This window comes from Leiobunum rupestre, chromosome 1 (genome assembly GCF_980474605.1).
Source record: "Leiobunum rupestre chromosome 1, qqLeiRupe1.1.hap1, whole genome shotgun sequence".
Lineage (NCBI taxonomy): Eukaryota > Metazoa > Arthropoda > Arachnida > Opiliones > Sclerosomatidae > Leiobunum > Leiobunum rupestre.
The window spans coordinates 48,876,113-48,948,201 of NC_143384.1; the positions used below are offsets into that span (position 1 = coordinate 48,876,113).

General features: G+C 33.8%; 3 protein-coding genes and 1 long non-coding RNA gene across 7 annotated transcripts; all 4 read right to left on the reverse strand.

Moving 5' to 3' along the window:
* Positions 1-22,560: 22,560 nt before the first annotated feature.
* LOC149963154 (uncharacterized) lies at positions 22,561-23,710 on the reverse strand. 3 transcript variants are annotated; one of them, XM_090170494.1, is made up of 5 exons: positions 23,622-23,710; positions 23,437-23,562; positions 23,263-23,372; positions 22,980-23,123; positions 22,561-22,897 (listed from the first exon to the last, which is right to left on the reverse strand). In XM_090170494.1, the coding sequence occupies exons 4-5, from the start codon at positions 23,120-23,122 to the stop codon at positions 22,831-22,833; spliced, it is 210 nt and encodes a 69-aa protein (XP_090026620.1). In that variant the 5' UTR covers position 23,123; positions 23,263-23,372; positions 23,437-23,562; positions 23,622-23,710; the 3' UTR covers positions 22,561-22,830. The 3 variants fall into 3 exon arrangements, with proteins under 3 accessions (XP_090026620.1, XP_090026618.1, XP_090026619.1); XM_090170492.1 differs by having other exon boundaries at positions 22,980-23,372; XM_090170493.1 differs by having other exon boundaries at positions 22,980-23,372; positions 23,437-23,710.
* A 778-nt stretch (positions 23,711-24,488) lies between these two features.
* Positions 24,489-33,048, reverse strand: LOC149963155 (uncharacterized). 2 transcript variants are annotated; one of them, XR_016480187.1, is made up of 3 exons: positions 32,973-33,048; positions 28,793-28,986; positions 28,062-28,147 (listed from the first exon to the last, which is right to left on the reverse strand). It is a non-coding gene; the product is annotated as an uncharacterized LOC149963155 (long non-coding RNA). The 2 variants fall into 2 exon arrangements; XR_016480188.1 differs by lacking the exons at positions 28,062-28,147; positions 28,793-28,986 and adding an exon at positions 24,489-25,319 and having other exon boundaries at positions 32,973-33,002.
* Positions 33,049-41,910: 8,862 nt separating this feature from the next.
* LOC149963156 (stearoyl-CoA desaturase-like) lies at positions 41,911-47,467 on the reverse strand. The gene is made up of 3 exons (XM_090170495.1): positions 47,342-47,467; positions 45,123-45,328; positions 41,911-42,449 (listed from the first exon to the last, which is right to left on the reverse strand). Exons 1-3 carry the CDS (start codon positions 47,444-47,446, stop codon positions 42,014-42,016), a joined length of 747 nt encoding a protein of 248 aa, XP_090026621.1. The 5' UTR covers positions 47,447-47,467; the 3' UTR covers positions 41,911-42,013.
* Positions 47,468-68,143: 20,676 nt separating this feature from the next.
* On the reverse strand, positions 68,144-68,830 carry LOC149963157 (uncharacterized). The gene has a single exon (XM_090164775.1). The coding sequence runs from the start codon at positions 68,828-68,830 to the stop codon at positions 68,144-68,146; it is 687 nt and encodes a 228-aa protein (XP_090020901.1).
* Positions 68,831-72,089: the final 3,259 nt, after the last annotated feature.

Here is a 72,089-nt window from a genome sequence, read left to right on the forward strand (position 1 = left end):
ACACGGACGGAATAAAATTTACACATAAACCACACGAGTGGCTACCCCCCCTTGGTGGTAATTTAGGTGAACTTACGTGCGAGACTCCGAATTCATATATCACAAAATTCGTATCAACTGGACCAAAAAGCTACAGCTATAAACTTGAAAATAATCGGACAATTATAAAACTTAAAGGAATAACTCTTACCAGGGAAAACTCAGACATCATACATTTCGACGCCTTCAAACAAATGATTTTTGTGCCAAATACCGAGTTTAAGGTGAAAATTCCCTTTAACGTAATAAAAGATAAGTACAAAATGCTTTTACGTGTTGGCAACTTAAGTAAAACTTTCAAAAAGACTTTTTGTAAACGTGTGCTACAAGATAATATTTCCAGTGTTCCCTATGGATATTTAGAATGTGAAAATGGCGAATTGTAAAATAAAGTTGTCTTTTAATTATAAATCTAAAAAACATGTAACAAAAAAACTTGCAAAACAGGTGTCATTTAACCACATAGTTATAGTAAATGAAATCTCTTCCGAAAATCGAGTAAATACTTTATTTTTAAATAACCTAAGATTTAAACTTTTAACTTCCAAAATTGAATTTTTACTAAAAAACGGGAATTAATAGTTTTTTTTGGTGAAGGAGATATTATGATTTTATTTTTTATTCAAAATGTTATTTTTGTATGTTATTTTGAAACTTTATATAACTGGTGAAGGGATGGTTTTGATAAGAAACATTAAACTTTAATAAAATAATTTTTTAAATTTAAAATGTGTTTATTTTTTCATATATTCTATAAAACAGACAATGTACTAACAAAATACGTAGTATGTTGTTTTTGTTTAAACAGTAATGTCTTATATAAAATTTCTTTCACCGTTTCGAATGATGGTGTCAGGACCTACAATGTCGGGCAAGTCAGCATGGGCGAACTCACTAATTAGATGGAGGAATGAATTAATTGATAAACCTCCTATTAAAATTATTTATTGTTATTCGGTTTGGCAATCAGGTTACCACGATTTATCTCAGTTTTTAACCGATATAGAGTTTATTCAAGGACTTCCGCCAATGGACAGCGAGTTCTGGGAATCAAATAGAAATTCTTTACTTATTATTGACGATTTAGCAGACGAACTTTACAAAAATGATCAAATTGCGAAATTAGTTACCGTAGACAGTCATCATTATGAAATTTCAGTTGTATTAATCTCACAAACCCTATTTCCTCGAGGCAAACAATCTCGTTTAATCTCTCTTAATATGTCATATCTAAATCTGTTTAAATCTCCTCGAGATCTAAGTCAAATCCAATATCTGGCCAATCAAATATCTCCAAATAATACAAAAATAATTAAATTAGCCTACGATATGGCTACTGGAGAACCTTACAATTCACTATTTATAGACACATCTGTAACCACTCCAGATAGCTTACGATTAAGATCGTACACATTTAATCAAAACGGACCACAAATGGTAGTTTTTTCCAATAATAAATAATTTACTATATTATTATCAAGTTCATTAAAGAAAATGACACCAAAAAAGACAGTACGTAAAAAAACTACTCCTATTGCAAATCCCTCTGACAGGTTTAAAACACACTATCCATATTTAAATTTATTGTATAAATCTAAAGGAGGGGTACGTAAAAATTTATTAGCTAACAGTTCTCCAAAGCAATTAAAAGCCTTACAAAGCGTTTGCAAAAACTTGAAAGGTGGTGGAATTATATTATCTAAAGCCAAAAAAAAACAACTTTCTAAATATAAAAAAACAATACGCTTCTTAGCCAGTCCGAAAATTTCGCAAAAAAAGAAGCGTGCTCTAATAATTCAGAAAGGTACGGGATTCTTCATACCGGCTTTATTAGGCTCTATTGTTCCTTTAATTGCCAATTTATTCAATAAAAGATAAAATGAAAAAAATGATTTTAGTTCCCGCCTCGAGTGTCGGACAAATATCTCAAGAAAATAAACAGCTTGTTTCTCCCCAGGAAACGTATTATAACTTATTAGATAATGAGTTGCAAAATATATTAACTTCTAATTTAAACAGCCGCTCTAAATTGCGAGAATTTCTAAAAATACTGAGCGAGGCCCGGGAAATGAGAAAAGCGATACCGGTACCTAAAGTTGAAATTACAAACTTTCAAGCCCCCGGACCTGTTGCTCCATTAAATTCCCCGTTCACCTCGCAAATTTATTCACCCTTCAAAACGCCCGAGGGAGTTAACGCTGGCGACGCTGCCGAGGTTCGTTTAAATACTATGACACGCAAAATGAAAGAATATCTCAGCGAGAGAGAAAACGATCAGAGTAGAAAATTCCCGAGTCTCTTAAAAAATGTAGAATCTTGGAAGAGGAAAGCATCTACGCCGATTGTTAAGCAACAAAAGACAATTACCGATGATAGAATGCGTAAACGATTAAGTCGAGAAAATGAAATATTTGAAGAATACTTAGAAAATACCGATATTGGAAGTCAATTAAGCAAGGAAGATGATTGGGATCGAGAGCTGTCTTTGGAGGAGGGTGCTGTCGGTGGCGTTCCAATATCGCCGCAAAAAAAATTAAAATTACCATCCCCCCCAAAAAAATCGCCGAGGCCTAAAAGACAGACCCGCCCTCCTTCTCGTTGGCAAGAATAATAAAAATGTGTAAAAAATAATTATGTGTGAAATAAATAAACATTTTTTTTATTTTAAACAAATTGATTTATTTCGTTTCCACTCTTTCATCAAATGAATACATATATTCAACAACGCTAAACTATCGTTTCTTTTTAAATCGAAATTATACAATTCGTTAATTATTTTACTGTAAGAAATCCCCATACATCTCGAGGTTAGAAAATAAATCACATGTGGTCCGCAGTTTTGGCTTTTATTTGATTGAAATTTATGAGTATTGTGTCGAATACGCTTGCTATATCGCTCTAGCAAAAATCCATAGTCACGATGTGATCTTCCTAGAGAACAAAAAAAGTCCAGAGTGTCGCCCGATTTGTAAACAGCCGTCCAATGAGACCCTGGAAGCGTATCGGGATCGGTGTTGATTACGAAACAATATGATTTTTTTTTAATTGGAACTTTTGGTAATCTATTAGCGGGAAACACTCCGATAAATTTATCTCTCGAACGGGGGTCACACTTAAGTATAGCTTGGATTTGATTAGTATTCATCTTTCACGTCACTGTCAAAATGCATAATTTCTCATATTGATCTTTTGTTAAGTTGATTCCTCTGATAGATGGTTTTAAACTACCGTCTTCTTTTTTAAAATGTCGCACGTCAAAAGTTTCGTTACATTTTACAAGGTACGTGTCTCTTCCTAAATTGAAGGCTTTGTCGCAAATTCCAATATCTAAGCTGTATTCTGGACTTCTTTTTTTAAATTTCATCGCGGAGGAAACTATTGTTGCGCTCACTCCAAATATTACAATCGCGAGACCCAGGAGAATGTGTACTTTACCCATGCTTAACAAAATGTTGAATAAAGACTGTAGCGCTCTACACTTGAATTTTAACTATTTCTTGAGCGTAAAAAGCTCCTTTAATTATATTGCCGGTCAAATCTTTCACAATGTACATACAGGGATCTCTCGTAATTACTCTATGAATTTCAAATATTTCGGCTGTAAACGTTCCCCTGTATGATTTATCAAATGTTGTTTTTGCAACGGCTAATCGAACTTTATCCCCAATTTTTAAACTTGCCTTTCCAATCATACTAAGATTGCCATAGTTTTTTTCCCAAATTGCCGATTCATTGTTTTTATTGACATCTTTAGGGGCGATTCCCGTTGTTGAATGTTTTCGAGCGTTATAAGCTTTTGCAATTAATGGTAGTTTATTAAGATAGTGTAAATCGCCGGTCTTGGTAATTATTTTAAAAATTTTTGATTTTACCGTGCGAACGAGTCTCTCGATCATAGAAGCTTTTTTCTCGGAGTACGTGAGGTAATGGTGGATGTTATAACGTTTTAAGAGAGCGCGAAATGGGGCGTTTCGAAATTCTGTCCCTGCGTCGGTACATAAATTAAGGGGTACTCGTTTTTTGAAAATCTCTCTAAAGGCCTTCACAATCTCGCTCGAGGTTTTATTTTTAATTGGCAGAATGAAAGCGAATTTGCTTAGAATGTCCTGAACTAATAACGTATAGCGGTACTTTTTATTAAAAGTTTGTAAAATAGGGAGGTCTAATAAATCGGCCATAAATGTCTCATCAATCGTCGTTACATATAATTTGTTACGTTTAAAATTTAACCTCCTAGCTTTGTGTTGTGTGTAGGTTGGTTGTTTACTGAGAAAATTTTTAATTTCTTTTTCCGAAATTTTGGGAAATTTTTTTCTTAAAGTAACACTGTCAGAATAACTGTATGGGTTTTCAACATCGTAATAAACTTTACTTAATTGTTTGTCTGTTTTTGACAACAGCATCTTTAAATGTGTGAATAGAAATAATAAAAACAGATTATAGTAAAAGTTTTTATTTTAATAAATTAAATCGCATTTTAAGTTTGAAACATTTTGTACAATATCAAAATATAATTGACTTTCTACTATTAAGGGATCAAGTCCAAATTCCTTTTGGAATCTTACAACAATATGATCGTAGTTTAATTGGGGGATAGCTATTAATATCATATTTTCCACTCGGTCTTCAAAATTTGTGCTAAATCCTAGTTTACAAGAGACATCGTGAGCAATCGAAGATTTACAATGCGGATTCTCACAATTTTCGGTAATTTCAAACATTTTATCCGTAAGCTCATGTACAATTATGTCACGCATAATATTTTTTGCCGACAAAATTAAATTAATCTCCTGATCAATTGTATGTTTACAATGTTTTAATCTTTTCCACCCTGCTTGGTTGAGATTAAAACCATAATTTGTAGAATAGAAAAGATGATACAAATGGTTTTTTCCTCTGGCACAAGCACGCACATCCACGAGTTTTTCCTTTTGTCCCTTGAAACAGTCGATTTTTATCTTTGAACCTTCAAGCGGAAGCCAGGTGTGAAAACTAGCAACTTGGTCTTCAAAAAAATCAGTTATTTCCTTTTCGAATGTGAATAGAGATTGCCAGGCTTCTAAATTCAGTTCAAATTCGGCGCAAGTGTCTAGTCGGTAAATTTTGATGGATGGATTTACATATCCTAGCACCGTTACTTCTTGTTTGGGTGAGAGACTGTGAGTTCGAGACATCTTTACCACTACGATTTCGCGAAACAACTAATCAATCTTTGCCGTCGTTGATTGGTTTTATTCCGTAATATACGTAACTTGACGCTCTTGGTTAATGACAAATCGGTTTTCGTATTCTCCAATAATAATTATGTTTTGAATATTAGTTAAGGGGGAAGCAAACTTCATTACCATACGTAAACTACCATTTCGTTGAATTGAGAGGTTGTTAGAGTTTGCCGAGGAATCGTAAGTTAAATCAAACGCGAATAATGTATTACCGTTTTTATAATTTTCGTAATCAATACAATTACCAGAGTTATTTCCAATTAAATCCATTGCCGAGAATAGTGAATAATACGACCGAGTATAGAGGTTTTTATTAAAATCTGGAGTTAGAGCAGTTTCTGGTATATTCTGGTCGTCTAATGAAAGTTGTAAGAACGAGAGATTATTATGGTTAAATTGAAAGGGATTTTCTCGACTAGACCCGTTGTAAGCAGAATTGTTTACCATTCCGATTATTACACGATTTGGAATTTTACCTAAAAAAATATTTGACTTCACGAAATCGCTCGCGCCTGCTGAAATTGTCAGAGTTTTAACAACAGTTTGTGTTAGATCGTACAAAGCCCTCTGTTTGTGCAATATAGCATTATGTGCCAGCTGTAGATCTGGATTTACGATAATATGTTTAGCAGTAAGAACAGCGTCTTCGATAATTAATCTATATTTGATATTAACATCTTCTTGTGATATAATTATAAATTCATCGGAATTTTTCAAGAGTCGAATTCTTAAATTCACTTTGTTTAAAAGAAATTTGTCTATTTTACAAGAGTCTACATGAAGTCTTCCCATATATTCACAAAGTTTCGATCCCGCAATATCTTTACTTCTTTTTAAAATTCCATTATTTTTTTTATCTTTATGAACATCGTTAAACGCTAGCGTTGGGTCGCAAAACCCGTCTTCGTAATAGCCCTCGGCGGTTTTGTAAGATTGTTTGGCGCCTTTATCAAAATTTAAAACTGTTGCTAAATATGCTAAATATGGGTAGCAGTTGTTGCTAGATTGTACTAAAGTCTCATTCATAAACACGTCTATTTGGCTAAAAATAGAATGCAATGGAAGATTGCATAATGATACTTTTTTTTCGGCTGCAGGTATATCTATTAAAACACCGTTTTGTTCTTTTTTAACCCGAATTCGAATTTTAAGCATCAAGTTTGACATGTCAATATAATAATCTCCCCCGGGGATAGAAAAATCAATCTGTGTAGCATTAGACAAGGGAGCTATAGGGAAATAGTCTACAAATTTATTTCCCTCAATATTACCATTAATCAGGGGTTCGTTAAAAAGCTCCAACTCCGAACACATAGATTCAAATTGAGGCATAATGCTTTAGTCAAGAAAATCGGTTTTTGTTCTCTTGCGTTTTCTTTGCTTATTGCGTAATTTTGATTTGCGCTTCTTTACTCTTCGAGCTCCAGAGCCTTTCTGTGTATTTAATATGGTATCACTGAGACTATTTAAAAGATTTGTTCCAGCAATTTTACTATTTTTTTTTAACGACTCCTTAAAATTTTGACCAGCAACAACATCGTCCATTATCCTTTTCCCCATAACCAACCCTTGAATACCGAGTGATTTAGCTACGGGTCGAAAAAGAGGTGTTACGAATCTTGCTAAACTTTTAAAAATTGACCCAAATCCACGCCCAGTCTGATATTGACTTCCTCGAAAGATGTTATATCCGCGTCCTGTTTGAACATAATGATGATAATATCTTTCCATGATGAGCTTGTTTTAAGTGTACTTTAGACTAAGCATCCAGTCTTTTAAATATTAATTTAATAATAGTCTTGCCTGTTTTATATGGCAGGAGTTCACCGTAATCCGACCTTAAAGAAATTTCTATAGTCTGTATTTGATCGTAGAGAACTGGAAAATGGTCTAAAAAATGAAATCTTTCAACCTGTGCTCGATTTTTATTTTCGTTTAATTTGATAATTCTCAGCAGGGGGGTATTAGTGTGTCCTGTTATTATAGGTTGTATAATATTTGTATAGACATAAATTCCGGATATTCCGTGGTTGAGATCTGCGGGGTACATGCCTATTTCGTTAAAAAGAGGCCTTTCAATTTGATTATTTGAAAAACCTAACATTCGCCCGAGTTTGGGGTTATCTATTGGAAAGGTTAAAAAACTGTTTCCACCCAAACCTTTAACTGAAACTGTCGAATCTGAATTAAAATTAAACTCGAATTTAGCCCAACTCTGATGTGGCAATGATTGTTTCATTGCTAATAAAATATCATCAATAGTGTGGTACACCCCAGTTGGAATTCGACAATGGAATTTGTCTACAATATTTAGTTTATTATTTTTACCATGTTCGTAATTGTGAAAATCAATATCACGTTTTTGTCGTCGACTATTCTCAACTCTGTTTAAATCATTTCGAAAAATTATAAAATTAGCCGTATTATCTAATTCTATTCTAATTTGAAGAGGGTCTAATGCTTTGCTTTTATAAACTGAGGATATATAATCTACTTTGTACTCAATTTGTAAGAGGTCTGCTAGAGGACCGAATATTTTAATTTCCAACCCACTCATTAATTCAATTTGAAAATAATAATTTCCATTTTCTTTGAAAATAAAAAAACCCGCCTTAAGTGAGATATGAGAATCAAAATATTTTTGAAGTTCATTCAAAATTTTGAAATGAAGAGATAACGGTATAAAATTCCCGCCTAAATCTTTATCAGACTCGTAATAGTTTCGTTCAAACGTATAACTGTCATTTTCCCAGTTAGGGTGTTCGATTGGAATATTTTTATTGTACCTAAAATCTATAACCGATTCTTCATCTGACATAAATTTTTCCTCATACACTTTTAAAGGATTTTTACTGCTAATTACACCATTTTGAAATTCTGGCGCGTTTATATTAAAAATATTTGCTAATCTCCCAGTGAAGGCAATTTGTAGATCTCTAGGAAATGAAATTCTCAAGTAATGACCTCGATTTATTTCTTCTATTGCGTAACTAATTTCGTACCGATTTAAAGGGGGGAAGTTAGTCGCCTGTTGAATCTCGTTTTTTAATTGCCTATGCAAAGATAATGGGATAATATTTCCAAAATCATCTCTCTGACCTTCAAATAAAAAAGGTTGGATAATTGATACGGAATAGAAAGCCCAATCTTCCTGCTCAAATTGCGGTATTTTTGTTGTTTCAATACGTATGTCGATAAAATTAGTACGCGAATTAAAAGTAATATTATTTAAATTATTTAACGGTCCAAATTTTTGAATACCCGTAAAATAAGTGTCTGTTGGAATTTTAAAAAGATCTGCTAATGGATTTTGAAATTTAATTTCCATTCCTACCGGTATTTCTAAATTAAAATATAAATTATCTTCATCATCGGAAGATATCGCGGTTTTTAATCCATCAAACTGTCTTGGTTTACATCGTTCTAATAAATCACGTATAATTAAGTGTAATGTGAACGGTTGAATTTCATTATTATATTGTCTTTCTCCCTCATATCTGCCCGCTTCAAAAACAATCGCGTAATTATTCCATTGTATTTGTTTAATAACAGGCTGAGATGGTGGATTAATGGGTATTGGGAGAGAACTTGGTAGAATATTTTCTTCGGAAGGATTTAAAACTTTTGGTTGGTTGACGTCTTCATTAATATTTAGAATTAAAGGTTCTGTTGTTAAAATGTTGTTTATATTTTCTTCTAGTTTAAAATTTGGCTTTTCTTCTAAATTTGTTTTTGGTTCAAGTTTTGGTTTTTCCTCTTGTTTCACTTCTGGTTTTAGTTTCGGTTTCTTGTTAATTTTCTGTTTTTTTCTCCTGGGTTGTGATTGTATTTCTTCCACGGGAATTTGTCGTGGTAAATATTTTTGTTGATATTTATTCACAACTAACGCCTTTTTAATTCGTACTTCGATAAAATTTGTTGCGTAAGTTAAAGAAATAGTTTTAGCGTGATTCGAGAGAGGATAATTAGAAAGATAATCACTGTCGACAAAATCATTTTCTCGAAATTCCAGAACAGATGCTAGGGGCGATGCTTGAGGTATTCTTACTTGCACATCTTTTTGTAACTGTATTTTTAATTTTGAACTGTCTTCGTTTTCGTCAACTTTTACCGTATTCATATGTATTTTTCCTTTAAGTGATTGATTGGCCTCAATAGTTTTAGCAAACTCGTTGAGTATATTATTTTGAAGAGATGTTGGAATATTATTCTTATTTCGATCTAGATCACCCTCGTAACGTTTTGGTGGAATTTCAATTTTAATATAATCCCATTGATTTTCTTCGGGTGAAATAACATCTGACACGTGCCCTACTTGGAAATGCGAATACTCATTTGTTATATTCGAATAAGTTTCAGGAAGAATTATTTCTGCTAATGCGCAAGACCATTTTTCATTATTAAAATTTAAAGGTTTTGCTAATTGAACTTTAAAACTAGAAGGTGTATTTTCCGGGTAAATATCGGGTGATGCGTTCGAAGGTAGAAATACTACGAAACTTGTCATCTTTATAATGCCAGTTTCAGTTGGGCGACATCTCGTTTTATACTAATAAAAGATTTAGCGTGATAGATCGAAAGGATTGTGATTTGAACTTGAGACTGTTTGAATAACGTCCTGCAACGCTACCGATCTACCACGCTAAACCTTAACATGAAAGAGTTAAAATATCTATTTTTTTACGTAGGAAAAATAATCACAATATATTAGAAAACATATTTATTCACATATTTTCAATTATTTGACAAGTTTGTTCAAGATTTTCCAAAACCTCAATGGGTGTTTCAACTTGATTAAGAGTTAAAATTTGATTATTTTTACAATATTCTTGAAAAAAAATAATTGCTTCCATCTGCTCATCAGATGGCATGACAAAGTCTGGTGGAAATACAACATTTGATTTCATTGTTGAATTTAAAGTTTCTTCGGACTTAATACCAGTTGTCTTTTTTTTACGTTGAATTTTCTTTGGAGTTCCAGTACCATTAACAAACTCATTTAACCATTCTTGATGTTTTACGTTAAACTCGTTCAAATAATAAATAATTTGATCGTCTAATATTTCTTCTTTGGTTGTATATTCTGGTTTCTTTGAATGAAGACAATCGCAAACATCAATACGAATTTGATTTTTATAACTACTCGATAAGTGATCCATTAAGTGTTGTTTAAAAATTGTCTTGTCAAGACATTGTTCTTGACAAATCCAGCATTTAACATTAAAGTTTAAATTATCAAAGAAATTAAAAGCGTGTTTGCGACATGGCTCATTATAATAACAAGGATTCTCGGTAGGCGATTTGCATTTAATTTCTGGTTTCCCCATAAATAACTTCATTTTTTTAACCTTTAAAGAGCTCGATTTTTGAGACGTCTTACGCTTACACATATCCTTTGACTTTTAAATGTAAAAACAATTATTATTTATAGAAATAGTTATTATTGCAAGTTTAGACACGTTTATTAGCTGTTTAAAGTATTTTGGGTGGGGCCAAAACCGCCAAGGGTATAAAGCGAAGGTCGCGAATTCGTTTCCCCATCTCGCAAATAACTAATTAGCATTTTAAACCGCTAAAAAACGAAAAAAACGAAAAAACGATATCAGAAGTAAATAAGTGAAAGTATTTGGTGGGGTTACACATTACCGCCGATATCTCGGTTCGACCTTGTCCGATCGTGACCAAACTTGTTGATTTGATAGACCGAGGCTTAGTGGTTGTTGACAGGTGTCAGGCGTCGAGGTCAAAGATTATCTTCAAGGTGAAATTTGAAAACAAAAATATTTTCGATTTTTCCAAGGACAAAAATTTTTTAATTTTTGAAAATATTTTTGGGGTGTGGGGGGGTTGTTTTGGTGGCCATCTTGGCGGCCATCTTGGAAAAAAGGGTTCATATTTAGTTATTCTCTACTAATGAATTATCACTAAATTATGAAACTACTAGATTTGATTCTCTTGAAATGACATACGTAAAAGGTACCCGGATGCTTTGTTCGTTACTTTCTTCTTATTACTCGTTTCAGCTTTGGTTTTTATATCACGCCTTTCACTAGAATCACAGACAGAAGTATCACAGGATGTATAGCAACTATCACAGCAGTTAATCACATTATCTATATATTCAAATGTCTCCAAATCGCAATGGTCGTGTGACTCTATAGAACCTTTAGTTTCCAGAATGCCGTAATGATTTGAGTCTTTATTTTGTTTCTTATTATTAGTAGAAATCCTATAACATAAGAAAGTTTATTAACAAATTTTAGTTGGAATATTCACTCCTAATAAAATTGAATATCCTTTAAAATCATGCATCTAGTTTCAATACACCTTTAGTAAGTTTAGTCAAGGCTTAACAATATCTGGCTCTTAAATATTTTTAGAAAGTTTTATTTTAAATAATAATTGTTCTAATTAATAATGATAACAAACTTTTATGAATACTAACCTTTCTGGATACTTGTGATCGTCGTGGATTTCATTTTTCCCTTTTCTGATATCGATAAATTTAAACAAGGACGTAGCGCGCGCCATTTTAAGAAAAAAAATTTATGACCTTGGCCGTACTATTTTTTTTTTAAAAAGCAAACGTGCTATATTAGAAAAAATAGCCTGGTTGACCTGTCCTCTTATAAACCGTCCATGGAGGAACGAAGAATTCGGACCTCCATCGGGTACTTTTTCAATTGGCGTCCAAAGGAAAGGAGCCAAATATTTAGTCGCTAAAAATAAAACTTAAAAAAAAAAACCCAAACTCATGACTTTTTCTTGTAAGGTTACAATAACTCACAGTTCGCGAATAGAAATTGAATTCGTAGCTTTAACTTAACCTCAACAAATTCAAATATTAGTTAAGCGATTTTTCAGTCGGTCGACTTAATTTAAAAAACTAAAAACAAACCGCTCTCCCATCAAACCCCAATCGAGCTACTCCGCAATAACTCGTACACGATGCGGTTTTTTGGGGGGCGACTTGTCGCTACGATCCGGGAGATCGCGATCGCTCGTCGGTTTTTGCCACACACGCGAAAACCCCGATGTTTCGAAACTGGAAAAATTTGACCAAACCGAGGGGTAGGTCACTTCCTTGCTTAACGACGCACCCCTCGAAAGATTAAATCTGATTTAATCATGATTATTTTGATTAAATTCCATTTAATCACGATTATGTTGATTAAATGACGTTTAATCGTGATTCTAATGTTTAAATATGATTTAATCATTATTAAATGGTTAAATCTGATTAAAATGATTAAATCCTGATTGAAACTATTAAATCGTGATTAGTATGATTAAATCGCGATTAGAAATTAGAACGAGAATCACAATGATTATATTGGTGATTGGAATGATTATAATTGTGCGTGATTAGAACAAGCGGATGATTTTAATTATAAAATCTCGATTCGACTGATTATATTAATTAAATCTGATTAAAATTATTAAATCTGTTTAAAATGATTAAATCCTGATTAAAAAGATTAGATCATGATTAGAATTATTAGATCATGATTAGAACGATTAGATCATGATTAGAATGATTAGATCATGATTAGAATGATTAAATCTCGTTTAAATCGTGATTAGATTGATTAAATCTTGATTAGATTAATCAAATCTTGATTAGATTAATCAAATCTTGATTAGATTAATCAAATCTTGATTAGATTAATCAAATCTTGATTAGATTTTCTACATTAAATTATATATACATATATTTAATACATATTATTTAAATATATTTTTATTTTACATAAATAATTAGTTATTATTTATATAAACAAAATTTTATATTACTTAGATTAATTAATAAATAAATAAATAAATAAAATAAATAAATAATAGATATTTAAAGAAAATTAGAAATTTTCGTTAGCTGGTCTGCCGACTAGCCCATACACGAGAAGATTTTTGTTTGCGACTTGGGAAAATCGCTGAAATTTCCCGCCCTGGTCGGAAGACCAGCGACGGTCGCAATCGCCGTCTTTGGTCTCCCAACAACGGTACACACGGTACGATTTTTTCAAGGACAAACGACCGCGAGTCGCGGTCGCTCGAAAAATCGTATCGTGTATGGCCCGCGCTTAAGCCTTTAACGGCCTTTACGCCATTTAGATGTGAAAACCTCTGTGCCAACAAGAGTCGTGTCTTGTAGGCGCCAAATCTCTGCTGCAAGGTATCAGGGTTTTAGGGACATCTCGGTCAAGCTTAAGATTATACCCCTTGAAGCACTGGTTGCTAAAAAGCGCCCCCCGCCCTCGTTTTGTTTCCCGAAATAAAGTGGCTGTAAAGTTTATCTCGCTCTGAATGGTTTTTTCATTTATTCAAGCCATTTTTTTCAAATTATTAAATTGCCAATTACTTTTTGCTGTATAAACGGAAATGCAAATTTATTCGAAATCGAAAAAGTAAACACTAAATACCTAATTCATTAAATTTAACTTTAGCTTAAGTTACCGATTTACCGATTTAATCAAATTATTACTGAAATATCTGGAAATATAAAGTAATTTCATGTTTTAAACTGCCAGGTTAGTTTGGTGGTTATAAATACGAGTGAAAATCGTGTTAGTCCTCAATGGGCGCGTGAGCATAATTGAGGGGGGGGGCGTAAATTCACATTTTTAGCTGGCCTCTCAGCATTAGGACGGAACGTCCGTTTCCTTACATTCACCTGTATAATTTCAATGGCGGTCTCGTGGTTCAAAACGTCAAGATAATCCGTCCGAAGGTCTCACGAAACCTCTTTTCTCACGGGCTTCAGTGGCGTAAGCAAGAGGAAGGTTAAGTTTTCAATACTTCCGAATATTTATATCAAGAATGCATTTATTTATACCTAGGGAGAATGTCTAGTATAGACCCATGTCGAAAGTTGGGGGGCCGAAAATTAACATATTTACCTGGCAACTCAGCATTTGGACGGAACATCCGTTTCCTTACTTCCGCCTGTATATTTCAATGGCGGTCATGTGGTTCAAAACGTCACAAACAGGGTGTTCCGTCCAAAGGTCTCACTTAAGCCTCGTCTGCGGTCCCTCTTTTGTTATGAGTCTATTTCGAGACGTTCTTTAGCGGTTCTTTCCGTTTACCCGTTGCCTCCCCCCCCAGCCCCCCCCCCGGTACTTTCTTCCGGTTAAAATAAATAAAATCATCTGGGTATTTCATTGGCTCCCGACGCAATGAAATTAAACGTAGGTGAAATTTTGTCTTGCCCCCCCCCCCCCGTGAAACGGGAAAAAAGGCGTTGATTGTCGCCGCATAATCATTGTTTCATAATTGATCTTAATTATTATTATTGTTCATACTATATAAATACACTAGCTGGCAAGCCCCAGCTAGTTGAATTGATCGTATACTGTATAATTCGAGGGGTCCGACTTTCGTACAAATCCCGTACACTCTAGAGAAAAATGATTTTAGAAATCGGGACATCAACTTAAAAAGCCCGAAATCTGGGCGAAAATCAGTTCCAAAATCTCGAAATCAGTCTAAAAATCGAAAATCAACACGAAAATCGCGCTCTGAAATCTCAAAATCAATTTCTGATTTCGGAAATCACTTTGAGATTCAAAATCCCGTACGAAAAATTTGCAAATGTCGGACCCCTCGGTATAATTCGTAAAATCATTTACTTATATATTAAAGAGTAAAGATTTTGTATCTCTACGACGATAACTATCCTACGGATGGCAAGATTGCAGACTGTTGCACCCCCAGCCTCATAATAAACGTGATTAGATACTGCACCTTAAAATAATGAGTGAGATATGGATTAAATAGTTTCCTGACAACGGTTTGTAGGGTCAAATTGGCAGGATTGAATAAATAAGCTTTTTTTTGTTTAGATTTCATCATTGATATATTAAAGATTTTGTATATCCACATATTTTATCATCTATGATACGACGATAATTATCGTAAGGCTGACGGCTCTGATCGCGGCAAAGTTACTTCACAGTATCGCGCAGTGCTGACAACGATCTGTGGGATCGAAATGGCACAATTTAATAAATTAATTTTATTCTGGCTGAGAAATAGGGAAATAACAGTCCCGGTGGGCAGTCCTAGCATTAACCATGGCGGCCATCTTTGTGGAATTTTTTTTTCAATAGGGAAAAGCATGGATGTTGTCACAACATGTCGCACTGTTAGCTCCCTATAATCACTCGTATGTTAAAAATTAACTGTGTACGACTCTGAGAAACACTGTCAAAATATTTTCTCCATAATAGGGAGCTAACAGTGTGACGTAGACCAACGTCACCTATGCTAAAACCTATAGATAAAAAATTTCCACCCAACATGGCGAGCGCGGGGCCAAATCGGTACCAAATTTCGGAAAGGGCATTTATTTACGATACCTAAAATGACTTATTTCTTCAAAAAATATAAGAGCACAGTCATTCTAGAGTGACCAAAACGTCCCTTGGACTTTCAGCGGGAGGGTAACAGCATGGAAGAAGTAGAGAAGGAACGGCGGCCTCATGTTAAAAAACCGGTCGCAAAAAGCTTTAGAAATTCCGCTTTTTGTTCATTCCCCCCATACTTTTACCTGGCATCGAGTTTAATTTGCGCAACCCTCACGCGCATCCTACCTTATGTTATTGGTCTGAATGTCCGTATTCAATGCTCTTTAGTAAGTTACAACTTATTTGTTTGGTCATCTACTGCGTACTGTTTTAAAAATTTTAACAGGATATTTTTCATGTGTAAAGCTTAGGTAGCTTAGGGCAAATTAAATTGCTGATTTAACTTTTAATTATAATGGTTATTATATATATTCATAGTTTGCATTTATCATATTTCATTGTAGGTTTAGGGAATGTTAAAAAGGAAACGTTTTTCATATAAGGTTCTTTGTAAAACCTACTGATATTTTTAAAACCCGTGTAACAACATTTTGTGTAGTTTACCATTGTAGATAATTATTCATAAGCTAAACTTAAAACTATTTAAAAATGTAAATAAATTACGCCTCTGCGCCTTGTGAAGCTCAACAAAAACACGGAAAACACTCTTTTTCACGGTCTTTTCGCCCCCGCCCCCCCCCCCATTTGGCCACCCGCTAGTCGGCCACTATCTGGAACAACGGGTGGAGAATGGGGGTTAAGGGGGGTAAACTCCGCATGAACGCGCCCAGCAAAATTCCCCAAAAAAGACGGTAATGTTTACAGCTGACTAGACTCCGCCTCGTGACGTGTTGCGCGTCGAATAATGCGCATTAAAGACGAGTGCCCTAACCAAAAGGGGGTTGAAATGAGGGAAGACAACAACATTTTCGGTACAGGCTTGGACCAATAAATATATATATATTTTTTTTACTATTTTTTTAAAATTAAATAACTAAAAGGGTCATTTAAAATTTGAGACGGCTAAGTTGGAGAACGGGTATCGTAATTTGATATACCAAAATCAAATCTACTATATCAAGTCTCCAATGTCCAAGGCGACGAATCGAAAATGACGAAAAACGTTCGTCCAATGAAGACTACGAACGAAGGAAAATCTCTCCCTTATAATATAGTTACATTCTTGTTTGTATATATTAACAGTCACCAAAAATTCCGGACCAAATAATTTAATATAGCGGTGACAATTTAATTCATATCCAAATTTTGAAGTTATTTGTTGCTTATACCGGTCCCAAAATAGAGAAAAATATAGTTGAACCAAAATCGTCATACACCTGTATAAAACCTCTTACTACCCACAAAATGTAAAGAAAGCGGTGCCAACACTTTTCGAAGAATTTTGTCGTCTATTGACGGTGAAAATTGACCGGAGTGGAGATCTCCCATGGAGCCAATACCCCCCCCCCCTACCACGCTATCCTCCGCCACGGGCCAAACAATAAAGTTCGTCCGATTCAGTCTGGCAACGGGTCACCTTGAAGCGATATTCTAGGTAACGTTCGATACGTCGTACAATCTTCTTCCTTACACCTTTTCACGAATTACCAGGTGAGCAGCAACAAGACCTCACCCCATAGAATTTTTTTAGGGGGAAAACGGTTCCCACAACCATTCTATTTCGTTATATAAAATGCTACTAAACGTTTAAAAATATTGAAATAATAAAACGAAATAATTATTTTATTATTAAGTTAATATATTTTATAAATACGAATCTCACGAAGAATTCATGAATTCTGTAATTTTTTCTACATTTTTCTATCTTCAATATAATTATTTTGTAGATGGCGCTGTAAGATTGGAAGTACCTGCGAAAAGTGCAACGGTCAGCGCCATCTGCTGATTTATTTTGTTACTAATAGTTCAAAATGCTTCCCCTTAAGAAATAAATTCGGGAGCGAACTATATTTGAAAAGATTCTTCTCTTACCTAGCCTAGCGAAAAAAAAAAGAGCGGAATAGAGCTAGTGCTTCCATTTTTTGTATTAGAAATTACACGACAGATTTTTTCTGGTTTCTCTTCAATTTTGTTTGTATTTGAGATGAAATATTTTAGCGCCATCTAGATATGCCGATATACACTATTTGAGCGGCGAACGTATCTCACGTGATACCGAAATATAGCCAAACCCGAAACAATGTTAAGTGATAGAAGGGAGAGGAGCGGTCAAAGGTCGCGCCGTTTTTCTGGCTGTTTTTTAACGGGGGGGGGGGGGGGGATAATTCCCTCTATCCCTAGGCAGACAGAGGAGGGAAAGCAAAGACTGATTCTAGCGATAAAAAGCTGCGCCGCGTAGCCAGAAAGGCGATTTCAAAACTCAAACCAAAACTTCCAAAAGTTATTTTTCCCACCGTCCCAACTCCCACGCAGTTAGAGTGTCACGTGTGTTGCAAACTGGCAGCTTGGGCTGTGGCGATACAATAGCTTTATTTATTTTCCATAATTTAGTTTTTGAAAATACGAAAATTAAGATCGATTCTAATCCATAAAATCAAAATCAAATATTGGAGGGTTTACTACTGAATTAATAATCAAAAGATAAAAATTGAAATATTCATTTTAATACTTCGAACTTTTGATATGAAAAAATTTGATTCTACTTTCTCGTGAAACGTACTTGAAATATTTTTAAATATACTTTTCAAAATAATGAAAACTAAAGAAGTATTTGAAATGATACTTCTCTAAATCTTTAAATATTTCTTCCGAAATTTTTCAGGCAAGGGCAAAAAAGAATTGAAAATAATTGAAACTCTCATATCTTAAAGAAATTTGAAAGATCGTGAAAAAATCAAAGGGCCAAAACTGAATAAAATGAACGATTGTGAATGATTTTGTCGCCATCTATACTCAAAAATATCAAAAATAAAATGATATTTACAGAAATTTCAGAGGGAAAAAATTGAAAGTATAGTATAGCTGCTGCCATCTATGTAAAAAGATACGAAAAAGATAGATAGAAATTTTTTTGTGCATCACTGTTTGGGAATCGATCAAATAGACTCAAACCAAATTTTATCTTACCAAATATTTTTTTTGACAAATTTTATCTTACCAAATATTTTTCTTGACAAATTTTATCTTACCAAATATTTTTCTTGACAAATTTTATCTTACCAAATATTTTTCTTGACAAATTTTATCTTACCAAATATTTTTCTTGACAAATTTTATCTTACCAAATATTTTTCTTGACAAATTTTATCTTACCAAATATTTTTCTTGACAAATTTTATCTTACCAAATATTTTTCTTGACAAATTTTATCTTACCAAATATTTTTCTTGACAAATTTTATCTCACCAAATATTTTTCTTGACAAATTTTATCTTACCAAATATTTTTTGACAAATTTTCTGTTATTAAATTTAACGTGATCTTCTTACCGCTAGATGTAGATCGAATCGTGACTAAGTATAGAACATGGCAAGCTCTCTGTAACGTCAAATCCGCTCCGACGGTTCTAATGATCAAATCTCCATGAATGTATTTGGAAATTACAACAACACCCAAAACCACGACGGGCAATCCCAGCAATATTGATAAAATCATACGAACCTTCGTAAGAGGAACACAAAAATTTTAATATTACGAGATAAGTATTCACTTAGCCTCTAGGACATTAAATGGAAACAGGCATCTTCCTGGGCCTAACACCCTTCAATTAGCGCGGAAGCATACACCGCATCACGGTTCAATATTTGCCCCGTGTATTAATGCGCAAATTTATGAAAAATTTAGATATTAAACTGCGTATTGAGATGTAGCTATTTATAAACAATATTTTGTAAATGTAATCGATTTAGAAAATCAGTATATATTGTATTTCGACTATTTATTTTTACAAAAAGTTAGGAAGGTGAATACAAGATAAATGAGATAACCAGAAGGCTATAATAAGAGAAGCCTCGAACTCCCTATACCGCCACGGTAAAACTTTTGAAACGTCTTGTTTTCGAGACGGAGCAAAGAAGAAATTAACGCGGCCTAGGACTAGCAAATCTAGTGAGCGCTATATTTAGTCTTTGTATCGAAAAGGTAGTTTACACTCAAAAACTTCGGTTGGCAAACCTGAAACGTAGATATAGATTATCATTGGTTTAAAACTTTAAGCGCGAAAGGCTGGCAAGGCTTAAGTTTTTCAAAGCGTATTGTGAAAATTATACGGAGAAATCACCTTCAGAATCACGATTATTGTACATAAGTATGTATATTTATGATAGCAAATAATAGTTTGAACATGTATTACCTTTATAATGTAGAAATTAAGTTCAATCAAAACGAGGCGAGTCTCTCAAAATTTTAAATCCCCAGCCAAATCCTAGGGGAATTCTACGAGCTAAAATGTAAAGAATCGTCTGCAACTTTCAAATGTTTTCTCCGCGTAACTGCTCGCGTATGAATCGAGGGGCCACGACCGTCTCGAGATCTGCTTCGCGCTCATAGCGGCCCAGGCAAAGATTTCCTCTCCTATGTATTTCCGCGAATACCTTCTTTTAACACTAGGAGCGCTGTCCTAGCCCCCCCTTAAATGTAAAAAATCAGCGGGATATTTCATAGTTTTCTATGGCGGTAAATTCAACTAGGTAATACTTTTAGCGTTGTTTTTCAAAAACTTCTGGAAAGTTTGGGATATAAAACTTACGATTTGATCTTTATCCAATAAGTTTTCATTTAAAACATTTATTTAATTAAAGTAATATGCTTATATTGAGTTTTATTAGTTAATTGCTAAGCCTAACCAAAGTTTATTTTGCTTTTCACAGGTTTCAAGTTTTTAAGTTTTCAAACCAGTATTAGCATTTATTTTATCAGAATTTTAAATAAATAACCACAATATTATTAATATTATTATTATTTTCCATTGGAAATTGATTAAACACTCTAACGTTATTACCTTAACCCCCTACCTAAACTTCCATATACCATCTCATAGCACCCGTCAACAAATTCCGTTTAAAAAGTCAAAACCAATTTCCCCTATTTTGCGTATGCAACAGACATGCAATTCTTATGCCACTCAATTTGACATCTTTTCATGTAAATATTCATCGATTTTAAATCTTGTGTAATTTTTTCTCCTGTAAACCGCATCTATTTCAATTAATGTATCGCTGCATTTTCTAACTTTGTATTTGTAAATATTTTTCTAGTGATTCTTTCTATACCTTGTTTATGTATATAACTAATTTCAGTGTTTTGCCTTGCTGGTCCTTTATGAACTGTTGCAAAGCACTCTAAATAAAGATTTTCATTTCATTTCATTTCATTATTATAAATAGCTTTATTATTCTTTAAATTAAGTTCACATTTCTCAAACTTTAGTTTTAAAATATTGCCTTTTTTAATATGCAAAAATGCCCACCACAAAAATTTGTTGTGTTCCATTCTGTGAATCTAAGAAGAATATCAATGTATCATTTCATCAGTTTCCAGTTAATGAAAATTTATGCAACTTATGGACTAAGAACATATCTAGAAAAGATTTTGGGGTCAATGAAGCTTACGCATCACGCAAAAGATTTGTTTGTAGTGTACATTTTAAGGAAAGTGATTACTATGAAGGTCTAAAGATCCGCAAATTAAAGAAAGGTGCCTTTCCAACTGTATTTCCTGATTATCCAAAATACATGCAACAAGACGAGGAAGTTACCAGGAATGTTAGAGAAAGAAATCTAAAGGCTCCACCATCAAAGATCTTAAAGGGAGCATCAACTTCAACTCTACAAGATGCAAGACTTATTCCAAATATTTCTAGCTCAAATGAACTTTCACTATCTGAGCCCTTCGGAAATAATGAAGTTGAAACTGAAATAACAGTTCCAACATATGCCATTTTACGAAATCAGCCAACTGCTGAAAGTTATCTACAGATGAAAAGAACCATTAACACCTTTAGGAGCAAAGTCTGGCGCCAAAACCAAAAATTACAAGATCTGCAAGAAATAATTGACTCACTTCGGACCCAACTTGATGCATTTAATAACCCTTCAGTAAAGAAGGTTCAACAACTGATGGCTGATGCTGATGACGAAAATGACGAGGCTATTTTCTTGCTGAACATAGTTTGCAACTATAAAAAAAGCGTCCTACATGGAATGAAGCTGCAGTGAGACAGTGTGCTCTGTGGAACTTTTCTTCTCCTAAAGGGTATAACTACCCCAGGAAAAATGGAATCCTTTCCTTACCTTCCAAGAGAACATTGAAGAGATTTGTAGGTGGTATCAATGGAGAAACAGGTGTGACAACAGTCATCAAAGAACGACTCAGACTTGAAGCTAGCAGACTTGATCCTAAAGATAGATTTGTGTCAGTAATTATTGATGAAATGTCCATCAAGCCCCAAGCGATTTATGATAAAAAGTTAGACCGGATCTTTGGCTTGAAAGACACTGCACGGAACATCACTGTTGTTGTTGCTAGCGCAAGTGATGAACCACAGCCTAAAAAACCAACAGTCCCAGTAATTGCAAATCAGTTGTTATGTTTCCTGATGAGTGGGATGTCAATGTCATTTAGTATACCAGCTGCTTATTAATTTTCAAAGCAACTTACAGGTGTAGAGCTCCACAAGTTAACCATTTTAGTTATCCAAGAAATAGAAGCTTGTGGTTTCTTTGTCATTAGATTAGTGACAGACAACCACAAAACAAATTGCGCCATGATGCGATTGCTTGGTAATGGTCCTCGCTCCACCCTTATACCAACAGTACCACACCCTGTGGACAAAAGCCGAGTCTTGAATCTTAGTTTTGATGCTAGCCACGTAATGAAGAATGTCAAAACTCGATTCCTAGAAACTGATAGTGAAGAAGGCTCTGAAGATGTTTCGGGTAAGTACGTTAAATGGACTTACGAGCTTCAAAAAGACAAAAACATCAAACCAGTTCGTTGCCTCACGAGAAAAGCTGTTTACCCAAGTAATATTGAAAAGATGAGTGTAAGGCGAGCAATAGATATATTTTCAACTCCTGTCATAGCGGCTTTGGAATATCTAATGAACTACCAAGGAAGTCATCCACAAGCGCACAAGTTTAAAACAGCAGGTGCAACTATCACTTATATGAAAGTTATTCAAAAGTGGTATGACATTCACAATGTAGCCACTATGAGTCTTGGATACAGGTCCAGAAATCAGAACAAGTGTCCATTCTTCTCTGTTAATGACGAGAGACTGGCTTGGCTAGAAAATGATTTTCCTCAATATCTAGAAACAGTTCAAACCGACTGCGAGCAGAAAATATTGACAAAGGAAACATATGACTCTATTAGAATAACTTCATTGTCTACAATATCTTGCGTGTCATACCTCCTTAAATCTGGTTTCCAATTTGTCTTGACAAGAAATTTAACGAGCGATGCTATTGAAATGTTTTTCAGCATCCTCAGGCAAATGGCTGGAGGGAATGACATGCTTGATGCAAGAGCCACTATATTCAGTTTGGAATCCATCCTTAAGAGAGGCACTATATCATTAACAAAACCTAAAACCTCTAACGTTCCCCAAGACAGCTTCACAAATCTATCAGCCATGATTGACACCAGACTCGATGAATTTTCAACTATTTTTAACAGCAATGAAGTTACGTTACCTTCTGAAGTTACTGACATACTAAATGCTTTGGATGAGTACCCAGATACACAGAGATGCACCTTACGGCTAGCAAGTATCGCATACTTGGCTGGTTATGTAGTACAAATCCTAGAAGAAAAACATTTTTGCAAATTGTGCCTTGAAAATGTATCACAGGCTAATTCTGACTCACCATTACTTGGATTGATAAAATTATCCGACAGAGGAAACCTTAGGTATCCCCAGCAAAGCTTTATCATGTTAATGGCTATAGTAACAACATTCATAGAGAGAGCTGTACCCTATCTCCGGGATTCACCTGCAATTTTAAAAAACATTGAAATCCACTTGTGGCCAAAAATTGCTCTATGCCCTTACATCCAATGTGATTTGAATAATAATCACCCGAATGAAATTGCTGATTTAATTTGTAGAAAGGTCGTACCTCCAATTATCACAAATATTACCAAAACTCTGTCCGCAAAATTTGAGAAAGTGAAAGAACTTGTGCATAAGCCTCTTTCTCGAAAAGTACTCAAGTTGTAAATTGTAGTTTTATAAATTTTTCCTAACTATTATCATATTTATCAGATTTAAATACCTTCCAAGTTTCAATCACTATTTTCGTTCATAGTGATCTTCCAAGTGACAGTTAGTTAATTAATCCATGCCAGTATAAATTATCATTATATGTCAACTCTATTCCACCTAGTCAATACCTGTATAAATATATATATGTTAACCGATATTCTAACTTGTAAATACCTGTATTTTATGCGTTAACCGCTAACTCATATTCCACCTAGTCAATATCTAAATAAATTATCATACTATGTTAACCCATATTCCACATATTCAACACATGTACCTGTATAAATTATTACACGTTAACCCATATTTCAACTAGTCAATATCTAAATAAATTATCATACTATGTTAAACGATATTCCACATAGTCAACACATGTACCTGTATAAATTATTACACGTTAACCCATATTTCAACTAGTCAATATTTGAATAAATAATCATACTATGTTGAACAATATTCCAACTAGTCCTGTATAAATTATCATTATAATACATCATCCCATATTCCAATATTATGTATTATTAAACTTATTTTGGCTCTTAAAAAAACAAGTCATTACCTTAATAATAAACATTTGTTTTCTTTTAAAATTCATTTATTTTACTACTTTAATTAAATTAAATTTTTAAACATTAATACAAAACAAAAGCCTCTGGAAGTTACTACATAGCAAAAATACAGCTGTAAGGAGAACCACGTGTTTATGTTTACATTTATATACAGAAAACGTCGACGGCGACTTCTGGCTCCAGAATGACCAAATTTTAATAACGTTTTTCAAAACTTTACTTTGTGTTAAAAAATCTCAAGAGGTGTTACACTTTTTTATTATTAATTCACTTAAATATTACTAAAAAAATATTTTACAAAAAATTACACATTACGCGATAATAATTGAAATTCCAAAAATCGGTGCAGTTCCTCCCATTCGATAACATGGCTGCGAATTTTCTCAAGGGGGGGCTAGACTAGCGCCAGAAAACGATGTGAGAAGTTTTGAAGATTTTCGTACGATCGCCTGGGCCGCTATGAGCGCGAAGCAGATCTCGAGACGGCCGTGGAGGGGATATCCAATCATTCCAATGTTAGAAATTTTGAGCATCTGATTTCAGATTTAAAGTTATTTCACTGCTGAGTTTTACACCTGAAGTCCCTTGGTATGAATATATCGAGAGTTCTATATTTCCTGGCCACATATCGCCTTAACAAATTTGTATCCCTCCGAATACCTTTAGTTCGAAAACGAGGCGTTTCACGATTTTGGGAGAGTTAGAGGCTACTCTTACTCTTAGGCTTCGGATATAACGAACAATTATAGTGGAAATAGAAGAATGAATTGTCGTACCAAATTTAAATCGCCGTGAGCTCCAGAAGCGTAATTGCCAACGCAATACACAAGTACAAGTAAAGTGATGCAAATGCAGACACCTATCGCGTACAGTCGTTCCATGACGATTCCATAAATTGCGTAGAAAAGACAAAAACCTAAATTTAATATAAATTGGGTTTTATTTTTAATATATAAAAATGACATTTAATAACTAAGACCGAGATAGTTGAAAATTTTAGGAAAATTACGTATTTTATATTACTTAGAAATTATTATTAATGAAATAATTTTATTTATTTCATAAGTCGCATTATTGTATGTGTCAAGTTTTGTTGGTTTCCTGTAAGCTTTTTTGTGGCACCACAACCATTTTATTATATTCATGACGGTAAGTGGTTTTAAACTAAACCTACTCTTTGAAAAATTATAAATTAAATAAGGCTTATGAGTATTTCTATTATGAGATTTAATGTTAATTTAAAAATTATGAGAAAATATTATTTCTTTAGAATTGCACATTAAATGAAATGATAGTTAAACACCAATGAATAATATTAAATTTCATCATGTCCTGTTGAAAATTTGATTAGTACCACTTCAGTAATCTCAAAATTCCTAAATATTTTTGAGTCCAGTTACGTAACATCAGTATCGTTAAGCTATCACGATCGAAAACCAGCGTATATAATAAGGTATTTTATGTATTATCCAGCCGGTATTTATTTATTTAATTATTTGTACTTCAGGATTTTGTTGAGGTGATTTTAGCTCCCCTCATGTTCTAACCTGAAGCTGTTTCCCCCTTTGGCAACAAAATCGTTGCGGGATCTCATTGGCCAGCTCAATTCAGCTGACGTCTTCGGAGTTCGGACGCGATTGAAACACACGCCGGGACGTTTTCAACATTCGTTCTCCTGAAGTATAAATAAATACATTTGAGTTATCAGAAACACAAGAATTTCATGTATTTCTGGTGTTAATATATATTTAGTATGCTAAATATATTTTAATATATATAACAAATATTTAGTATACCTAATATATTAAATGTATATAACAAATATTTAGTATACCTAATATATTTTAATATATATAACAAATATTTAGTATACCTAATATATTAAATGTATATAACAAATATTTAGTATACCTAATATATTTTAATATATATAACAAATATTTAGTATACCTAATATATTAAATGTATATAACAAATATTTAGTATACCTAATATATTAAATGTATATAACAAATATTTAGTATACTTAATATATTTAATATATATAACAAATTTAATATATTTAATATATATAACATATTTAATGTATATAAAAATTTAATATATTTAATGTATATAAAAGTTTTATATATTTAATGTATATAAAAATTTATTATATTTAATGTATATAAAAATTTAATATATTAAATATATATAACATATTTAATATATTTAATGTATATAAAAAATTTAATATATTTAATATATATAAAATATTTAATATATTAAATGCATATAACAAATTTAATGTATTTAATTTATATAACAAATTTAATAAATTTAATATATATAACATATTTAATATATATAACAAATCTAATATACATAACATATTTAATATATTTAACAAATTTAATATATATAAAATATTATATATATATAACAAATTTAATATATATAAAATATTATATATATATATAACAAATTTAATATATATAAAATATTATATATATATATATAACAAATTTAATATATATAAAATATTATATATATATATAACAAATTTAATATATATAAAATATTATATATATATATATAACAAATTTAATATATATAAAATATTATATATATATATAACAAATTTAATATATATAAAATATTATATATATATAACAAATTTAATATATGTATAAAATATTTAATTTATATAACAAATTTAATATATGTATAAAATATTTAATTTATATAACATTTAATATATGTAATAGTGATCGTACGGGGACCCCGACCCCGACCCGGTAAGTCGGGGATCCCCGAGTTTTCAACCCCTATATACCCGACCTATTTAATATAAATAACATATAAAATATATTTAAAATATATAACATATATAATATATTTGATGTATACAGGGTGTAAACAAAAAATGCATTTACTATATTTTTAATACATTTAATGCATTTACTATATTGTAAATACATTTAATGCATTTACTATATTTTAAATACATTTAATGCATTTACTATATTTTAAATACATTTAATGCATTTACTATATTTTTAATACATTTAATGCATTTACTATATTTTAAATACATTTAATGCATTTACTATATTTTAAATACACTTAATGCATTTACTATATTTTAAATACATTTAATGCATTTACTATATTTTTAATACATTTAATGCATTTACTATATTTTTAATACATTTAATGCATTTACTATATTTTAAATACATTTAATGCATTCACTATATTTTAAATACATTTAATACATTTTCTATATTTTAAATACATTTAATGCATTTACTATATTTTTAATACATTTAATGCATTTACTATATTTTAAATACATTTAATGCATTTACTATATTTTAAATACATTTAATGCATTTACTATATTTTTAATACATTTAATGCATTTACTATATTTTTAATACATTTAATGCATTTACTATATTTTTAATACATTTAATGCATTTACTATATTTTTAATACATTTAATGCATTTACTATATTTTTAATACATTTAATGCATTTACTATATTTTTAATACATATAATGCATTTAAAATATTGAATTAACTTAATTTAGTAAATTACCAATGGTTAAAAGCAGAATAAGAGCAAATGTAAAGTCATCATCAGCTTTTTCTACAATTGCCAAACGGTAAATGGCGAAAACTAGTGAAATGGCAAAACTCAAAATGGAATAATTGAGGAAAGAGATCTCCGCAGCGTTTAATCTTTCCCAGGTTTTGACCTAAAAAATGGGGAAATATTAAAAATGGGGAAATATTAAAAATAGGGAATATTAAAAATGAAAAAAAAAATTAAAAATGGACAAATATGGAACATAAAAAGTGGGGAAATATTTAAAATGGTGCAATATTAAAAATGGGGAAAAGTTAAAAAGGGGCAATATTAAAAATGAAGAATAATAAAAATGGGGAAAATTAATAAAGGGGAAATGTTAACTATGGAAAATATAAAAAAATGGGGAAAAATTAGAAATCGAAAAATATTAAAAATGAGAAAATATAAAAAAAGAAGAAAATTAAAAATTAGCAAAAATAAAAAATGAAAAAATATTAAAAATCGCCAAGTATAGAAAATGGAAAAGAATTAAAAATGTCGAAATATTAATAACGGGGAAATACGAAAATTGGATCAGGGAAATATTGAAAACGGGTTATATTTAAAATGGACCAATTTTGAAAATGGAGAAATATTAAAAATGTTGAATATTATAAATTTGGAAATATTAATAATTGTCAAATATTAATAATGAAGAAATATAAAAATGGAGAAATACAAAAATGGGGATATATTAAAAATACGAAATATGTCAAATCAGGTCACTTGATCATTCAGAAAAATATGGAAAAGGTATGAGCTTGGCTCGTACAATGCCCACAAGTTATCGTCTCCACAAGGGCACACCGGGAACACCCGGCACGCACAGACTTTCAAATGTGATTGGTGTCTCTGGAATTCCTTGATGATAGTTTACAGACGGGTTATCTTCACTTGATCCACTAACGGTGCCGTCCATTCCATTATTGTAGCTCTCGTTGAATGTGCCATATTCTTCATTGGTACCTTCGACAATCAAAAGTACATAGATTGACTTGCTTACCATGGATTAAGGTTTGGAAATTATCAAATCAACTCATAGATACTTTATTTTGTGTAACATATAGGAACATAGTTTATTTAAAGTAAAGGAAATCTTCGAGTGAAGTATTTAAAAAAATTAATAATAATATTACTCCAAATAAATGTTTAGTTTAGAAAGGGTTCTGTACCTGTTCATTTCATAAATATGGATAAAATTAATTGAACTATAAGATAATGTAAAGTGAATAAAAACCAATTATGGACTATAATTAGATTTCTTATGGTTTACCCGCTCGGGTTTACCTTTTTCACCCCTATTGATTATGGACTTTTCTACTTTTCCGCGTATTAGATAACGTATTTTTTGTTTTTTTATGGTTTCTGAAAAAGTGAAAAGAAATCATTGCGTAGTTTATATCAGTATCAAGAATGAATTTATTTATTTAGAATGACTAGAACGTGGCCATCAAGGTCGATTTTTATCCGGTACGAGAGGGGGAAGAGAAAACGTCACAGGCGTGATCTTCAAACGCGTCGGACGACCTCAGTTATAGGGAACCAATTAGATATTAGTTAGGCTGATTGGAGATTTTAGGGGTGAAGAAAACTATTGTAGAATTTCCTTTTGTTTTTCTATTTTGGCTACGATTAGCTTCGGAGAGCTTATTTATGGTAAATATAATTTGGGGACAGAAACGCTGAAAAATTTAATATATATAACATTACATATTTAATATATATTACATATTTAATATATTTAATATATATTACATATATTTAATGTATATTACATATTTAATATATTTAATATATATTACATATATTTAATGTATATTACATATTTAATATATTTAATATATATTACATATATTTAATGTATATTACATATTTAATATATATTACATATTTAATATACATTATATATATTTAATGTATATTACATATTTAATATATATTACATATTTAATATACATTATATATATTTAATGTATATTACATATTTAATATATATTACATATTTAATATATATTACATATTTAATATATTTAATGTATAATACATATTTAATATATTTAATATATATTACACATTTAATATATATTACATATTTAATATATATTACATATTTAATAAATATTACACATTTAATATACTTAATATATATTACATATTTAATATACTTAATATATATTACATATTTAATATACTTAATATATATTACATATTTAATATACTTAATATATATTACATATTTAATATACTTAATATATATTACATATTTAATATACTTAATATATATTACATATTTAATATACTTAATATATATTACATATTTAATATACTTAATAGTGAAAAGAAATCATTGCGTAGTTTATATCAGTATCAAGAATGAATTTATTTATTTAGAATGACTAGAACGTGGCCATCAAGGTCGATTTTTATCCGGTACGAGAGGGGGAAGAGAAAACGTCACAGGCGTGATCTTCAAACGCGTCGGACGACCTCAGTTATAGGGAACCAATTAGATAGTAGTTAGGCTGATTGGAGATTTTAGGGGTGAAGAAAACTATTGTAGAATTTCCTTTTGTTTTTCTATTTTGGCTACGATTAGCTTCGGAGAGCTTATTTATGGTAAATATAATTTGGGGACAGAAACGCTGAAAAATTTAATATATATAACATTACATATTTAATATATATTACATATTTAATATATTTAATATATATTACATATATTTAATGTATATTACATATTTAATATATTTAATATATATTACATATATTTAATGTATATTACATATTTAATATATTTAATATATATTACATATTTAATGTATATTACATATTTAATATATATTACATATTTAATATACATTACATATATTTAATGTATATTACATATTTAATATATATTACATATTTAATATATTTAATGTATAATACATATTTAATATATTTAATATATATTACACATTTAATATATATTACATATTTAATATATATTACATATTTAATAAATATTACACATTTAATATACTTAATATATATTACATATTTAATATACTTAATATATATTACATATTTAATATACTTAATATATATTACATATTTAATATACTTAATATATATTACATATTTAATATACTTAATATATATTACATATTTAATATACTTAATATATATTACATATTTAATATACTTAATATATATTACATATTTAATATATATTACATATTTAATATACTTAATATATATTACATATTTAATATACTTAATATATATTACATATTTAATATACTTAATATATATTACATATTTAATATATATTACATATTTAATAAATATTACACATTTAATAAATATTACACATTTAATAAATATTACACATTTAATATACTTAATATATATTACATATTTAATATACTTAATATATATTACATATTTAATATATTTAATATATATTACATATTTATTTTTAATTAATAAAATTAAATAATTATAAGAGGAGCCGGGTTCGATCCCAACTTGTGGCAATGGGTGAAAACTCGGAACTTCACCTTCTGCGTTGAGTTTGCAAGTTTCCTCTCCACTGGTTAAAGGGGCTTTCCCCCGAGCTCTTCGGTTTCCCCTCTCGCCAAAAACTTGTAGAAGTTAACGGTAATAGTAAGTGTAGGGAGCTGTTGGCTTGCTACCACCCTTCTACTCATTGTAACCCTGCCACCTGTTTATAGGCATTAAAAGTCGCTCGATGACTTGGGCCTAAGGATGACGTAGTTAATTTCATGTTTTTTTAAATAAAAACGAAATTTTTCAAATGTTAAAATTATCCGCAATGAAATAATAATAATAATATAGTTATGAAAATGAAATGAAAAAGTGCTTTAATGGGCATTTAAACAATACTGGGTGGTATCAGCTCTGTTAATTGGGTTTAATTGGTTTTTGTCTGTTTTATACAAATTAAAATTTGATAAATAGGCACACATAAATGGATTTGGGGTTAAAGATTTGAGCAGGAGCTTATGTTGTTTATTATAATAATAACAATAGTAATAATAATTGTAATAATAATAATAGTAATCAGCTAGGCTAATACCCAAGTCATCTGGCGACTATTAATGTCCTTATCCTTATCCCTGGTGGCCGGGTTACGGATAATCGCCAGTATTCAAATTTTGTTTTAAACAAAATGATGTAACACAATGTAACATTCCAAAATGAAAATAAATAGAAAAACCAAATAGGGGTAATAAACAAAAAAAACACACGTTCATATTGCGTAAGTAAAAGTAGCTATATTTATTTACAATAAAATAAGAAAAGGCCGTCCAGTTTCGACACAACCTTGTGTCATCATTTTTTTATTGTTATATATTTTGTTTAACAATGTCTCGCCGCTCTTCATTCTCGCCTTGACAATGACCCAAGGTTGTGTCGAAACTGGTCGGCTTTGTTATATTTTATTGTAAATAAATATAGCTACTTTTACTTACGCAATATGAACGTGTTTTCTTTTGTTTATTATTTTAATCAATCAGCGTAAGGTGTTTTCAATTTTATATTATTAAAATAGGGATAGTCACTTTAGTAATCAGGTGTCAACTCATAGATAATAACGGGGAGTGAAAATTCACTAGAAATCACCGATAAATTGTGAAAAATTACTAGAAATCACCAATAATTGTGACAAATCACTAGAAATCACTTAAAAATTGCGATAAATCACTAGAAATCACCGATAAATTGTGAGAAATCACTAGAAATCACAGATTATTGTGAAAAATCACTAGAAATCACAGATTATTGCGAGAAATCACTAGAAATCACCGATAAATTGTGAGAAATCAGTGGAAACCACCGAATGCTTTTCAAAAACGTGTAATCAGGTGACTAGTGCATGGAAAACAGGTTCCATACCTACCAGCCGTCACATTTAATATAATTCCAAAAATGAAGAGCAAACTTACCTCTTAATGTACTTGTCTGCATAATTAACATTTAACGTGACTCGCCTTAAAAAGAAATAATCCAGACTTAGTTCTTTCAATTGGAAAACGAAAATGAGATAAGAAAATTTCCGCAATGATAAGACAAGTCCTCTACCAGGTGTTTCGTCGGCAACACACTGTGCTATTCCCTAACACACTCATGTATTGTAAGTTGTGGGGATCACAGGATAGCCTCTGATTTGCGCCAAAACGTCATTTGGGGTGGCGGAGTGGTTATCACTTTCGCCTCGCAGCAAGAGGAGCCGGGTTCGATCCCAACTTGTGGCACTGGGTGAAAACTCGAAGTCATTCCTTCTGCGTTGAGTTTGCAAGTTATCTCCCCACTGGTTGAAGGGGTTTTCCTACAGTTCTTCGGTTTCCCTTTTTCATAAAAAAACTTTTTGAGGTTAACGGTGATAGTTAGTGTAGGGAGCTGTCGGCTTTCGTGGCATGAAGGGTTCGCTACCACCTTCCTACGCTTTGCAACCTGTTTAAAGGCATTATAGGTCGCTAGATAACTTGTGCCTAAGGTGGTGCCTAGCTGATAAAACAAAATACGGGAAGTATTATTATTATTAATAGTAATTAACTAAGCTAATACCAAGTCAACTACTGGTAGCAGGTGCTAATTTTGAAAATGTTCTTATATTCTCTTAAAGCACTACTACGCGCTTCTGCTACAGTGCTATATCCCTTATGAGTATGAGGTTAAGCCAGTTCTTGAAATCGTGTAAGGGAAACTTGTAGACCTAGCTTTATTCTGTACAAACGGAACTCCTTCAAGTTTCCTCTACAAGTTTTCGAGCATGTTTTACTAGTTTAATAGAGTTGTACTTTGAAAATAAAATTACAATACAAAACTATTTGGTTTCTAAAAAACAGCTCATTGTTTTCATTGGTTTAAAATCAAACTAAAACAATAAAAAATCACAAAAGTTAAACTAACAAAATTGGGTTAAAATTATAAAATCAAAATTCACATTTCGTAGAAATAGAATTTATTAAAAAAATTCTTACAAAGAATATTTCGTTAAAACATTTTCTTACAAAAAATATTTCGTTAAAACATTTTCTTACGAAAAATATTTCGTTAAAACATTTTCTTACGAAAAATATTTCGTTAAAACATTTTGTAACAATAAAAACATTCTTGAAAATTGCCTTACCATAGAAACATTCTTGAAAATTGTCTTAAAATAAAACATTCTTGAAAATTGCCTTACCATAAAAACATTCTTGAAAATTGTCTAACCATAAAGCATTCTTGAAAATTGCCTTACCATTAAAACATTCTTGAAAATTGTCTTACCATAAAAACATTCTTGAAAATTGCCTTACCATAAAAACATTCTTGAAAATTGCCTTACCATAAAAACATTCTTGAAAATTGTCTAACCATAAAACATTCTTGAAAATTGTCTAACCATAAAACATTCTTGAAAATTGCCTTACCACAAAAACATTCTTGAAAATTGTCTAACCATAAAGCATTCTTGAAAATTGCCTTACCATTAAAACATTCTTGAAAATTGTCTTACCATAAAAACATTCTTGAAAATTGCCTTACCATAAAAACATTCTTGAAAATTGTCTAACCATAAAACATTCTTGAAAATTGTCTAACCATAAAACATTCTTGAAAATTGCCTTACCATAAAAACATTCTTGAAAATTGTCTAACCATAAAGCATTCTTGAAAATTGCCTTACCATTAAAACATTCTTGAAAATTGTCTTACCATAAAAACATTCTTGAAAATTGCCTTACCATAAAAACATTCTTGAAAATTGTCTAACCATAAAACATTCTTGAAAATTGTCTAACCATAAAACATTCTTGAAAATTGTCTAACCATAAACATTCTTGAAAATTGCCTTACCATAAAAACATTCTTGAAAATTGTGTAACCATAAAACATTCTTGAAAATTGCCTTACCATTAAAACATTCTTGAAAATTGTATTACCATAAAAACATTCTTGAAAACTATCTTACAATAGGAACCCTGGCGATGCACTGGTTCATCTACCCATTCGGGTCTGGTCCGTGGAGGAACGCATTACCCTGTATTTGCAAATACCGATTTGACGGCATCAAGCCAATGCTATAGCGTCTCTACGCTATCTATTGCTTTAATGTATGACCTACATGAAAATAGCAAAACCCACGATCTGTTTTTATAACAGCAGATATTGTTATCTTTTGAATTATAATTACTTCACGTAGGCGTTACATTCCCAAGATCGATCCATTCGCTGGCGCCCTTTTGGAAAACCACAAGACCAAAGAATACCTATTTCACTAACCATTGTTTCGACAATAAAATCTATTAATTTAATATTTAATAAGGTAAAAAGCAAAATTAAAAATAGCTTTGTTATTAATTTTTAATAATGTATTATCAATTATTAATTTTAATTTTCACTTATATGACATCAATTATTTATCAATTATTAATTTAAATTTACGTTTACATTTATATCTTATGAATTATTTATAAATTGTTAAGTTTAATGTACATTACTATCGTATTAATTATCAGTTACGAACTTTAATGTACATTACTATCGTATTAATTATCAGTTACGAACTTTAATGTACATTACTATCGTATTAATTATCAGTTACGAACTTTAATGTACATTACTATCGTATTAATTATCAGTTACGAACTTTAATGTACATTACTATCGTATTAATTATCAGTTACGAACTTTATCATATTAATTAAGTATCAACCATTAATTATAATTTACATTTATATCATATAAATAAATTATCAATTATTATTTTTAAATAAATTTATATCATATTAATTAATTATCTTTTATTAATTTTAATGTACAATAGTATCATATTAATTCATTATCCTGTATTAATTTTAATTTATATTGATATCATATTAATAAATTATCAATTATTAAATTTAATTTAAATTGATATCATATTAATAAATTATCAATTATTATTTTTAATTAAATTTATATCATATTAATTAAATATCTTTTATTAATTTTAATGTAAAAGATTTTTTGTATCATATTAATTCATTATCCTTTATTAATTTTAATTTATATTGATATCATATTAATTAATTATCAATTATTAATTTTAATGTACATTAATATCATATTAATTATTAATTTTAATATACATTAATATCATATTAATTATTAATTTTAATGTACATGAATATCGTATTATTTAATTATAACTTATTAATTTTTATTTACGTTAATATCATATTAATGAATTATCACTTATTAATTTTAATGTATATTAATATCATATTAATTCATTATCATTAATTAATTTTAATTTACATTAATATCATATTAATTAATTATTAATGCTCGTGTAATGTACATGAATATCATATTAATTAATTATCGCTTATTAATTTTAATTTATATTAATATCATGTTAATTAATTATCAATTATTACATTTAATTTAAATTGCATAGTATAAATGGCTGTCCAGTTTTGACCAGTAAAATTGCGAGAAACGTTTCATGAAAAATGGAGCAAGTTTTTCCGTTGCTCATCGGTGTCGTGACGTCATTCGACAAAGTTAAAGGAGGGGTAGCAGACGATATTTTGTTCGTTAAGTCAGCGAACTATATATCATACAACAACTTTTAGATTTTTGTGACGTAGCGTTGATTAAAAGAACTCAACGATAACTCAGCGGTTTTTCTCCGTTGATAGTTGTTGAACGCAGCCCTAGTATTAAGACGAAGCGCAACGACCACGGGTTATATACACAGAGAAATTACCTTTGGCGATGTCACGTTAGACCTGATTTCTAAAACATACTCAATGACCTAGTATTAAGGCGAAGCGGTAGGTATACCTTCTCTTAGAGTTTTATTATGTAGATACTTCTTAAGGGGGAAGACTACAGTGGCCATTGTTTACTTTCGCGCTATTTCAAGCTGAACACTTTTAATTTTGTATTTTTACTTATAAAATTAATATTTAAGTGTAGAACATAATCTTGTTAGTGACTAAAATAATTTTGTCAATTTTAAATTTAAAAGTAATTAAGTTATTACGTTTTAATTCGAGCTCCCGGAGCTAAACAAGTTGGGCAAGCGCCCAAACTACCCTTTAGTCAGGACCCTATATCTCATTAACTATTACTAAAAAATAAACAGGCATGACTGTGTTTAGCTACATCATACTTTTTATTTAGATTTATTCACTTTCCCTTTTCTCTAATAACTTGTAGAGGTTAAAATGTAGGGAGCTGTTGGCTTGCTTAGCAGGAAGGGCTCGCCACCACCCTCCTACGCGTTTCAACCCGGCATGAAAAGGACTTGGGGCCTAGGGTGGTGCCTTGGGTATTAGCTTAGCTGATTATTAATATTTTTTCATATTTATTTAAATAATTAATTGATTATTAATTTCTTGAGTACCATGAAATGATTTCTTACTGAACTGATTACTGTACCACTCTAAACATAATACATTCATTCATTGCGATAAATAACAGAAAAACTTAATTTTTAGAGAAGAAAATATCAGGGGCTATTCTGAGGTTATTGGTTTGAATGAAAATGGGTTAAGAATGGAAAAGCACCGGTCAATGCTTTCAGAATGTTTACAGAAATTGTTCAATATGCTAAATTGTCTTATGGCGTTAGAGGAATTCCAAAGTTTCCTGTAAAACCGTCTTTGAATGTAGCTGTCATTCAGCTCCTACAGCCCGGAGAATCGAAGCGTATCGAGCAGGAAGGAACGGCGTCAAGACTGGTTTGAAAGTGGTCACTCACTCATTAACTCACTCTCAGGTAATTGTTCTCTCTTAGGCACGAAACGCTTACACGATTAGAACTATACCGTACGCTTACCGCCCACCATCTCGAGATAATAGCTTCGAGGAAGGAAATAACGAGATTTCCCCCGAAATCAAAGCGAATATACCCTCAATCTCCGTTAAATTAGGTTCTTTCGCAAATAAATTTTTGTTTACTTATTTACAAGAATATATTTATTTACACTTCGGTAGAGATCGGCGTAACAGATAAATTAACTAGCAAAATTTCAATTAATCATAAAAATTGCGGTTAACCGTTTATCCATGGATAGAAACGATTTAATATGGGAAAGAGCCAAAAATAACTGATTATTTGTTGGATAATTTTTGTTTATGGATATTATCCAAATAAACGGTTAATTTTTATCCAAACGCCGACCTGTACACTTCGGCAGAATGATCGTGTTTAGACGACTTTTAGGGTTGCTACCAAAATTATCCTCATGCTCGAATAGTAAACTCATTCCAATTGAATAAATCAAACCAGCAAGCTGGAGTTTTCCGATGTGGTTGAAGACAAAAATAACACTATAAATAGAACCGGAAGTTTTCTAAAGCCCGCATTTGCATTCGCAAATGTAGACTTTGTGCCTAACAGCCTTTCCCTTTACTTCAGAGAGTTATCTCGTTGTTTTGTGCCAACGCTGCTGGGGAAGGTAGGGATGACTTATCCTCGCTCACGTCGTCCACCTTCGGAATTCTCCAATTTAAATTTATTATTTAAAATAATGTGTGTACTTAAATGTCCGTGACATCTGGTTTTGATTTATAAAGACTATTTCAGTGTAATATAGCTATAGCTAGTCAGTATTTGATAGTTTTCGCCGCACACCAATTTTTCTTCTGAAATGTATTTGACACCCGCGAAGATACATGTTTCGAATTTTAATTACGGTTAAGTTTCATTTTATTTCTAAAAGATTATATTTATGTTAAATGATTATGTCAGATATCTGTTCTGCTAACTGAAACTGGTGAGATAAATAATAGCAGATCAGTTCAGATCAGTTTAACTGATCTGAACTGATCTGCTATTGTTTTTAGTAACTGATTCAGTTACTTAGAACAATGAATCAGATGCAAACTGAGATCAGATTGCTGAAAGAGAGGGCTTACATAACAGATCAACCTGATCTGACTATAGCTGATAAACTTTAGATATCTGAAAATTGACCGAGGGCCGGATTAATCCTAGTGGGGGCCCTTGTGCAGAGTAGAATTGGGCCCTACAGTGTGTCAGAATTTATAGCCCGGTGCACCTAGTAACAGAGAGCATACCACCGGAGGCCTATCATCATAGTGCCCTACGGCAGCGTCCACCTAGCCCGGACAGGTGACAAATCCAGCATGGGTAGCAGAACCCTACTACGGATGGTCACACCTTTGACGCAAGCCACTCAACCCAGCAGAAGGTGCAGCAATGGGTGGACCAATCCCCACTTCGCACACAGCAGTGGGATTTAGAATGGATGCTATAGCAACTCCAGCCGACACCCTACCTACGTAGGTAAGCGGCCAAACCCTTTGGAGAGAGCTCCTAAAGGGGAACGACGAGCACACAGCAGTCCAAGTAACCCGGCACAGCTGGCACCGGAGATCCCGGTGTGGTTCCAAAAGGCCGGGAAACAGGACACTCTAACCCATTTAGGGCCATTGGGCCCTACAAAAATCAGATCTTACTTTTTGACTCTATTAACGGCGATGTGGCTATAAACATAAAATACTTATTTTGCAGTCGCGGGCCCCCTGTGCCATGGCACACTGGGCACATGCCTTAATACGGCCCTGAATTAACCTATTCCAATAATAAACGAGTTTCAATAATATCTGTAGCGTGTGCAGCCAAAAAAAAAGCGGACGTGGATGGTATTTGACGTCATACCTCAGGCTGAACTCGGTGACCTATGATATCAGCTTAGGCTTCCCTTTGTTCGACAATAACCATCCTAATAGTTATGTTTAAAACTGATAGATGGCGGTGCGGTTATTGAAACTTGGTTTTTATTTTATTACGTCATAGCTCATTTCAAAAAGTCTAAGAGCGCAAGCTAAAGCCACGAGCAATTGTTAATTTTTTTATTCTAATGAAGTACTGTCTCTATTATATTTTATTATACTTCTTTACCTTTAGTTCCAAAACATGGTATCTTAAAAAAAAATAAAAGTTGAGTAAATAATTGATCAAAATTAAAAAAAAATATAAAAATCAATTGTTATGTAACTATACGGGCACTTTTTAAGTTTAAACGAAGGTGGGGAATCTCTTTCAAATATCGACGAAAAAAGCTAATTCGCTTAAGTCTACATGTACCTGCCTGATTTTGGAACTAGTTTTCATTTTAGTTTAAAAAAAAACTATGAAAGAAATATTTGTAAGAAATAAAGATGAAAATGAAATTAAAATGAATTATACCTGCATGTACATTTCGTAGTATTTTAGCTTTCGTTATTTTTTAAAATATTAAATGTTGCTTAGAAATTTTTGAAAAACATTTTTTAAGATTAAATGTACGAAAAATTGAGAGCTTTCAAAACAGTGTAACACTCGTTCGTCATTCGAATTGGCAAAATAAAATAGTTTGATATAGAATTGGTCCCAGTTCGGATGACCACTTTCCAAGCACGAGATATAGAAAGTGTAAGGGGGGGGGGGGGCAACTAGATAAAATCGCGAGCGCAAAATTTTTCGTAAGCAATAACCGGCAATAACGCATATTTAAAGTACTGGCTAGACTCCGGATGAGTATCAAACGAAGTTTTTTAATACATTTGTGAGAAAATGATAATATTAATATATTTAATATATTAATATATTTTACTGTGCTGCGTTGCGGATATTTCAACTCATTTTTACGTCTTACTGTTTATTTCTTAATGTTGCGCTCCTTTCGCAAAAAAAGAATCGGGTCCTAAGGGGGGGTTTGAACCCCCTAAACCCCCCCCTTATATACGTCCTTGCCACTTTCCAAGATTTCGCTTCCGTTCACCATTCCTATTTACAGGGATTTTACCAAAAAGTGTATTTTGCCGCGGTAAAACCTAGTACGCTTCTTTTCGAGGTTTTAATGAAGTAAAATTAAAAGTGGAAGTGTTTAAAAATTACATTATACAATTATTGTCGCCACAGGCCCGGCAAGAGAGGGGGGAAGCCGGTACAGCTTACCGGGGCCCGTGCAGCCTTGATGCCCGGAATAGAACCAACTAGAAATACTTATCACGGGTTTCTGTCTGAAAAAGTAAAACTATCTCCAGTATTAATGGTAACAATTGGGGCGCGGAATTTTTATTTTCCCGGGGCTCGGGCCCGCGGTTGGCGGCCCTGCTTAGTCAGTAGTTTGTCAAATTACCTACTCATAAATTCGTAATAAGTTGATATGTTTAAAATATTCTGAAGGATTCTTTGGTCTAAATTAATGGTGACATTATTTTAAAAAAATTTAAAGAAAAATGTTTGATCAGAATTGGTCCAAATTTTGATTTTTTTTAAGCGATAAACGTTAAATTTTACCCAAATAATTAATAATAACTTCAATTGCTAAACTTATTCCTGAACTCCATTTATTTCCACATTAACATTTGAGGCCTTTGAATATTTACAAATAATTTTTATTGCAAAATATTTTGTACATAATGATAATTTGACTCTAGTCCCATGTGTGTAAAAATAACGAAATTTCTTTAATCCTTTACCTTTTGCACATTTTGAAAAAAATTTAATTATTATGCAATTATTATTATTTTTAGTTACTTTGATATAATTATAAAAATTGGATCAAAATTTTATAAAAGCTTTAGTTAGTAAATCAAACTTTAATCTAAATAATTCATAATCTAAAAAACTTAACAAATTATTTTTAAATAGCTTTGTCTCCAAGATGGGAAAACCAATTCATAGTATAGTGCTTTGTGTGATATACCGTAGATTACCTCATAAATATTCCAATTAGATCTGTAAAATTTGAAATCAAATCGGGATCAAATGAATTACATTTACTTTAGATATAATTTTGATCAATTGCTTATTTGATTGCCGTTTGATCGGTAAAATTTTTGGTCAACCATGGATCGAATAAGTTATATCAACATTTGATAAAATTTTGTTCCTTAATTTCTGTAAAGGTACAACATAAAGAAATACGAAGGGGTTAAAGAAAATCATCAAAATATAATTATTATTCACTTTATAGTTGTACAAAATCTACTAGTCGGAAGATTTAATAGATTTCTCCAGGTTGCGAGTGGTCCGCGATTTGACAATGTCCTGGTCGACCTTTTTAAGGTCGTAGGCCAATCCAAAGAAGCTCATCGTATTGATGAACCAAGTGGTGATGTTCAGCTTCAGACCTAGTTCGCTGGTGGAATAGTCCCAGGGGAACGTGTGGTGGTAATTGTGGTAGCCTTCTCCCATGGCGAAGAAAGACACGAAGGTGTTCTCTCTGGGGCTGATGTCCGAGTTGTAAGGGCGGTACCCCCACATGTGGGCGGCGCTGTTCACCAACCAAGTGCTGTGTTGAACGTACATGTAGCGGAGAACGAACGAAATCATGAAGGCATTTTTCAGCGTTTCGTTCCACATGTAGACGGGAATCAAAGTCGGGAAGATCAGACCGACTGTTAGCGCCAGCAAACCGTAATACCTGAAACCAAATGAAAATATACCTTCCGATTATCCGCATTTTAATTTTAAACATACACGCTCTAAGTAGATCGCTCGACGGTGGCTCAACGAATTTCACCAGGACGCTAAGGTTACTTAACTGTTAGGCAGTAGCGGATTAATTAAAAGGTTGTCTAGTGTTCAGCCTATGAGCCCGGAATCTTGCCTAAACGTAGGGTGTCCCTAGACTAAGCTAGATCAGGGTCAAGGTGAGCCTACTAAAGCTCAAGCATAGTGGCTTTGGTGGTAATTAATTCGCCAATGCTTTAAGGGTGAAAAATCTGTAGGGGTCTCTATTTCTACTGCCTTATGAAAAATTCAGATGCGTGTGACTTTCCCGCCAGCACTCCTCGGGCCCTAGTGGCCAAGATGATAAGTAACTCCCATCGTAATATATCAGATTAATGGTTTGTTAAATTATAATTTGACAATTAATGTCACTACACCAAAACTACCCTCAATTTACGGAAGACTTTGTACTGGCTTTAAGCAAAGAATATATAATCGAAAATAGAAGGAGCATTCCATGGAATGCCATCATGAAAACTAGATTTAAACGAAATTTGCAGGACAAGATAATCCAACTTATTCGCGATCGAAAACTATCGTTACGCCCTCTTTTGGTTGTCGTTGAAAACTAGATAGGCAGCAGACGCTATTAAAGGGTTATACTGGATGAAACTGAACGTATAAAAGGTTAATATTTCCTTTTTATTATCATTTTCCACTGTTTTGTGTTTTCTACATGCTAACACATTAGACTTGAAAAAAGTTACATTTTTATCAGTTGTCAAAAGAATACCCGACCCCTCAACTCTATTTTTCGTGAGTGTCATTGAAATAGTGGATGAAAATTAAGAAAAAAAAAGATTTTTCGCATTAATTTCATGACTTTCCTTACATCAATACATTTATTAGCTTATGAACCTATTCATGATTATCTAGAACAATATTAATCATGAAACAGCAAATATTTTCTAACACTCAATCCCTTTTTGAAAGAATTATTTTCAGTGTCTCGGGGTTTGTTTAGAGTGTCAATTACACCCGAACACCCAATTTCCAAGTCTGTAACATAAATTTAGACAGAGATTTAGGCATTATTATCTTTTTTGATAATAGCAGACGCTATTTCATATCCGCTACTACGGAAGAGCGTGGCACCGTAGCGCCACCTAGACTCAATTCGAAGGTCAACATAGTCGGCTAGCTAGGCAAATACCCAAGACACCACCTTAGACCCAAGTCATCGAGCGACTTTTAATGCCTTTAAGCAGGTGGCCGGGTTACAATGTGTAGGAGGGTGGTAAGCCCTTAATGCTACGCGAACCAACAGCTCCCTACATTTACTATAACCATTTGAATGTTCTGTCAAGAAATACCCGAAATCCACAGATCAATATGGGTCTCGGAATGACAACCCCCAAAACCAACTTCCAAATTAAACTTTTATTAACAAAAATGGAAAGGAAATAATTATTTCAAAAACTTATTTTAAGCAGCTTTATCACGATTAAAGGGATGTGCGTACTCTATCCTATCTGTATCACGAGTAAAAGGATGTGCTTACTCTATGTGTATCACGAGTAAAGGGATGTGCGTACTCTATCTGTATCATGAGTAAAGGGATGGGCTTACTCTCTGTGTATCACGAGTAAAGGGATGTGTTTACTTTCTGTATCACGAGTAAAGGGACGTGTTTACTCTCTCTGTATCACGAGTAAAGGGATGTGTTTACTCTCTCTGTATCACGAGTAAAGGGATGTGCTTACTCTCTGTGTATCACGAGTAAAGGGATGTGCTTACTCTATCTGTATCACGAGTAAAGGGATGTGCTTACTCTATCTGTATCACGAGTAAAGGGATGTGCTTACTCTCTGTGTATCACGAGTAAATGGATGTGCTTACTCTCTGTGTATCACGAGTAAAGGGATGTGCTTACTCTCTGTGTATCACGAGTAACGGGATGTGTTTACTCTATCTGTATCACGAGTAAAGGGATGTGCTTACTCTCTGTGTATCACGAGTAAATGGATGTGCTTACTCTATCTGTATCACGAGTAAAGGGATGTGTTTACTCTCTCTGTATCACGAGTAAAGGGATGTGCTTACTCTATCTGTATCACGAGTAAAGGGATGTGTTTACTCTCTCTGTATCACTAGTAAAGGGATGTGCTTACTCTATCTGTATCACGAGTAAAGGGATGTGCTTACTCTATCTGTATCACGAGTAAAGGGATGTGCTTACTCTATCTGTATCACGAGTAAAGGGATGTGCTTACTCTATCTGTATCACGAGTAAAGGGATGTGTTTACTCTCTCTGTATCACGAGTAAAGGGATGTGCTTACTCTATCTGTATCACGAGTAAAGGGATGTGCTTACTCTATCTGTATCACGAGTAAAGGGATGTGCTTACTCTATCTGTATCACGAGTAAAGGGATGTGTTTACTCTCTCTGTATCACGAGTAAAGGGATGTGCTTACTCTATCTGTATCACGAGTAAAGGGATGTGCTTACTCTATCTGTATCACGAGTAAAGGGATGTGCTTACTCTATCTGTATCACGAGTAAAGGGATGTGCTTACTCTATCTGTATCACGAGTAAAGGGATGTGCTTATTTTATTCGTATGTTGTAAGGCATGTTCTTACTTTTTCTGAAACATGAGTAAGGGCTCGGCTTCGAGGTCACTCATGTCGATGCTCTTTCCCTTGGCTTTGACGTCCGGGTGTTTCTTGCACAAGAGCCATCCGACGTGCGAGAAGAAGAACCCCCTTTGGGAATTGTAGGGGTCAGCGTCCGTCTCGGAGAATTTGTGGTGTACTCGGTGGTCTCGACTCCATTCCCAAACGCTCGCCTGCAAATTGACCATAGAAAGTATTTTACGAGTTCAAATGCTGGTTAGAGAAACAAACTTTCATCAAAATTAACATTATATTGAAAACAACTAAACGTTGCGGTAAATAACGTCAAATTAAAACCCTGATAAAAGTATCAGGGTAACGAAGTGGTTAGCACTTTTGCCTCGCGGCAACAGAATCCCAGCTTGTGGCACGGGGAAAAACACTATCTGCGTTGAGTTTGCAAGTTCTTTCCTTGTCTGTTTAAAGGGTTTTCCTTCGAATTCTTCAGTTTCCTCTGACCATAAAAACTTGCCGAATTTTTTAAGCAATAGTTAGTGTAGGGACGCTAATGATTATCTGTGGCCGGGCTAGCCTCAAACCTCCCACATGGTTTAAATTCCCCTGTATAGTTGAATATTAAAAGGACCTCAGACCTGTTAATCAGTTTAACCCTCGTAAATTTTATTTGACCTCACCCAGAAATCTCATCTCAACTTTTATATGATCAATTCATTATCCCCAGTAACCGATCTCAATTCTCAACTGACCGGTTATAATTATTATTACCAGATTTAGTTAGCTGAACAGTAATCTGACTTATATGTTTAGAATAAAATCATGTGAGCAAATAAACTAACGAAATATAATTATTTTTAACGTTGAAACTTGTAAAATCGAGAACGGTCTACCTGATAACAATTAATTCTGATTAGTTTCGGGGTTTGAATTTTAACCCATATTAACTGATCTAAAATTATCTCATCATAAATGCGCATAATCTAATATCTGATATATCATAATTGCTTGCTCGGGTTGGAAGCATTAGCCCTGTGTAATGAATATTTCACCAAGAGCTCACCAATCTAGAAACTGGCGATTCGTCGTGCACGAACCTGTGCCAACGTCGAAATAGACAACTGCAGAATCAAAGTACGTTTTTAAATTTTTTTCTTAAATGGATAGTTCTTTAATACGAAAATGATTTGATCAAATATACAAATTGGTATCAAACTGGAATCACTACATTTCTAGTTCGAATGCAATTCTGTTCGGATCAAACAATTTTGATTTAACTGGAATTAAGTGGAATTTCATACATTGTACTCGTATCAAATATAACTAATTTTGTATACAAATTTCGATCGAAGTCGAACTGATATTTTTAATGTTGGGAATAATTTTGGAATCAAATTCGATCAACATTTTTCGTAAAGGTAATTAACCAATGTTTTCAATAAGTGTAAGCCTAAGGCACCGAGATGAAGCTCGCGAAAGGTGCCATGTTTTTTAAAATCTCTCGCTAGATGCCGTAACTTATTGGTGATATATTTCCCATTCTCATTTCTTTGGAATGTTTATCGCGGCAGATTTTCGTCTCGATGCGGCTGACGGTTTTTTGGACGCCACTATGTTAACTTAACAAACAACATCGTGAGAGGGGAGCGCGCGCAAAGGGGATTTTTTCTCTCGTAGGCGGAGCCAAAGCCGTCAGAGTGATCTTACCATACGCGATACGCCAGGATAAGCATTCCAAGTAGAGGTATGGATTCCTGTTAAAGTTAAATAGTGTTTTTATAGTTCAGTGAAATGTTCAATCATTGAGTAGTTACCGGACTACCAGGAAATATTAGTTTACCAGAACTAGTACCTATTAGGATAGCTTATAACATAATAGCTAAAGCATAGCGCCGATTTCATTTGGGTCGGCAGCGGCGTTTGGCGAAAATAACCCGGCGGCAGCGAGGCTCGCCGATTTTTAAAAATCCTCAGCAGCAGCCGCGCGAAAGGGTAAAAATTTATCCCTTTTTTTGTAAATTAAAAAAAAAATTCAAAATGTTTTTGAAAGAAAGAAAATAAAGTTACGTTCGGCGGCAGAGAAAATATCGGCGGCGGTGGAGTTGGATCGGCGGCGCTATGGGCTAATAATAGCGATATAACACAAGGTCAATCCTATGCGCAATAGTGGTAGATAATCCGCCACTAAGTTCGATCTTATATACGCCTGATGTTACGAATGCGTGTCTCACCTGGATGGCGATAGTGTTGCACACAAGTAAAAACACCTTCAAGGGGAAACGGGCCTTGTAGGTTCTGTGCGACCACAGTCTATGGGCTCCAGCGGTGATGCCCATCCCGGACAAATGAACCAACAGTTCCGCTGCGAAGAAATGCTTTTCAGAGGTTAAGAACAAAAATTACTTTTTCCCACATGGAGACCATGAATTAAACTTGAAATATTTCATTTAATCATATAAAGAAAAGATCGAGGAGTAGTCACTTAAGTAATCAGGTGTACAAATCATAGGTTATCACGGGAATTCACTTAAAGGAAAAGTCCAGGTTTGGTAAAACTTGGGTCTTTTTGAAAGATCATGTTTAAATAAACTCCAAAATATCAGTCGTAAAATTGTATCTATTTTTAATGACGATAAATTAATTTTTAAACGAGCGAAATTTACCGCCAAGTGATCTGCCATTTTTTGTTTCGGGGTGACGTTTTAGGACTTTAATCACGCGCTGTTCGCGCTATAACAGGCTTTAACAGCGCTCTGTTCCCCGCGCGCGCTTGCTCCGCGTGCGGTCTGCGGAGGGAAGGCGAAAGAAAATGGCGGCTCGCTTGGCGGTAAATTTCGCTCGTTTAAAAATTAATTTCTCGTCATTAAAAAAAGATACAATTTTACGACTGATATTTTGGAGTTTATTTAAACATGATCTTTCTAATAGACCCAAGTTTTACCCAACCTGGACTTTTCCTTTAAAATAATAACCGGAAATAACTGAAAAACTGAGAAATCACTGGTAATCACCGAATCAGAAATCAGTTGCACAAAATTTTTACGAGTGACTACCCTCTCAGAAATGATTAAATGCTCTTTGGATCAAATTTGAACAAATGTCCGTCAGTCAAGGGTCGTACACTTACGAGTGTTTGCTTTTCAAAGTAATTTTGAAAATCCGATACTGATTTTGGAATTTTAGAGCACGGTTTTCGTGTTATTCATCTGTTTTATGTTTATTTTATATGATATACACCCAGATTTCAGTATTCTCAAAATTTCTAAAATTATTTTTCTCTATAATGTACGAGATTTTTTTTCATAAATGCAAATAGATTATCTTTTTACCCAAGTAGATCGCATGCATTTTTTAAAAATATATGGCTTTCATCAAAATGGTTTGCAAACTATTTAAAGCTGTTAATTAAAATGTATCTATTTATCCTATTTAAAAACATATATAAAAAGGTTTATAAAATTTAATGGTGATTAATATTTGCTTAAAGCAGTGGTTTTTAACCTTTATTTTTCGTGGAACCCTTTGCTATCAAGCCTATCAAAAACTCCAGAAATTTTAGGAATTTAATAATATCCCCCTGGTCGGTGTGCAAAGCCCCCAGCGTTTGGAAAACTATTTCTTTTAATTAATCAAAACAACACAAACATGTAGTAGAATAGGCTAGATTATAATTTTTTGTTTTTTGTTTTTCACCTTTTTATATCTGTTTCGAAATATTTCCGCGGGGTTATAAACTATCTCACGGAACCCCAGGGGTACGCGGTACACAGATTAAAAACCAATGGCTTAAAGAAAAATTAAAATTTTTACATTTAATTTTACTCAGCGCCTAAGAGTTTTCACAAAACAATTATTGATAGGATTTAATTGGGCGAGTAATATAAATAGTAAATAAAAACATTTACTATCCTAAATTTAAAGCAAATAGTATTTTCTGATTGGCTAGTTTAAATAAATAAAGAATTTAACTGAAATATTTTCTTAAAAATTAATAAAATGAATGTCAATTGATAATCACAAAATCGTAGAAATATTTGTTTTCACGAAAATATTTATAAAAGCCACGCATCAACAAAGGGTGTATATATTTAAATTTTCAAATTTTCAAATATTTTTCAGTTATATTCGAGAAAGTTAGGAACACAGTCAATTACTTTAATGACTTGAGTAATAATGCAATTCACCTTAACAATAATAACAATTCCATAATTAGTAATACAACATTTATCAAGTGATTGTCTTTAAAAATAGGGTCTTAGGTTCCAATACTTAATGTGCCAATTTTAAATCTTTGAACAATAGCATACGTTATCTTATCTTGGAACGGAAACATATTTAAAAAAGATCCGAATTATATGTTGTTGTAGTTAAAGAAAATTATAGTACATTATTTACTTTGTTCCTAACAACTCATTTCCTAAGCAGCATACTCCAAACGACCAGCTTTTAATCTTAAGACCTATTCACACTAGCCAATATTAAGATGGTTTCTTATTACCTGTTCGGTTTGAGTCTATTTGATCGATTCCCAAATGATCGAACGGGTCCCATTTGATCGAATTTCCATTTGATCGAATTGCATTTGATCGAATGGCATTTGATCGAACGAAATTTGATCGAAAGCTACTGTAGGGTAAAACTACTAGTTTTTGGGAGTAAATCGAAAAGGCAACATCTAGTCAGAATGAGATACAGTAGACTCTATGAATAATAATTATTTCTTTAAACTGTACTCAAGAAAAATAACCATAGTACTTCTCCATAATAAGAAACTAAAACAAACAACAGAAATATGCAAAAAAACTGAGCGCAGTGACGTAGAAAACAAAATATTATCTCGGACATAATTAATAGAAAGACCTATTAAAAAAACGAACTCTGTACCTAATTTTTAGCAATAGAAGGGCCGTGAACGTGGTCAGACCCCTCGTAAACAACGGTGCATACGCGCCTACTGCGCGCGTACATCAACCTAACCTAACCTAACCTGACCTGACCCTATTTATATATATCAAAAACAACGGGCCGTTATCGTCGATGTCATAAAAAATTCCATCATATAGTGTATCAAGTAAAAATCTCTTCATCTTTGTGGCTTAATACAGTTAAAGCAATGAATTATTCCATCATTATTCCTTTTGCACTTCATATTGACATTCGGTAAAATAAAAACATACCAACTGGTACTATAAATACTTTTGAATTCGATCAAATAGTATTCGATCATTTGCATAGTATAATGATCGACTGTCGATCACATATTTTTCGATCAAATGGACCAACACCACCGGTTCTGGGGTTTCGGAGTAGGTTAAGAAGACTTACCTAATGACGTAATTTAACTTCGATTTTAAGGTGGCGAATAGTTCGAGTCAGGGTAAAAACGTTTTTAAAAATGGCTGTCTGTGGCTATTTAAGCAGATTAATTCTGGCTAAGCAGACAATCTTATCAGTGTACTCTCTTTATTAGAAAGAGTAACCCTAATAATTCGCAACAAGATTATGGGCCACAGTAATTATCATCCCTGGAACACGCTAATAAAACGGTTTAGAGTAAAAAGAGTAAACTTTTAATCCGAAAACAGGCGAAAAGAATTGTTGGTGAGCACTTTATTCAACTGGAGCTCGCCTTTCTATAAAGTAATTACGCTTGCCGACCTTGTTTTAATGTATCGCTTTCGTCACGAGATACGTAGGAGTTCAGTTCAGTTTTGAAGGTGAGATCTTTATGAATAGGGTGACTCGTCGAATTTTAATTCATGTCTCGTTCAACTTGTTAAAATGTTCCACGTGCTCTTTAATATTTTAGCGTAAAAGGCTCGCGCATTTTTTTTATTTCATTGGAGAGTACACGCAAAATCGCTCGAGCCCATTTACGCTAAAATATCAAGACGCGCGTGGATCTCTAAACAAGTTGAATAAGAATAAGACATAAATAGAGTTTATGCTAGCTAGGAGCAACAAACACAACACCCCACACAAGGAGAACGCAACCCGTCGAAAGTCGTGGATTTTCTTGTGTACGTTTTTCATTGGCTAGACGCTTTAGCGCCTGCTGCCGTCGGAACTGGAAAATTCGTAAATTGTCTTCCACCCCGCCCGTAAAACGTTCATCGTAAAGGCTCGTGACGCTCGTCCAATGAAATTCGTACACAACCCTTCGTTAGCGTGTTTAAAGGCTAGCTGCGTTCTCCTTGTGTTTGTTGCTCCTAGATGCTAGCGTCTATTGGCTATAATATTGAACCGTCACATCTATGTCACGAGTGACGCACCCGATACATCTAAACAAGAAGGCCAATTCGGTTTGCGACTTGTGTTGGCCAACAATATCTTGCAAAAATGTTGGCTCGTGTTATTGCAACAAGTATTTCAACAAGCTTATCTTCAATAGTAGCTTGGAATGTGACTCTTCTTTCTTTACCCAACAATACTAATACCTAATTGCTCACAATTATTCTTCTTATTAACAGAAATATATTTTGAAAATATCTTACGAGATAAGTATTCATTTCCCTAATGCTATTGTCCTTCGCTTGAAACATGTACCTTAAAACTAAATTTTCAAAACACGTTTTGGGATAAAAAAATATTTGAAAGAAATACATCAGGGACGAATAAACTACTGGACTTGAATCTTGATTCTTTTACAACAGCGCCACTGCGTTCTCTATTGGAAAGTATTCCACCCAAATATCAACCACGTGCGCAATATTAGCTTTTGATAATTAGAGAAAATGAAATTAATATTTTTTCAATCTAAATGACTTCGGGAATTAACATCCTCAATTTTATGTATTAATTTCTTATAAGTTTTACAAGAATTATTGTATTTAAAATTCTTTTATTTTCCAAATTATTTACTAGTTTATTAATCCCTTACATGTTCAAATAATTATGGAAATCGTTCGATTTAAAAATACATCTAATATTCTAACGCACGTGCTTTACTTTAGGGTGGAAACGTTTACCGATTTTCACGCCAGGAGCGCTGGCGGCGATATCATTTGAAGAATACATCACAGAGCGTGTTTCTAAAATTATTTCATATACAAAATATCATTTATAAATAGTTAAATATTACAAGGGTTTATTGACTAATTCGTTATACTGACGAATAGTAAAATGTTTTGGTTAGGAAATATAATTTTTACATCGGCCGGTTCACGCTCAATGGTAAATGCTTCGTTTCACTTTAATGACTTACTAATTATCTCGTAAAATATGTATTATTAACTTCACGGAATATTAATTAATTTCTACACTTACCGTAAAGAAGAGTTTGCCATTTGGACCTAAACAGGAACAGCAAAGAATATGCCGCGAGAAGATGCACCAATACGAAAATTAGAACTCTTCTCCAATAAATGGTGCGATAGAAATCAGCTTGAATGAAATGGGAAAGCATAGTTTTAAAAATTTATATTTAGTCAAATATTAATATTCTAATACACAAGTCATATATTGCACCCGTAACAAAATTGAGAATACTGATGAAGTGGAATTTGTAAAAGACCTCGAACTTCAGACTTCCATCATCGAACTAGTCATGAACCATAATTAATTTATACGTACGTCATCAATAAAAAATATGCCTTTTCAAGGGTCTAAGTGTCTAAGCAGTCGTTAAAGTAATACATAATCTGTATAAGCAGTAGCGGCGCTAAGGTTTTTTCACAGGTGGGCTAATTATTTTGTGGCCCCTTAGCCCCTAAGAATTTTGTGGCCCTTAGTGGGAACCTTGGATGGACCATATTTCGCAAAAGTGGTGAAATCGAAAAAACCCAAAATTTTCTAGGAAGCGAGAAGAGCAAGGTCGTTTTATTGTTGCGGCTCTCGTCGCGTTTTTGGACCCCCTACTGACCTTGTATCTGACCTGGAGGGGACACGTGCATGCCTGGAATATTTCCGTAAATTCCCATAAGCCCCTTTCTTTTCAACTTTCTCTCAATTTCCGCTACCTTCCTCCAGAATCTATATGTTTATGGTCTACTACCTTTTTGAGTAAACAAATTGATTTTGAAAGATTTTTTCCAGAAAAACGTTTCTTCGCAATAAAACAAATTTCTAGAGATAATGAAAATTCATAAATTAAAATATGAGGCTTCTTAATTATGAATATGTGGCCCTTTTAATATAAATATGTGGCCCCTCTCAGAAATGCACGGGGGCTAAAGCCCACTTCAGCCCACCCTTAGCGCCGCTACTGTGTATAAAGATCCATCTTTGTAACTGGCGCTAGTGAATTTGTTCAGTGGAGGCGGGGGTACAATCAATAAATCACATTCTAGTCTAGAACTTTCCAAAAACCTCAGAAATCATAATAATGTTTAACATAATATAATAAAATATTCTTATAATTATATAATTTAAGAAAGTGATTTAATTAAATACTGAATTAGACTCGCTATTGGCTAATCACTGCTCTATTGTCGTGAAAATCCCTAGCCATAAAAATATATAATTTTCTTGGAACGCTGTGGGCTGCTCCGGATTTTTATTGAAAGTAGCATGTGGTGCCAAGGGTATTAGTCTAGCGTATTATTTTTACTGTCTAGAACATTCTACACGTTTTGGTATTCATTTAAAAAATAAAATCGACAACCGAGTTGGAAACACAAGGTGGAAAAAATTAAAAGAAAAATTGACCTTTCGTCTTCTTCAATAGCAACATACTGTAAGTTTTAGCATGAAACCATTTAACTATGAAACAGATATATCGTCTTTTAAACACCCACTTGGTTTTTTAAGCTGCCAATAAGTCAGAACGAATCTTACTTTTAGTTGTATACATTATTTCTCAATTCGATCCTCTGATTGTTCCTACACCACCATTTCACTCGCAAGGAATACACCTAATTAACCTAAAAACCGACATGGATCTCCTCAAACCAATTAATACCCCAGGAAGTATTTCTAATAAAGCAAAACGTTGAGATCGTCTGGCGAAACAGAAACCCATAACGCGACAATCAATCGTGATAAATACTAGGATGGATCATTACTTAAAGGTCATGACCCCTTACTAATGAGGCTGCTGTCTTTGTATACAATGTCAATTAAACGTTCTCAAATGAATTTTGCTTTATTCGCTATCTGAGTCATTCGTTGTTAAAGGTAATTAACAGAAAGATTCAGTAAAAATGTACAGATTTTTATCGAAATAATCGTATAAAACGTGAAACGTCAAGAGAAAGTTTTTGGTATATTCTTATTTTATGAACCTAAATATGCGAAACATTTTCAAACATTTCTCAAAATGTCACAAAATATGTAGTTTTTTATACATAAAATAAACCTTTTCACTTATAAATTTTATATGGAAAATATTAATTTTTATGGGGTAGTCAAAAAATGGGCTATTTTAATCTTACAATGTTAGAGGTAACCCAAAAATACCGGTTTTCAGAAACAGTATGGTCAATGGAGGTAAGTGTGATCAAAATATTTTTTTGGCGTTTACCTGAAATTACTCTTAAACTAAAAATAGCACCCTCATAAGAATTGGTACAATTAATACGGCCTCTTTATCCTACACAACCACGCAATCAAATATAATATCAATTAAATAGTGATATAAATATTTATTATTTAATTTAACTCCGTTACTGATCACACTTACCCCCAAAATGCGGGGCAAGTGTGATAGGGGGATGGGGTAATTGTGATCACTTGAAATCCTTGACCAATCGCGATAAATTTGCATACAGAGGTTAAAAATGGTGTCCCAATAAAGCTATATTTTTTTCGTAGATCTAAAATAATATCTTCGTGTGGTCACACTTACCCCCAAAATGCGGGGCAAGTTGATAGGAAGGTTGGTTAATTGTGATCTTGTGAAATCCTTGATCAATCGCAATGAAATTGTATACAGCGGATAAATATGGTGTCCCAATAATGCTCAATTTTTTTCATAGCTGTAAAATAATATCTTCGTGTGGTCACACTTACCCCGCACCGCAAATTTTGAAAGACCTTTTTCAGATAAAATTCTGAAAACCCCAAAATATTAGCAAAAACACCAAATTTTCCTAGCAGGTAAAAGGTTAAGCAGACTACAAAATACCAAAATGTAAAATCGGTTTGTCAGTTAGAAAAAAAATTACGGAACTTTTCTTTTGGGCATAAAATCTCAAAACACGAGTAGAAGAGTATAACATTTTTTCAACTAAAATTTTTAAAAACGAAATTTAATTCAAATTAATATTGAAAATATACAAAATGTGTACAATTAAGTATATTTCAATATCCATTCATCAAATATTATGTTATAATATTATTTGGGGAAATAATAAGGGGTGATCACACTTACCCCCTGATCACACTTACCTCCATTGACCCTAATATAAAATTATATTTGAAAATTTTCTGCTTCAAAACATTTAGAATTCACCAAATCCGATAAAATGTGAGCTAATGTCAAAGAAAAAATCTGTGTAGAAAAGTAACTAAAGAAAAATACTACATTCTAGACTGTTGCGGCACGAGTGATTATTGACGGAAGCGCTTATACTCCCTTTAAGGCCTGGTGGGACCACACAACTGATAGTAAACAAAGCAAAATATGATTTAGTTGTATCTGGGGTACAACTATTTGGCGTGTTTCAAACTCACGGATTCGCATGCTCATAATTTTATGGTTTTTACACACAATCCTAAGGATTTGTGTGTATTAGTCTCACGTACAGTGTAGCCGTTGCCGATGCCGATGGCGCCGTGTCGCGCATATCTCTTCAACGGTTAGGGCTAGAAGAGTCAATGATATCTCGTTCGAATGTATATACATCGCCATTGATAGCCTTTCATAAAGTTTTCAAATCGTAGCCCAAGAAGTTGGGCATTTGCCCAATTTACTATTTTCGGTGATTTCCTTTATGTGGTAGATATTTTCTTTAAAATTAAGTCCGAAAACGTTAAAAAAAATATTATTGGATAGGTTAGGATTAAGTTGAACTACAACTTCGGTTATATCAGTAAATATTAAATTTAAGTATAGTTTTCGCGGTTATTTACGGGACCCCAATGTTCGTGGTTTTATATTTCCGCCTGAAATTCGACATAACGTTTCTTAATTTAAGTCCGATTTTCATGAAAGTTATATTTTTGAATAGCGGTGGTTTCCATATAACCTAGAATTGCCATTTCGTTGCGTAGTTCTTAGTAAGGTTTTTTGAACAGCGTATAAGTACCCCCATCAACTCCAACATTGGGAATACGTGTGGTTATAGAGACTTTACGAGAATTTATCTCTGGCATTTTCCAAGGCCGTTCTATTATGACCCAAAGTAACAAATAAGTGTGACACTTATCGGAGGCCGTTCTAATATGACCAAAAGTAACAAATAAGTGTGACACTTATCGGAGTATTATGCTTACAACGTATGACCCGAAGTAACAATTAAGTGTGACACTTATCGGAGTAATACGCGATGCTTACAACGTTGACCTGAAGAAATAAATAAGTGTGACACTTATCGAAGGCCGTTCTAATATGACCAAAAGTAACAAATAAGTGTGACACTTATCGGAGGCCGTTCTAATATGACCAAAAGTAACAAATAAGTGTGACACTTATCGGAGGCCGTTCTAATATGACCAAAAGTAACAAATAAGTGTGACACTTATCGGAGGCCGTTCTAATATGACCAAAAGTAACAAATAAGTGTGACACTTATCGGAGGCCGTTCTAATATGACCAAAAGTAACAAATAAGTGTGACACTTATCGGAGTATTATGCTTACAACGTATGACCCGAAGTAACAATTAAGTGTGACACTTATCGGAGTAATACGCGATGCTTACAACGTTGACCTGAAGAAACAAATAAGTGTGACACTTATCGGAGGCCGTTCTAATATGACCAAAAGTAACAAATAAGTGTGACACTTATCGGAGGCCGTTCTAATATGACCAAAAGTAACAAATAAGTGTGACACTTATCGGAGGCCGTTCTAATATGACCAAAAGTATCAAATAAGTGTGACACTTATCGGAGGCCGTTCTAATATGACCAAAAGTAACAAATAAGTGTGACACTTATCGGAGTAATACGCGATGCTTACAACGTATGACCTGAAGTAACAAATAAGTGTGATCCAAAGTAAAAAATAAGTGTGATTAGAAGAAAAAAAATTCCCGATGCTTTCAAATTATGAATAGAAGTAACAAATAAGTAAATAGGTGTGGATATATATTGATTGTGATATCGGCATTGCAGGCTGCTCTGAATAACTCAAACAAACTTAATACATTAGAAGGATTGTGTGTATTCTGACCGTTGTACGTCTTGTTTAAAGTTAGGCTTAGGCAAGTTTTAAAGCAAGTCTCGGCTTTTTCAGAAAAAGAAAAAAACACGTGAAAATATACGCTCCTAGCATATGCTTCCATCTATTGGTATATATAGAAACTGATTAAAAACTGCTATAGCGCAATACTAAACGAGGGATCTGATTTCAAGACCCATTGTGGATTGACTAACTTGTTTTGATTTTATTTTTGGTGACATTAATTGAGCGACATTCGAGCTGAGAATTGCTTTAAATTAATCGCCGTTATGCCGAGAAAAAGCTTAACACAACCTTTAATTCATCGAAAGACACAATTAATAATTTATATTGTAAATTTTAAAATTTTGTTCCATGGTAATTTTGTTTAAATAGTAAAAGGTTTAAAAAAGAACTTCTACTTGATGGAGTTTAAATACCGTATTTATTTCAGAATATATCTTGAAGAGACTTCCCAGAAATAAATTAAAGTTTATATTGAGATTCCGTCTGATATAGACTTATAGGAGATATTAAATTTCCCAAAAAGGAGACGTTGTACTACCCATTCGATTTGCCATGACAACCGAAAATGTTTTTGACCACTTAAAACAAAAATAAGATTTATTCCTTATTTTAACCAAAAATTATTACAATTTTACCTAAAAAATGTTCCAATTTACCCAAACATGAGGGAATTTAACTAAATGTGGTCCAAATTAACCATTTCGTGATTTTCAAATTAAAAAAAATGTAGGTAAGTACATTGTGAAACCTAGAGCGTAACAGATAAATTAACTGACAAAATTTAGATTAATCGTAAATATTTTGGTTAACTGTTTATTTTTGGATATTATCCACGGATAAACTACGATTTAACATGCAAAAAATAAATTAAATTTTCGGACAATTGTAGGTTATGGATAAAAATAAAATAAGTGGTTAATTTTTATACAAACCGAGAAAATCCTATGCTTTTTTAAATGGAGATTGTTTTGTTTTAAGGGGACAAAAATTTTTTCGGTTGCCATCTTGGTAAATCGAATGGGTAGTGCAACGTCTCCTTTTGGGAAATTTCATATCTCATATAAGTCTACATCACGCCCGACTTGGAACAAAATCGGCAATAAACACGTCGGGTACTCTCCTTGTTAATTCAATTTGTAAGTGCAACATTAAATAAAATTATATTTCAGGGCGTCGCTATATAGTAAGGTATATTATTACCTTGTGATGTGGTTTGGGAATTTTTATCGATATTTGCCTACGCGAAATATTCCCGGATACAACTTGTGAAATCCTATCACTTGGTAAATATCATGTAAGCTTCAGAGCCACAGTCCCAGACATTATTATAGATATAATTATAGATTATATATATATATATTATCTATTTTTCGCTTAACTTGAAAATCAGGTCGGTGATAATTTTTCCAAATCCATGCGGCAGATTTTGGGGAAGCAGACGATATTTGATCAGTTTCCATGCCTTATCGTTCTTTTATGTCAAAAGATGCTTGGCAAACCTGTTCTTCAATGATTGGAAAACAATTAGGTTGCCGTAAATTGTTGGTTTGTTAAATAAATAAATTAGGACAAAAATGCATGGAAACCCTGTTAAAACATTGTCTCTGTTCATCAGCTTCTAAAATCCAACACTTGGAGGAAATAGAAATTACACCCATCGTCATACGTATGGGTATTATGTTACTTTATCTAAATTATGTTTTAACACAACATTATAAAAATTCCTTGAATAAGTTGAATGAAAACTGTAACATACAGTTCGCTTTCTGCTCTGTTTCAGTTTGTGGTATTTATTTAAATTAGATCTTGTGTGAAATTCCAACATTCGACAAGTTAAGTTTTGCCCTTTTGGGGCTCATCAATTCAGTTAAATACATGGGACTTGACTCAGTTTAGCTATCAATGTCAGTTTAACTATAACAAATGAAGTCATTTCGTCTAATGTGAGCTGTTCACTTCAGTTTATGTTCGTTGTGTATCTAACACTACTGGTTCTAATGTCTTCGAACGTTCCTACGAAAGATGGCTCTCAGATCCGTTGACCGAACAAGTGGTTTTTAAAAATTTAGGTTTAACCTTTACCATTGGGACCAAATAAATATTTATAATAAAACCATTTAAGTTAATGAAATATGTGTCCTCACCTTAAACTCTTAATTTCTGGGAAATATACTTCTTTAGCGAAGGAGTAAACTAGACACCAAGTTCGTTATAATGCAACAGTATGCACTCTGAAACGCCATATTTTTGTAGCTTTTGGCTGTTTAAAATTAACATTTTTCTGGTGCATGAGCAATAGCTAGGTCTCGATACGAGATATCTTAGTGGGCAGAGTTGTCGAACTAAAATCAGAGAAATTAGTTTAAAAAATTTCCATTGTACGGGCTTTTTTCTTAACGTAGGATACGTTGTCGTAAATTTGAAAAAAAAAAACACGAAAGAAACAAATTTCAAAACGTCGGACATTGGACTGTGGTCCGAGCAACACGTTTTTAACAGACATTCAAACTGGCGTGAAGTAGCGTCATAGAAATATCGAAGATAAATTTAATAATTAATACCGGAAAAATTTACTTTTCTCATTTAAATTCGATGTTTGAAATAAATTGACCTTACAAGAACTGGACTTACAATTTTGTAGTTGTACTTGGTTTTTCATTTGTCCAGCGCGTGGTCTCTGAGGAGGATAACGTGTATGGCTCAAAGCGGAATACAAACTGTAAATCGTTCGAAATTCTTCTGACTTGTAGTTATATGGCTCGAGCCATAAATACGTCCACCAACGCTTTCACCTCCGCGATTTAAATGGATTCTTTGAGGTGAAATTCTGTATTTTAAAGTCAAATAAGTTTCCATAATCGGAACGTCTACCTAATCCGAGGCTGCGTGAAAGGTTGGAAGGCAGATATGAAATCAAGGTTGAGTCTATTTGCGCCTTAGAATAATTTATTTTCGCAATACCGTAAGGAAAATCCTGAAGTAAAAACTCCGGGTGACAATTATTCGAAATAATGCTTATAATACGTCAAATTTGCATCGTGCTTATAAAGTTAAAAATATTTGTATTGTTGAAAAAGATACATTTTTCCTTTTAGCGCGTCATCGTTTTCCGATTAAGATAATACGTGAATGAATAATTACCTTTTTTTCTGATATAAGTTCCTTTGGTCGCGCGTCGTTAAGCAGCGCACCTTTTCCTTTCGGTAGATTACGCGGTGTATCCATCTTAGTGAATGTATTCATTTCCACTATGAACATCGACTGTATATTGGGCAGTCTGCACTCAGTCGCTAGGATGGGAACTATGACGTTCGTCACGTGCCGCCACTCAAAAATATTTTTGATGGGGGACAATTTAAAACTTGGTTAGTTTAATTGCAAAGACTTAGAGCAAAATATATTTCGTAAATTTTAATACGCGTCTTTTGGATTAAACGAGAATAGTAAAACATTCTAACAGCAAATAACTTTATTTATGACTAGCTTATAAGCCCGGCCTAGGGCTATGTTTCATCTAGGTGTTTTAATTTAAGCTTAGAGCGGTCCCGTCAAGTTTTCTGCCAGGTGTTTTAATTTCGGCTTAGAACGGTCCCGCCGAGTTTTCAGCCAGATGTTTTAATTTCGGCTTAGAACGTTCCTTTCGAGTTTTCAGCCAGGTCTTTTAATTTCGGCTTAGAACGGTCCCGTCGAGTTTTCAGCCAGGTGTTTTAATTTCGGCTTAGAACGGTCCCGCCAAGTTTTCAGCCAGGTGTTTTAATTTCGGCTTAGAACGGTCCCGCCGAGTTTTCAGCCAGGTGTTTTAATTTCGGCTTAGAACGGTCCCGTCGAGTTTTCAGCCAGGTGTTTTAATTTCGGCTTAGAACGGTCCTGTCGAGTTTTCAGCCAGGTGTTTTAATTTCGGCTTAGAACGGGTCCGTCGAGTTTTCAGCCAGGTGTTTTAATTTCGGCTTAGAACGGTCCCGTCAAGTTTTCAGCCAGGGGTTTTAATTTCGGCTTAGAACGGTCCCGTCGAGTTTTCAGCCAGGTGTTTTAATTTCGGCTTAGAACGGTCCCGCCGAGTTTTCAGCCAGGTGTTTTAATTTCGGCTTAGAACGGTCCCGTCGAGTTTTCAGCCAGGTGTTTTAATTTCGGCTTAGAACGGGTCCGTCGAGTTTTCAGCCAGGTGTTTTAATTTCGGCTTAGAACGGTCCCGTCGAGTTTTCAGCCAGGTGTTTTAATTTCGGCTTAGAACGGTCCTGTCGAGTTTTCAGCCAGGTGTTTTAATTTCGGCTTAGAACGGGTCCGTCGAGTTTTAAGCCAGGTGTTTTAATTTCGGCTTAGAACGGTCCCGTCGAGTTTTCAGCCAGGGGTTTTAATTTCGGCTTAGAACGGTCCCGTCGAGTTTTCAGCCAGGTGTTTTAATTTCGGCTTAGAACGGTCCCGTCGAGTTTTCAGCCAGGTGTTTTAATTTCGGCTTAGAACGGTCCCGTCGAGTTTTCAGCCAGGTGTTTTAATTTCGGCTTAGAACGGTCCCGTCGAGTTTTCAGCCAGGTGTTTTAATTTCGGCTTAGAACGGTCCTGTCGAGTTTTCAGCCAGGTGTTTTAATTTCGGCTTAGAACGGTCCCATCGAGTTTTCAGCCAGGTGTTTTAATTTCGGCTTAGAACGGGTCCGTCGAGTTTTCAGCCAGGTGTTTTAATTTCGGCTTAGAACGGTCCCGTCGAGTTTTCAGCCAGGTGTTTTAATTTCGGCTTAGAACGGTCCTGTCGAGTTTTCAGCCAGGTGTTTTAATTTCGGCTTAGAACGGGTCCGTCGAGTTTTCAGCCAGGTGTTTTAATTTCGGCTTAGAACGGCCCCGTCGAGTTTTCAGCCAGGGGTTTTAATTTCGGCTTAGAACGGTCCCGTCGAGTTTTCAGCCAGGTGTTTTAATTTCGGCTTAGAACGGTCCCGTCGAGTTTTCAGCCAGGTGTTTTAATTTCGGCTTAGAACGGTCCCGTCGAGTTTTCAGCCAGGTGTTTTAATTTCGGCTTAGAACGGTCCCGTCGAGTTTTCAGCCAGGTGTTTTAATTTCGGCTTAGAACGGTCCTGTCGAGTTTTCAGCCAGGTGTTTTAATTTCGGCTTAGAACGGTCCCATCGAGTTTTCAGCCAGGTGTTTTAATTTCGGCTTAGAACGGTCCTGTCGAGTTTTCAGCCAGGTGTTTTAATTTCGGCTTAGAACGGTCCCGTCGAGTTTTCAGCCAGGTGTTTTAATTTCGGCTTAGAACGGTCCTGTCGAGTTTTCAGCCAGGTGTTTTAATTTCGGCTTAGAACGGGTCCGTCGAGTTTTCAGCCAGGTGTTTTAATTTCGGCTTAGAACGGTCCCGTCGAGTTTTCAGCCAGGGGTTTTAATTTCGGCTTAGAACGGTCCCGTCGAGTTTTCAGCCAGGTGTTTTAATTTCAGCTTAGAACGGTCCCGCCGAGTTTTCAGCCAGGTGTTTTAATTTCGGCTTAGAACGGTCCCGTCGAGTTTTCAGCCAGGTGTTTTAATTTCGGCTTAGAACGGGTCCGTCGAGTTTTCAGCCAGGTGTTTTAATTTCGGCTTAGAACGGTCCCGTCGAGTTTTCAGCCAGGTGTTTTAATTTCGGCTTAGAACGGTCCTGTCGAGTTTTCAGCCAGGTGTTTTAATTTCGGCTTAGAACGGGTCCGTCGAGTTTTCAGCCAGGTGTTTTAATTTCGGCTTAGAACGGCCCCGTCTAGTTTTCAGCCAGGGGTTTTAATTTCGGCTTAGAACGGTCCCGTCGAGTTTTCAGCCAGGTGTTTTAATTTCGGCTTAGAACGGTCCCGTCGAGTTTTCAGCCAGGTGTTTTAATTTCGGCTTAGAACGGTCCCGTCGAGTTTTCAGCCAGGTGTTTTAATTTCGGCTTAGAACGGTCCCGTCGAGTTTTCAGCCAGGTGTTTTAATTTCGGCTTAGAACGGTCCTGTCGAGTTTTCAGCCAGGTGTTTTAATTTCGGCTTAGAACGGTCCCATCGAGTTTTCAGCCAGGTGTTTTAATTTCGGCTTAGAACGGGTCCGTCGAGTTTTCAGCCAGGTGTTTTAATTTCGGCTTAGAACGGTCCTGTCGAGTTTTCAGCCTGGTGTTTTAATTTCGGCTTAGAACGGGTCCGTCGAGTTTTCAGCCAGGTGTTTTAATTTCGGCTTAGAACGGTCCTGTCGAGTTTTCAGCCAGGTGTTTTAATTTCGGCTTAGAACGGGTCCGTCGAGTTTTCAGCCAGGTGTTTTAATTTCGGCTTAGAACGGGTCCGTCGAGTTTTCAGCCAGGTGTTTTAATTTCGGCTTAGAACGGTCCCGTCGAGTTTTCAGCCAGGTGTTTTAATTTCGGCTTAGAACGGTCCCGCCGAGTTTTCAGCCAGGTGTTTTAATTTCGGCTTAGAACGGTCCCGTCGAGTTTTCAGCCAGGTGTTTTAATTTCGGCTTAGAACGGTCCTGTCGAGTTTTCAGCCAGGTGTTTTAATTTCGGCTTAGAACGGTCCCGCCAAGTTTTCAGCCAGGTGTTTTAATTTCGGCTTAGAACGGTCCCGTCGAGTTTTCAGCCAGGTGTTTTAATTTCGGCTTAGAACGGTCCTGTCGAGTTTTCAGCCAGGTGTTTTAATTTCGGCTCAGAACGGGTCCGTCGAGTTTTCAGCCATATGTTTTAATTTCGGCTTAGAACGGGTCCGTCGAGTTTTCAGCCAGGTGTTTTAATTTCGGCTTAGAACGGTCCCGTCGAGTTTTCAGCCAGGTGTTTTAATTTCGGCTTAGAACGGTCCCGCCGAGTTTTCAGCCAGGTGTTTTAATTTCGGCTTAGAACGGTCCCGCCGAGTTTTCAGCCAGGTGTTTTAATTTCGGCTTAGAACGGTCCCGTCGAGTTTTCAGCCAGGTGTTTTAATTTCGGCTTAGAACGGTCCTGTCGAGTTTTCAGCCAGGTGTTTTAATTTCGGCTTAGAACGGGTCCGTCGAGTTTTCAGCCAGGTGTTTTAATTTCGGCTTAGAACGGTCCCGTCGAGTTTTCAGCCAGGGGTTTTAATTTCGGCTTAGAACGGTCCCGTCGAGTTTTCAGCCAGGTGTTTTAATTTCGGCTTAGAACGGTCCCGTCGAGTTTTCAGCCAGGTGTTTTAATTTCGGCTTAGAACGGTCCCGTCGAGTTTTCAGCCAGGTGTTTTAATTTCGGCTTAGAACGGTCCCGCCGAGTTTTCAGCCAGTTGTTTTAATTTCGGTTCAGAACCGTACAAATAAGTATGTGGAAGAAACGCTAACAGACCTAGATGTGAAATAAATTTAAATATTGTAATATATATGTTAGCGTTAAAACTTGAATTTGGACTCCGGCCGGCTTTCGGTTAGGTTTTTTTATTTTATTTGGCCGGTGCAAGAGAAAGTACGAAATGGGACATAGTCATATGACCTGACAACAGCGGAAACAAACAAACTCGGACAAAGAATGCCTCTGCGTGTGGTGCTATACCAGAGTGATTTAGAAAAATCATATCACCTCGGACAGGAATCGAACCTACGACCTTAAGGTTATCGTCCCAACGCCACTACCATTGGACTACCGAGGCCAATTAAAAATTTCACCGTATAATGGTGCTTGTAGTTGGACCAAGTGTGAGCTTTTGCTTCGTGAGAGGAAGGCCTTTCTATAAATATCTCAAAGCAGTCAATAATTACAGCCACCTGATCACCAAATTCCAATTTAAAATAGTAGGGCATTGTTTTTTGTAACTGATCTCTCTCGGGCCACAATACATTTCTTTTGAGCTTCTTATACATTATTTCAAGCCATTTGTCCAATATTCTCGAGATTGTGGAGTATGATACGTGAAAACGATAGCCTAAATCTTTAACGTCTAAATTCAAACGTAAATTCATCATAATTACCATAATTTGTTGAAACTTGGTTAATTTGCTATTTAAATTCAATTCAAATGCAGTTTTAAGTATATTAAAAGTTGCCATAACAACTTCCAAATTGGGTAGGCCTGTGTAGTAAACTAAACGATTTTCGTCGCTAGTAAAATACTCATCATTTAACGTCCTTACATTTACCTGATCTTTAAGTTCATAAAGTTTGCAATCTTAAGAATTCCTGCTCTAAACTAGTAATTCTGGTCATTGTTAAGTCACTTTGGCTACTGGATTCAACGTTTCTTTTATCAGGTGAGGCAGGCGGCTGGATGTCCGTCTGAGTAGAAACTTCTCTTATGCTAGGCTTGGCTTCGCATGAAAAATGTTTAAGCTGGGGAATTTCACAAGAAAACAGTCTACGCTGAGAAATATCACTTTGTGTGGAAATGTGACGTAAATTTAGGCTTGCTTCGTAAGGAAAATGTTTACGCTGGTGAATAAGTTGATCACTCTCATCCCCAAAAGTTATCTTCAAATTGCTCGTCTTGGTATTAATGTAGATAGAGTTTTCATTTGCTGTGTTCACTTGACGAGTTCTAGGCCAAACCGTGGGTAAAATAAAATCTTCAAATGACAAATCTGTGGTTTCCACTTCATTTATCGCAGACGTATTGATATTTTGGTTGTCTGTTTTAGGTATCTCAGCTTCGGGGATATTATCCAGTGTTTCAATAGAGCTCTGACACTGAACTTAAGCCCCGCCTACGTTTCCTATACAACCAATGTAGCAGACGACTTTTTAAATCGTTGGAGGGCAAGCATGCAGGAAGATATGTTACTGAAATTATACTAGTCATAGTTTTTTGGGTTTTAAACCTTTTTTATACTTCTTTTTTAATATTTAATAATGAGTGATTACTTTAAAACACTGTGCGTGACGGACGTAGATGCCGGAAAACGGTATTCTGATAAAATCAGCTTGATATAAGGAAATGATCCTTATTTAATTAGGGCTAATGAAAGCCTAACAGACATCAGACTGTGGCCCCCCGTCACATATTTAGATTTATTTACGTATTTAATATTAAGTAAAAGTGCCTACACATAAGATCAACTGCGAGCTTATAAAAGTTTAGAAGCTTACAATTTCTACGTTTGTGGGTTGAGAAATTGTAGCAAAACAATACATTGACAACTTCCTTTTTATAGGCAAAGTAAGCAATTTAATTTTCCAAGTTTATAGAATTTTTACTTATTGATTATCCAATTTTTCAAGGTAATGCATTCACAAAGTTTTATTGAAAAGGCAACTCAACCTTGGGTTATTTAAAGTAACTACGGATAAATTTTGGCAGCACATTGCACATGTGTGGCTGGTTTGGGCGAAGTATGTTCCCATGTTGGTGCCCTCTTATTCTTTATTGAATATGCTGTAAGGCAAAGAGAAGAGCCTCGTTCATGTACAGAACTACTGGCCCAGTGGCCAGCGCCAGCTGATAAAGATGTTATATATGGCGAAATTGCTCGTATCGATTTCACATCAGGAAAAAGAAAGTGTGCAGCGGATCAAAAACACAAAGTTGAAAATAAAAAGAAACGTGACATTCCTGTCCCAACAAAATTTGAAAAAGAACAGATGTACGAACAATTTAATGCACTTTCTCAGAAAATGAAGCCGGTGTTTTTAGCAGCAATCCCTCAGTATTCAAATTATTTCGTGCCAAAACCATTACCATCAAATTCATTAAAAGCCCTGTACTCTGATCAATATCTTGAACTTTCATACGATTCATTATTAGAAGTCACCAAAAGCCCTGTACTCTGATCAATATCTTGAACTTTCATACGATTCATTTTTAGAAGTCACCAAAAAAATAAATATAACAATTTCTCGAGAAGAAGCTTTTAAAATTGAAAGTAACACGAGAGAGCAGGCAAAATCGAAGTACTGGTTCGAAGTTATAGCTGGGAGAATAACTGCCTCAAGATTTAAAGATGTTTGTTTTACTCGATCTGCAATATCAAGTCCCAGTTTAATAAAAGTGATCTGTTACCCAGATACTGGTAAATTTAACAATGAAGCAACGGAGTGGGGTTGTAAACACGAGAAAGATGCGATACGAGCTTATGGAAACCAGTTAAAATCTGAACATGTCAATATAAAAGTTACAGATGTGGGACTAATTATAAATCCAAAGTATCAAATTCAAATCAAATTCAAATTCAAATATATTTTATTTTTTAAGTTTTTAGTCACCTGTGATTGCTGCGGCAAAGGATGTGTGGAAGTCAAATCTCCTTTTTGTGTGAAAGGAGGTACAGTTGAAGAATTAGCGTAAAAAAAATTGTTTATTAAAAGATGGAACCAAATTGATAATGGATAAGAAACACAAGTATTTTTATCAATGTCAAGCCCAAATTCATATTTGTGATAACGCGTTTTGTGATTTTGTTGTGTGGGCTGAAAAAGGTGATATTTTTATAGAACACATAGTACCTGATGTTGAGTTTTGGTAAAATAATTCAGAAAAGGCCACTTCATTCTTCCAAAATGCAATTTTACCTGAACTTGTAGGCAAATATTTTACAAAAGATAAGAACCAAGTCAAGGAGGTTCAAACAAACCCAAAGAAAAGAACACCGAAGTAGTTCAATGTACAGAAGATGAACAAATTTGGTGTACTTGCAAAGGAGAAAGGAGCTATGATGAACAAATGATATATTGCGAAAAGGAAGATTGTGCCATCGGTTAGTATCATACCAAATGTGTTAAGTTAAAAAAGATTCCTAAAGGTAAATGGATATGTAAAAAAATGTCGTTGAAGTTCTTTTTTATTTTGTGATATTAAAAATATGTTCCTATATTGAAATAAATGATTTTATTAAACAGTATTGTATACATTATTCCGTTATAATAGGTGGGCATGTATTGAAAAGGGCACAACAAACTTTAGCAATTTTGTCTATTGGCGCTTCTTCACCAGAGTCAACATTTATTAACATTTCAATAGGTAACGGGCCTTCAAGTATTGTGTATTTTTGTCGCATGCAACCTATAACACGCTCAACATGAATACGTAGGCTGGCTTTTTTGCGCGTGTCTTCAATTTCAAAGGGCGACAGCTGCTTTTTTCCCTTTTTAAATGCGGGTAATTTAACTTCTGCACAGTGAAATCCTACGGAATTTGATATATTAAACCATCTATCTGCAAGTATTAAATCACCCGGTAGAAGGTTTTTCAATAACCCACAATTCTCAGTCAAATGTTTGTCTGATACCCTCCCTCCCCATGCTTTTGATAGAAACGAAACTGAGCATAGAGGTGTTACCCCAATTAAAAATTTCACGGTATGGTGGTGCTTATATTGTGACCACAGTTGCCCGCTAGCTAATAAATTTGATGGTTTCTCAGTAAAGACTTCAAAGCAGTCTATTATAATTGTTACCCTTTGACCAAAAACATTTAAAAATGATCGTGGCATAGTTTTATACAACTCGTCTCTAGCAGGCCAAATAAATTTCGGTGGCTTGGAGTTTCTCGAGTTTTTTTTCAATTCAGTCTTCGCTTCTAAAATGTCCAGTTCCATTTTCGCAATGTCTTACGCAGGCAAATCCGTTTGACATGAAGCATCGAAAACTTTAGGTGAAACTTGTAAACATTTTGGTTCGTATAAATTATAACGGCCCAAAATGTGCTTTGCCATTATCACTTTCCGTGGAGTGCAACTAGAGGAATTTGCAATATTACTGCCATCATTGTGTGGAGATTCACCATGGAGTTCGTGTAAGAAACTAAAATCATTTTCAGGAATCTCTTCACTTGTAATATTCGTTGCAACACTTAAATGTTCATCTGGTCTTGTTTTAGATTCAATTACTTGAGCTCTTTTCATCAGGCTCTCTTTTCTAACTATGGTCTTATGGTTGTTTACCACACTTCCAAATTTACTGTAGCCCAAATTTAAACTTGGAACCCAATCCTGATTCCTCTGATCTCCTAACTTGGCAGGAGCTCCTTAATTAAATAGGTATATTTGTGAAATTGATTTTAAAATCCAAGTTTTAACTTAAAACTTACCTGTAACAAAATGAAGAGAACATATCCTTAAGTTTTTAATTTTTTCTTTAGTGAGATCCTTTCTCCTTAATGCTTGTATCCACTTCTGTCTCCCCAATTTGGATAATTTTACTATGCCTTGGTTTTTACTATTTTCATTTAAGGATGGGAAGCGATAAAACGATACTTTGTTACCGTCTCGATTACCCCGCATCGAGCAACCGTAAACCGCGCAAAAATTAACCATTTTAAATTAATTTTTAATTACTTTTATTAACAAAATAAGTAGGGTTAGTAAGCGTTTTCAAGCGTAGGAAACACTGTCTTTACTGCCACCAAAACTTTGCTTGATTTTTAAACTGAGAATATGACGTCATATACACGTGATATAGCTAGATCACGCCTAGTGTCAGAGCTCTATCAATTCCATAGCTTCAGGTGAAGCTGAAGCTTGGTTGACTGATTTGGAGAACTCCGCTTCAGGGCTTTTCTTTTTTTATCAGAGAAGAGTTCTGCAGCTTGTGTTGAGAACGTTTTACCACACGTTGATGTCTTTGGACTGATTTAAGCAATTTTGATTTCAATCTAGGGCTTCTAGGCGTGAAATGTTCCAAGTTTAATGTGGGAATCCTATCCGGACTGTTGGTATCCATTAACGAAGCGGGGGTTCCTATTTTAAATGTAATTTCATCATTAATAGTTTAATTTTCTTACAAATTTCTTTTAAATTACCTGTTATGAAATGTTCCTAGCATACTTTATTTAAATATCTACCACTGTGGTTAATTAGATCAGGTCGGTTAATAACTTTTAACCACTGAAACCTCCTTTTTTTCAGGAAGGGCCTTGGTTTTTGAACACTGATTTACAATAACCTTTGGTATTGAATTAAACGATATTTTTTGTTGTTTCTCATACTTGAACGACTTGAGCAGGTTTTTACAAGACAGTTAACCATTTCTCAATTATAATTACACTTCAAATTAAAATATACGAACTGTATGATCTGCTTCTTAGCTTCAAATAGCTTATACTATGATAGAAATTAACTCAAGGACTACAAACTACAGATAGGATCATAAATATGGTGGACAAGCTATCCATTCTCACTTGTATTATATATTTATACTTGTTGGCTATATCTATACTTGGAATCACGTAAATGATGACGTAGGGTTGCAAACTATGTATACAACAAATGGAAGCACTAGCTCTATTCCGCTCTTTTTTTCGCTAGGCTAGGTAAGAGAAGAATCTTTTCAAATATAGTTCGCTCCCGATTTTCTTCTTAAAAATTCTATCGCGATCATTTTGCAATGTAGAAGATCATATCAAAATCGTATATTTTTAAGTATCATCTCGTATCCTAAAAGTATCCAAGGATCACTGGTCCGAGGTGATATGATGAAACTTCCAATCAAATTCCTGCGTATTAACAAAAATAAATTTTCAAAGCTATAATAGGCTTGTTGCAGCGTAACCAGCCAAAAAGACCGAGACACGTGGAAATTTTTTTTTGTACATAACAAATCAAGCCAAGGAACGATAAGGTACTATAATCAAAAGCTAATTTTTAGGTCAAAAACCTAGAAAACCTACGATATCTACCGATAGTCATCTAAATTGGCCTAAAATAAAGAAAATTCTCAAACAACGGCACGTGCATCACGTGCTCCAAGTGCTAAAAACGCGGAAAACGAAATAAATTGAGGTACATAATTTAAATATAGAAAATCATACATTTTAGTTTATTTTAAAACATTTCAGCTTTCGACATATAGAACTATGCACCTAAAGGCCCTATAGAAATATTACCTATAGGCCGAATAGAAATATGGCCTATAGGAGTAGCAAACGGGTGATTGTTCAGTATTAGCACTAGCTACTAAGCGGCAGGGGCTTCGTCCCAACATCGAGAAATAAATATAATTCCTATATGGTCCGAACAGTCAAATGTAGGCGGTGGAGATAATTACACCTTTTCATTGGCTTTATATTGTTCGCATAGGGATGGCGCAAAAGGCTCTTATATCCACTTTTTGAAATGAAAACTGCTCACCCATTTGCCATTTCTACAGGCTTTCTCCAAATCACAAAAATAAATTTTAATAAAATAAAGTTTTTTTAGTATTGTTTGAAAATTGTGTAGAATTTTTAAATAAATTATTGATTCAATTCAGTTTTGTGGAATATTTTCATAAGCACTTAAAGGGAATATAACCTCTGGTATTTCTGTCGCTCTCCGAGGGTTCTCCGCTTCTAGCCTGCCTCCCATGGCTTTTCACACCTGCGGCGCTGATAATCGCTGATTGTGAAGGGAATAAAGGAAAATGATGGGGTCTTCCATAAAGAACGAGTTGGAGGTTCCCTTTAACAATGGTTTAGTTATGCGCTTTGTTATTAATTTATTTTGGAGTCCAAAATGAAAAATGGGTGATGAAGACCCTTCACATTCTACGGAGGAAGTGAAAGCCTCTATTTCCCATCTTAAGGAACCCAAATGTGAAGAGCTTCAGCTGCGTAAAAGCAGTGCTCGTAACCATACGCATAATAATCGATGGGAAACTGTTGCACTCGTGGTTAATCTGCTTTGCTAGCCCCCAAAAATCCCTCATCTGATTTAAAAAAAATGGAACAACGTAAAAACTGTTGCAAGAAATAACAATAATATCCAGACATACTTAAAAATTAACCACTTAAAAGAAAACATTTGGTCAGATTATTACATAAGTGTCGTACGCAGGCGTATCTGGTAGTATTTACCAGATAGGGGAATAGGGGCTTTCTGT

Excerpts from the sequence above, each read along its gene's own strand:
- LOC149963154 (XM_090170492.1), bottom strand. The coding sequence starts at position 23,281 with ATGTCAGTAACTTCAGAAGGTAACGTAACTTCATTGCTGTTAAAAATA. Across the intron at positions 22,898-22,979 it reads TGGAAACCAGATTTAAGGAG|TCGGTTTGAACTGTTTCTAG; the intron begins GTATGACACGCA and ends TTCTGCTCGCAG.
- LOC149963156 (XM_090170495.1), bottom strand. The coding sequence starts at position 47,446 with ATGGGCATCACCGCTGGAGCCCATAGACTGTGGTCGCACAGAACCTAC. Across the intron at positions 45,329-47,341 it reads GCAACACTATCGCCATCCAG|GCGAGCGTTTGGGAATGGAG; the intron begins GTGAGACACGCA and ends GTCAATTTGCAG. Across the intron at positions 42,450-45,122 it reads TTACTCATGTTTCAGAAAAA|GTATTACGGTTTGCTGGCGC; the intron begins GTAAGAACATGC and ends ATTTGGTTTCAG.
- LOC149963157 (XM_090164775.1), bottom strand. The coding sequence starts at position 68,830 with ATGGAACTGGACATTTTAGAAGCGAAGACTGAATTGAAAAAAAACTCG.